At 40.6% G+C, this 60,968-nt stretch overlaps 4 protein-coding genes across 10 annotated transcripts in view; all 4 read left to right on the top strand.

The window, feature by feature from the left end:
• Positions 1 to 447: 447 nt before the first annotated feature.
• hnrpkl (heterogeneous nuclear ribonucleoprotein K, like) lies at positions 448 to 17,583 on the top strand. 5 transcript variants are annotated; one of them, XM_034203014.1, is made up of 15 exons: positions 448 to 606; positions 1,550 to 1,606; positions 3,753 to 3,796; positions 6,459 to 6,531; positions 8,129 to 8,242; positions 8,628 to 8,756; positions 10,099 to 10,424; positions 11,719 to 11,772; positions 12,050 to 12,089; positions 12,588 to 12,603; positions 12,749 to 12,766; positions 14,237 to 14,269; positions 14,388 to 14,455; positions 15,977 to 16,146; positions 17,223 to 17,583. In XM_034203014.1, the coding sequence occupies exons 1-15, from the start codon at positions 460 to 462 to the stop codon at positions 17,251 to 17,253; spliced, it is 1,320 nt and encodes a 439-aa protein (XP_034058905.1). In that variant the 5' UTR covers positions 448 to 459; the 3' UTR covers positions 17,254 to 17,583. The 5 variants fall into 5 exon arrangements, with proteins under 5 accessions (XP_034058905.1, XP_034058906.1, XP_034058907.1 ...); XM_034203015.1 differs by lacking the exon at positions 12,749 to 12,766; XM_034203016.1 differs by lacking the exon at positions 14,237 to 14,269.
• Positions 17,584 to 19,057: 1,474 nt separating this feature from the next.
• Positions 19,058 to 37,629, top strand: LOC117537697 (guanine nucleotide-binding protein G(q) subunit alpha-like). Of its 2 annotated transcripts, none has more exons than XM_034203013.1 (8): positions 19,058 to 19,399; positions 19,598 to 19,735; positions 21,903 to 22,087; positions 29,622 to 29,776; positions 30,608 to 30,736; positions 33,526 to 33,655; positions 34,476 to 34,629; positions 37,340 to 37,629. In XM_034203013.1, the coding sequence occupies exons 2-8, from the start codon at positions 19,600 to 19,602 to the stop codon at positions 37,528 to 37,530; spliced, it is 1,080 nt and encodes a 359-aa protein (XP_034058904.1). In that variant the 5' UTR covers positions 19,058 to 19,399; positions 19,598 to 19,599; the 3' UTR covers positions 37,531 to 37,629. The 2 variants fall into 2 exon arrangements, with proteins under 2 accessions (XP_034058904.1, XP_034058903.1); XM_034203012.1 differs by having other exon boundaries at positions 19,059 to 19,399; positions 19,578 to 19,735.
• A 4,533-nt stretch (positions 37,630 to 42,162) lies between these two features.
• Positions 42,163 to 53,291, top strand: LOC117537700 (guanine nucleotide-binding protein subunit alpha-11-like). The gene is made up of 7 exons (XM_034203019.1): positions 42,163 to 42,352; positions 45,672 to 45,856; positions 47,016 to 47,170; positions 48,681 to 48,821; positions 50,065 to 50,194; positions 51,127 to 51,280; positions 52,471 to 53,291. The coding sequence occupies exons 1-7, from the start codon at positions 42,235 to 42,237 to the stop codon at positions 52,659 to 52,661; spliced, it is 1,074 nt and encodes a 357-aa protein (XP_034058910.1). The 5' UTR covers positions 42,163 to 42,234; the 3' UTR covers positions 52,662 to 53,291.
• A 3,353-nt stretch (positions 53,292 to 56,644) lies between these two features.
• prune2 (prune homolog 2 with BCH domain) overlaps positions 56,645 to 60,968 on the top strand; it is a 23,248-nt gene continuing 18,924 nt past the window's right edge. Inside the window, exons 1-2 of one of the 2 annotated variants that reach the window (XM_034203011.1) lie at positions 56,645 to 56,721; positions 58,666 to 58,862. The gene's annotated coding sequence lies outside the window, so the exon portion shown is untranslated. The remainder of the gene's footprint in view (positions 56,722 to 58,665; positions 58,863 to 60,968) is intronic. The other variant, XM_034203010.1, reaches the window with a different exon arrangement.

Below are 60,968 nucleotides of genomic sequence, written 5' to 3'. Positions count from 1 at the left end.
AATACAAAATGTGTGAAAATATGTTGGAGCTGCAGAGAAATCAGTATTCTGCAGACTTAATAACAAATCCTTGTATTGTACAGATTCTCTGTAAGAACATACTTATTAGTGGTAATGTGACAGATGTTTCAGATTCGCTCTAAAATCCAAAATCATATTGCAATTCAAGTTTCGAGGCTTTTATTGTCATGTCTGCAGAGCTACAGTGTAGATATGACAATGAAAATCTGAGGTCACCGACTCCTCCAACAGTGCAACACAATAAAACAGATAAAATAGTGCAAGTAAATAAAATAAAATAGTAAACAGTGCAGAATAGTTTATACACAGAGTCTGCAACAACGGTCAAAATAATCGGAATACGCTATTGGCTCCAAACCGTGCAGCCCTATTTCTTCGTCCTGCCGTGCCACATTTGGAAATGGTCGAACTCTACAGAGTGTCGTTGTCTGTTTGTTAATGATGAAACCCCTCGATACAGACTCACCTGAGCTGTGTTCCCTCGCAGGTAAACGGCCAGCGGACGACATGGAGGAAGAGCACGTCTTCAAACGTTCTCGCAACGCAGATGAGATGGTGGAGCTGCGAGTTCTTCTGCAGAGCAAAGTAAACACCGTCAACATGTACACTTAGATATATATGGATATGTGTTAGACTGTTTACCTCCATTGATCAAAGTAGAGAGGCACTGATTTGCATTTTCTTTGCCTTTTCCCAATTTGTGACTGATTTTCTTTCTAAGAACTGTAGTTGGCATCGTACACAAACATTTTATTTAATAGAAAAGTAATTCTATGTTCATATATATCAGCACTTTGGCTCGACCAAAAATCGTTTAAAAAAAATGTTGCTATATAAATAAAACTTGATTTGATATATGAGAGAAGAATCAGAGAGGAAATATTCTATTCTTTGTATGTAGGCTTACAAAGAATCATTTATTACTTATCTATCTAGCACTAATTTACTTCCAAAATCCTATTTAACTTATGTTTGTACAACTATCTTGACTCAAATAGTTTTAATGTTTGATTTTATTTCATTCTCAAATGTAGCATCTGTTAGAAAAATCCTATTTCCCCCACAATAAATAAAAATACTTGTGTGTTCTTCATTAACGCTGAAGATCTAACACACCAAATACGTGTGTGTGTGGCCTAGCATTACTATACTTGTGGGGACCTAAATCTGTTTACACAGTCACGTGTGGGGACTCGCCTCCCTTATGGGGACAAAATGGAGGTCCACCTGAGGGGAATCATTAATTTTAGGGTTAGGCATGTGTTGGTTAAGGTTAAGGTTAGGATAAGTCTCCAGGAAGTGTGTGTGTGTGTGTGTGTGTGTGTGTGTGTGTGTGTGTGTGTGTGTGTGTGTGTGTGTGTGTGTGTGTGTGTGTGTGTGTGTGTGTGTGTGTGTGTGTGTGTGTGTGTGTGTGTGTGTGTGTGTGTGTGTGTGTGTGTGTGTGTGTGTGTGTGTGTGTGTGTGTGTGTGTGTGTGTGTGTGTGTGTGTGTGTGTCACAATCTGAAAACACTTTCTTTTCACCTACAGAATGCTGGTGCTGTTATCGGAAAGGGTGGCAAGAACATAAAAGCCCTGCGCACTGACGTGAGTAAACGGATGATATTCAAAACAATCTTTTGCAACTGAGGAGCAAATTTAAAAGGCTACATTAATATAATCCAGATCTAAATTCCATTTGAAGAGGCTTTTTTGGGGTTCTCCCTTCCCTGTAGTCCTATAGGTTTTCATACATGTAAATAGTCTGCAAAGCCTGAAGTCCAACAAGTGACATCACTAAGGAACACTTGTGCTTCTATTGGCTATCGCTCCAACACATTGTACGTGATAGGCTAAGGGACGGGACATCTCTAAGCGGTTGACCAATCACAACAGAGCCGGCCAGCTAACCAATCAGAGCAGACTGGGCTCTGGTTTCAGACAGAGGGTGAAAAGAGGTGCTGCAGCACAGGCAGTATGAGTAAAATAAAGACGTGTCACAGTAGAGGCACAACATACTGATATACACCTGAACATCAGCAGGAGAGGACTCTTTAAAGTACAGACACTACATACTGATATACACCTGGACATCAGCAGGAGAGGACTCTTTAAAGTACAGACACTACATACTGATATACACCTGAACATCAGCAGGAGAGGACTCTTTAAAGTACAGACACTACATACTGATATACACCTGAACATCAGCAGGAGAGGACTCTTTAAAGTAGAGACACTACATACTGATATACACCTGGACATCAGCAGGAGAGGACTCTTTAAAGTACAGACACTACATACTGATATACACCTGGACATCAGCAGGAGAGGACTCTTTAAAGTACAGACACTACATACTGATATACACCTGGACATCAGCAGGAGAGGACTCTTTAAAGTACAGACACTACATACTGATATACACCTGGACATCAGCAGGAGAGGACTCTTTAAAGTACAGACACTACATACTGATATACACCTGGACATCAGCAGGAGAGGACTCTTTAAAGTAGAGTCACTACATACTGATATACACCTGAACATCAGCAGGAGAGGACTCTTTAAAGTAGAGACACTACATACTGATATACACCTGAACATCAGCAGGAGAGGACACTTTAAAGTACAGACACTACATACTGATATACACCTGGACATCAGCAGGAGAGGACTCTTTAAAGTAGAGTCACTACATACTGATATACACCTGAACATCAGCAGGAGAGGACTCTTTAAAGTAGAGACACTACATACTGATATACACCTGAACATCAGCAGGAGAGGACACTTTAAAGTACAGACACTACATACTGATATACACCTGAACATCAGCAGGAGAGGACTCTTTAAAGTAGAGACACTACATACTGATATACACCTGAACATCAGCAGGAGAGGACTCTTTAAAGTAGAGACACTACATACTGATATACACCTGAACATCAGCAGGAGAGGACTCTTTAAAGTAGAGACACTACATACTGATATACACCTGAACATCAGCAGGAGAGGACTCTTTAAAGTAGAGACACTACATACTGATATACACCTGAACATCAGCAGGAGAGGACTCTTTAAAGTAGAGACACTACATACTGATATACACCTGAATATCAGCAGGAGAGGACTCTTTAAAGTAGAGACACTACATACTGATATACACCTGAACATCAGCAGGAGAGGACTCTTTAAAGTAGAGACACTACATACTGATACACCTGAACATCAGCAGGAGAGGACTCTTTAAAGTAGAGACACTACATACTGATATACACCTAAAAGTGAGTATTATTTCCGCTCTAATGATAAAAAACTAGCAAGCTCATTTGTTCCCAGTCCTCTTGTGATCCAGTTCCCCTCGAAGGCTCCTCAAAGTCTGAGTCTCAGGTCTTTAAATCTCCAAACTGTTGTTTAAATCGTGTCCAATCGTGTCACACTTCCTGTTCCTTCTTCACTCACCACAGTTTTTCACTATTGGGACACAAAGTAAAGCTTGTATTCAATTAAAAATGTATTCCTTCTCCCCCTCTTCCCCCTCCTTCTCCTGTACTTTTTTTGTTTTGCTTTTATTTTCGGCCAACCTTCCTCTCCGTTGTCCATGTACTGGATCGACATGCCCCACCCACTGACGTTGGCCCCGCCCATAAACCGTGCCCCTAAATGTGATTGAAAACCCCCGCCCAATGCCAACCTCCTCCACCACAACCACCACCACAACCTCCACCTCCTCCTCCACCTCCACCTGCAGTTCAATGCCAGTGTTTCAGTCCCAGACAGCAGTGGCCCAGAGCGGTATGTCCCACCAGTTATTGCCTCACTGCCTGATTAGAACAGAGAAAAAAAACATGTCTTTTGATAACTTCTGTTTCATATTTTATACACATGACGGTTTACTTCCCCCATTCCTTACCCCTAAACTTCCCCCCTTTCTTCACTTTGTAAGAGACGTGTGTTGTTTTTCCTTTTGATTTCTCTGTCCATCATTAAGCATCTTCATTGAGTTTGACTTTGTTTATTGACCATGCAGAGAATCACTGACGACCAACCAGGGCTGCACAATATATCGCATCAGAAAATGTACTCAAACACATCATGCTACAAGTTTTCCATGACTTATTTATGCAACTATTTCACGATTAATCAATAAGTAAGGAATTGATCTGACGTCCAGCGCTCTGTCTTTTAACCTCTTTCCTTCTCTCCCTCGATCCTCCGCAGCAACAGTCATTATTATGCTTAGTAGCGGTGTGTTATTGAGTATTAACAACCTCTGAGAAGTCCAAATTGACCAATCAGAATAGAGTATTCCACTCCACCGTGTAATAAGTAAGGGATAATGTGCAGTGAGGCGGCCATTAATATCCACAGCTGACGTTAAATTGACCTGCTGATTTATATGACTGTAAATAGTCACTTGATCCTCCTGAGCAATGGTCTGTTATCCTTAACAACGATCTGTTATCCTTAGCAACGGTCTGTTATCCTTAGTAATGTTCTGTTGTACTTAGTAATGGTCTGTTATCCTTAGCAATGGTCTGTTATCCTTAACAACGGTCTATTATCCTTAGTAAAATTCTGTTATCCTTAGCAACGGTCTGTTATCCTTAGCAACAGTCTGTTATCCTTAACAATGGTCTATTACCCTTAGTAAAATTCTGTTATCCTTAGCAACAGTCTGTTATCCTTAGCAACGGTCTGTTATCCTTAGCAACGGTCTGTTATCCTTAGTAACGGTCTGTCATCCTTAGTAACGGTCTGTCATCCTTAGTAACAGTCTGTTATCCTTAGCAACGGTCTGTTATCTTTAGTAACATTCTGTTATCTTTAGCAACGGTCTGTTATCCTTAGCAACAGTCTGTTATCCTTAACAACGGTCTATTACCCTTAGTAAAATTCTGTTATCCTTAGCAACGGTCTGTTATCCTTAGTAACGTTCTTTTATCCTTAGTAACGTTCTTTTATCCTTAGTAACGTTCTGTTGTCCTTAGTAACAGTCTGTTATCCTTAGCAACGGTCTGTTATCTTTAGTAACATTCTGTTATCCTTAGCAACGGTCTGTTATCCTTAGCATTGGTCTGTTATCCTTAGTAATGGTCTGTTATCCTTAGCATTGGTCTGTTATCCTTAGTAACGGTCTGTCATCCTTAGTAACGGTCTGTTATCCTTAGTAACGGTCTGTTATCCTTAGTAACGGTCTGTTATCCTTAGTAACGGTCTGGCATCCTTAGTAACGGTCTGTTATCCTTAGTAACGGTCTGTTATCCTTAGTAACGGTCTGTTATCCTTAGCATCGGTCTGTTATTGAGTATTAACCTCTAAAATTGACCAATAACAATCCGGTATTCAACTTCGCTGTGTGATAATATTTTTTTTAAATGTCCTATTGGAAATATGTTGCTTGTCAGACTTAATAGATCAGAAATAAATATCATTATGTAGAATATTAATTTCACTATCTAATGCACACAGACACAGTAGCATTAGAAGCTTTTCTTTGGTTTTGCAGTTACACGCTAACAAGCATAGCTAATGAACACAGTGAAAAAAAGTCTGCAAGCTTGTAATCGTGGATGTATACAATGCAAGATTCAAAAATATTTGCAAATACTTTATGAGAAAGATCCTGCATTCACGATGATTCTACTGTGGTATTACCCAATATAACCATCACAACATTTTCTTATGATTCAAGTAAAAATAAGCTTTTAGTACCGCTTTCACAGATCGATGAGTTTTAATCTAGCCTACAATCTTTAGGGCGACAGTACTGCATTGTTTTTCTATCGCAGAAAAAAAGTGTCCTTCCTATATCGTGCAGCCCTACAACAAACTACCTACTGGGAGTTAGCATCATGTTGGTTAGCGTCACAAATGTCCCTTCCAGTGATGTTTTTATTTCACCATAAACTTGTAGAAACTCTCGCTCTGTCCTCTGTGGCCCACTTTGCCCCACTTCCTCCCCCCTTTCTCCCCCAATGTTGTCAACATCACTGTCAATGATTTCTGCGAGAGGCTCCGCCCACTTTTCTGTCACTCATCATTAATGTCTTCTTCTTTATATCATTGTGCTCCATCCCTTATGTCAAATTTCTCCCAGGAAACATCCGATCAGAGCTCCATACCCTCCTCCGACCCCAAACTACACCCCTCTGCTCTTTTACTCTTCTTCTGACCCCCCAACCTTATCCCAACCCCTGATCAATATAAGAAGACGTGCTGGTGGTGAAATCGTGATTTCAAAAGCTTTTGTTTGATTCCCCAACTTCCTTGTGGTGGGATTGTTATAGAAGACCCCCCTCTCTCTCTCTCTTTTTCCCTCCCGACTTTTTGTGGCCACGTCCCCCCCCCCCCCCCCTCCTGCTCCCAAAATGATCTTATATTGAGTGCATGTCAATTGTTCTTCTTTACATCCTATAATGCCTTGATTCGATTCGGCCGACATTGTTCCTGACAGAATCCTGAGCGTGAACGCCAGCATCGACACGATCGGAGACATTCTTCTGAAAATCATCCCTACTCTAGAGGAGGTAAGTCAACGAGTTTAAGACGCGCTATTCTGCTATTTTGGGGGTTTTCCCTTTCCCTGTAGTATAGGTCTTTGTGCATGTAAATGGTCTGCAAAGGCTAAAATCCCAAAGTTCTGGAACATTGGGACAGTATGTTACAATCGCGCTCCTATTGGCTAGCTCTCCAACACATTGTACATGATAGGCTAAGGGGAGGGACATCTCTAAGCGGTTGACCAATCACAACAGAGCCGGCCAGCTAACCAATCAGAGCAGACTGGGCTCTGGTTTCAGACGGAGGGTGAAAAGAGGTGCTGCAGCACAGGCAGCATGAGAGAAATAAAGAGCTTTTTGAACATTAAAGCATGGAGACATGTCCCAGTAGAGACACTACATACTGATATACACCTGAACATCAGCAGGAGAGGACTCTTTAAAGTAGAGACACTACATACTGATATACACCTGAACATCAGCAGGAGAGGACTCTTTAAAGTAGAGACACTACATACTGATATACACCTGAACATCAGCAGGAGAGGACTCTTTAAAGTAGAGACACTACATACTGATATACACCTGAACATCAGCAGGAGAGGACTCTTTAAAGTAGAGACACTACATACTGATATACACCTGAACATCAGCAGGAGAGGACTCTTTAAAGTAGAGACACTACATACTGATATACACCTGAACATCAGCAGGAGAGGACTCTTTAAAGTAGAGACACTACATACTGATATACACCTGAACATCAGCTGGAGAGGACTCTTTAAAGTAGAGACACTACATACTGATATACACCTGAACATCATCAGGAGAGGACTCTTTAAAGTAGAGACACTACATACTGATATACACCTGAACATCAGCAGGAGAGGACTCTTTAAAGTAGAGACACTACATACTGATATACACCTGAACATCAGCAGGGGAGGACTCTTTAAAGTAGAGACACTACATACTGATATACACCTGAAAATCAGTAGGAGAGGACTCTTTAAAGTAGAGACACTACGTACTGATATACACCTGAACATCAGCAGGAGAGGACTCTTTAAAGTAGAGACACTACATACTGATATACACCTGAACATCAGCAGGAGAGGACTCTTTAAAGTAGAGACACTACATACTGATATACACCTGAACATCAGCAGGAGAGGACTCTTTAAAGTAGAGACACTACATACTGATATACACCTGAACATTAGCAGGAGAGGACTCTTTAAAGTAGAGACACTACATACTGATATACACCTGGACATCAGCAGGAGAGGACTCTTTAAAGTAGAGACACTACATACTGATATACACCCGAACATCAGCAGGAGAGGACTCTTTAAAGTAGAGACACTACATACTGATATACACCTGAACATCAGCAGGAGAGGACTCTTTAAAGTAGAGACACTACATACTGATATACACCTGAACATCAGCAGGAGAGGACTCTTTAAAGTAGAGACACTACAGACTGATATACACCTGAAATTAGCAGAATATGACCCCTTTAATAGAAATTGTGAGTGGCCAATATTTCGTATTTAAGGGTTGGAAAGAGTTTTGGGCTCTACGGACCACTCTGATGTTGCTTTGTGTTTTTTGTTTTTAGTACCAGCATTACAGTGGGACAGATTTTGACTCGGAGCTTCGCCTGCTGATCCACCAGAGCCTGGCGGGGGGGATCATCGGGGTGAAAGGAGCCAAGATTAAGGAGCTGAGAGAGGTAGGACAGAGGCCAGATTAACAGGAGATTAATTGTTAAAATAATCAAGTTTGTTTTTAACAATGACGTTAAATACATGTATGAAAACACTATATAACCATTATTGGTTAGTTCTGTATGGAGGACTAAAGCTGCCCAAACAATAAATAAATGCAATAATGCTGAAAATGTAATTAAAAAAAATGCTTTGTAATCAAATAAAATGTAAACTAAATATAATTAATTCATAAATAATTAAATACGGAAATGTTTGTCTGGCACATTTCATGTATGCATATTTTAGTGTAATTATTTATTGCAATGGCAGCATTGTCCTTCCATAGCTTAGTAGCAGAGTTATCAAAGTAGATTTAATTGGTTTAATATGTTCCTGTTTCCTGCCCAGAACACCCAGACCACCATCAAGCTGTTCCAGGAATGCTGTCCTCACTCCACCGACAGAGTGGTTTTGGTCGGAGGGAAACCAGAGCGAGTCGTCGAGTGTATAAAAGTTATCCTGGAGCTGGTGGCCGAGGTCAGTCTTAATTTACTTTATTACATGGCTTCAGAGGTGGGAAGTAGTGGAGTACAAATACTTTGTGACTGTACTTAAGTACATTTTTCTGGTATCAGTACTTTACTCCATTACTTATTCTTCTGACGACTTTTTACTTTGACTTCTTACATTTTGAACACAAATACCTGTACTTTCTACTTCTCACATGTTGAACACAAATACCTGTACTTTCTACTTCTCACATGTTGAACACAAATACCTGTACTTTCTACTTCTTACATGTTGAACTCAAATACCTGTACTTTCTACTTCTTACATGTTGAACTCAAATACCTGAACTTTCTACTTCTTACATGTTGAACACAAATACCTGTACTTTCTACTTCTCACATGTTGAACTCAAATACCTGTACTTTCTACTTCTCACATGTTGAACACAAATACCTGTACTTTCTACTTCTTACATGTTGAACTCAAATACCTGTACTTTCTACTTCTCACATGTTGAACACAAATACCTGTACTTTCTACTTCTTACATGTTGAACACAAATACTTGTACTTTCTACTTCTTACATGTTGAACACAAATACCTGTACTTTCTACTTCTTACATGTTGAACTCAAATACCTGTACTTTCTACTTCTCTCATTCTCCAAACAGCTGGTTCCTTTAGTCTGAATGTGTGTTTGGTGCGTGATCATTATTCTTTAGAGTCATTGCGTGCCTATTGATTTGAACACGATCCGTGTATCCATCATTTCCTGGTCTTCTCTAAAGAAGAGGGACCAATGGAAACGTTGTCATGTTGCCGTTGTTCAGCATGGAAACATTCATTAGCTAACAATGACATTATTGTTCTATTAATATAAAGGGAGCTCAGGTACTCTTTAAAACAGCTGCTAGTTATGGGTACTTTTTACTGAAGTACATTTCAAATCCTCTTTACTTTGACTTGAGTAAAGAAGTGTAGTCAGTACTTCTACTTTTACCTGAGTATTTTTAAACACTCTGTACTCCTACTAACTAGAGTAAAGGATGTGTGAACTTTTCACATCTCTGCATGAATACTCGATTCTGATTGGTCAATTCGGACATTTTAGAGGTCAATATGACAACAGCACAGACTGCTGTTTTTCACAGTTTTTACTCGTTATATAATTACATTGCATTATATAAAGACAACTTTAAATCTCATAAAGTAAATGTTAAATAAGCAATCTTTTTTTAGTTTTTTACCGCATTTTTAATTACATTTCCAGAAATACATGTTGTGAAATAATAAAATAAAATAAATAATGAACAAATAAATACAAGTTAGATAGATATATATAATTTCCTTTTACCTTTTTATTCCACAGGCGCCTATCAAAGGCCGAGCGCAGCCTTACGACCCGAACTTCTACAACGAGACGTACGATTACGGCGGCTTCACCGTTGTTTTCGAGGAGCGAGGCAGGCGACCAATCGGAGGGGGGGGTTTCCCCATGAGGGTTCGAGGGGGCTTTGATCACATGCCTCCCCCCTCCAGAGGCAGCAGGCCGATGCCCCCCTCCTCCAGACGGGACTATGATGACATCAGCCCGCGACGGGGTCCTCCTCCTCCTCCATTGAACAGAGGAGGAGGAAGAGGAGGGAGCCGAGCGAGAAATCTGCCTCTTCCTCCTCCACCGCTGCCAAGAGGAGGGTGAGGAGAGGCACTTTAAAGTCAACAAGGGTTTAAAAATAATGGATAAAATACAATAAAAAGACAGTAAAAACTATGAAATACCATAAAATGTCGGACTCAAGAGGACAGACGTAGGGACATCTAAGCTCTCTATCTATGGGCTTTATTTAAAAGGAAGGTCTTCAGAATCAGAGACGGTTTAAACGTCCCACAGTGGGGGGCATGTACAATACATTTGTAAAAAAGGGGAGGAGTTGAGGGAGTTGTACCGAAGGATTTAGTCCTGGTGTGTTTTTAGAAACCAGGCACATAATTACTATGATAAGACATAATGGGAACAAACAGTTCCTAAGCAATGATTACTGTGGTGTGGTTAGAAGTGTTAAAGGTCACCTATCATGCTATTTTTAGGCAATAGCATAGGTCTCAGATATATAAAAAACATCTCTATGAAGTGTTTTGCTCAAAATACCAAACAGATCATTCTAGCCATGCCTCATATCCCTCTATTTCACTTCCTGTTTCAAAAGTGCTGATTTGGGTATAAAGCTTTAAAGAGGAGGGGTCTGAGCTCATGCGGGACCCGGCAGCTACTGTCTAAACTAAATGCTGCCGTGATGAAACGCCATATCATGGATTATCAAGGATCTAAAACAGTTTGGAGCTCAAAGGCTTTCTCTCTTGCCGGTTATACCACAAGGTGAGTTCCTTTTTACTTCCTGCTTCTTCACACACATGCTCTCCAGTACAGGTCAGCTCTGAGTGTTAGCGATGCTAATGTAAACACCGACCATATTACGTCCAAAACAGTCGGGCATTGTTTCTGATAGCAACGTTTCTGATTGGGCCGTGGGTCCACATTTCAGATATGACGTCATATCGGACGCAAATCTGGATCAGCTCCGTTGTTCCCCGTTTTTAGAGATTTGGGTACGGAGGAAAAGAGAGAGGGTTTTATTTCCTGACGCTGCGTGAGTTCCCCGACACACCGGGGACACAGCGGGGACACATGTTGATGTATAAAAGACATCAAGAAGTGCATTTTGCGTGATAGGTCCCCTTTAAGTAAAAAATCAACAACAATAAAAAGGGAATTAATCAAATAAAATAACAAAAAATAAATGTTTTTATGTATTAATAATGTTCTCCTGCTTATTTATTGTAATTTATCTATACATGTCTTTTTTTTTGTTAATTCAAAAGTACATTTTGAATGTGTCAATTGTAACGGCAGCTTTAGCCCTCCATAGAATAGGAACCGTAGGAAGTTTGTATTTTAGTTTTCCAACATTTTCGCTGTCCTTGTTTCCAGGGGGGACAGATTCTCTCACGGCAGTTATCACGGCGGCATGGACGACAGACAGAGGTGAGGACTGGGCAGGATTATCAATAACTCATGATATGATAGAGATATTATATTATATACATTTATAAAATACAGAGGTAAAAAAACACCACCAATTCAGAGTCTGAGCTGATCACAGGTCATCACACAGTCTGCATGTCCCTTCCTGCAATAAGTATTATACCTAAACAAATCAGTGTAAAATGAACCTAAATCAAATGTAAATGAATTGGTATAAAACATGTATTTGTTTGATGTATAAATGCATTTAATATAATATAATTATATGTGTGTTTAGTGACAGAAGAGGCCGAGGAGGAGACCGTTTCGACAGCATGGTGAGTGTGTGAATATGTGTCATGTCTTTTATTGTGAAATATGTTTCAAACGCGGTGATTGGGATTCCTCTTTATGAGTGACACACACAATGCCTGTGTGTGTGTGTGTTCGCACACTGATCCAGGGGCCTGTTGTTGCCTGGCAACAGTTGTCTCCGTGGTTACCGCGGAGCAGCTGAGTACGTAGTCCGGAGATCCACCGGTGCTAGCACAAATGAACTTGAGCTGAAAATAAAAAAACCTGAACAGGCGTCCTTTAGGCCTGAACTGCAAGAACATATACATAAGAACATGTTTAAAGTATTTCTAAAAATGTAGGGAAAAATATGGCGGGATTCAAAACTGCATTTATTGAATTTATAGGATTCAAATAATTACAATGTAATACGATATTTTGTACACAGCTAATGCTAACACCAGCACTATCAAAATGTCCTTATTACGCCGTCCTTTAAACTGTTTCTTGTTCATCTTGTTTCCTTTCCATCGATCACGCAGGGTGGAGGAGGATATGGTGAGTGACATTCATTATTGACTCAAACAAAGTCATGTCATTGTTTTAATTGTGGTAATAATTAGTTTTAGACATGTTGCGTATTGTCCACTTCATCAGGGACAATGATCTTTCTTTAATGCAGAGTTTCCTAATTGTTTTTCAGACAAGGAACACTCAGAAGGTAGAAGAACTACTGGGGACCCCCTAACGATCATACATACACAACGAGAGAAATAGGAACATATAACGGGTTTTTAAATCAATTGCCCCACCCCAACATCAAATAACCGATATAAATGAAATTGGCTAAAAGTAGTAATGCAATATATTAACATTTCAAATTCAGAGAAATGGGATCATTATAAGTTGATTTCAGAAAACACACACACACATGCACACACACATACATACACACACAGCCATACATATGTACACACACACACATACATACACACACACAGCCACACATATGTACATACACACACACACATACATACATACATATACATACACACATACATACATACATACATACATACACAGCCACACATACACACACACACATACATACATACACATACATACACATACATACACACACAGCCACACATATGCACATACACACACACACATACATACATACACATACATACACATACATACACACACAGCCACACATATGTACACACACACACATACATACACACACACACACAGCCACACATATGCACATACACACACACACATACATACATACATATACACACATACACATACATACATACACAGCCACACATGTACAAACACACACACACACATATGTACACACACGCACACACATACATACACACACACAGCCACACATATGTACATACATACACACATACACATACATACACATACATACATACACATACATACATACATACACATACACACACACACACACACACACACACAGCCACACATATGTACATACATACATACACACACACACACACACACACATACATACATACATATACACACACACACAGCCACACGTATGTACATACACATACATGCATACATACATACACACACACACAGCCACACATACATACACACAAACACACACACACACACACACACACCACTTCAGGGGACCTTACATTGACTTACATGCATTTCCTGGAGACTTATCCTAACCTTAACCTTAACCAACTCATGCCTAACCCTAACCAAGTCTTCACCCTAAAATGAATGACCCCCCTCATGGGGACCTCCATTTTGAACACAGATTCTGATTATCATATAATAAAATCACTTTTTTATTCAGATCAGCTTATATTGTTATACTATTTTACATTTAGAAAAATATTATTTTTGTTGAACTAAATGCTGTAAATGTAATATATCATGGTACTTTACACTTTGTAATTTACATTTAAAAATAATAAACACAACATTATTAACTATTTTAGATTTTAAAATGATTTTAAATACATCATAATAATTTAGATACATGTAATCTCTCCCTGGGGGTCCCTGTGCCTCACTTTCCTTATTCTTTAGAGCACATGGAGGCAGGAACGGTTCACTTTAGGTTTTCCATCACTCTTCCTCCCGTGGTGTCTTTTCATTTCTCACTCTCTTGTTTCCTCTCCTAAAGACAACAACTCCTCCTGGGAGCACTTCCAGTCTGGTGAGTGGGGATGGATTACATGTCTCTTCTCTCTTGACCCCTCACCTAAAGGGCTTCTTGTTGCATGCGTTAGTCAAAGATAGAACCACCTGAAATGTTCTTTATCTCCTGATTTCAGGCGGCAGAGGATCGTACAGCGACATCGGAGGCCCAGTCATCACAACACAAGTCACCATCCCAAAAGACGTGAGTGTCCAAACAAAATGCTGCAAAAAAGTTAATTTAGTTAAATATGGAGTTAAAAAACACCATGCTGTTGCCAAAATATCCAATCAACAGATTAGCAGTCAGTCTAAAGCACTTCCTGTTTGTAAAAAGTCAGTGTAAGCATGAAACATTGATTATTTTATCCTCAATCCGAGCCAGATAAACACATCTACTGGTGTAGTGTGGACCCTTCATACGGATGAATAAAGTTGCCATTACTAGGGTTGGGTACCGAAACCAGGAACTGAAAAGAACTGGAATCGAAAAGCAGAACCAGGAATATATATATTGGCAAGAAAACCTACAAGAGATTGTACAGTGCGATCAGAGAGATACAGGGTGTTTCTCAATGTCGAGGACGCTTGCTTGGTAGGACATGTCTTCCGAGTCACTTGCTTCAGAAGCGAGGCAAGAACACTTCCTGGCATTCGGAAAACGAAGAGTGGAACAGGCGAGCAAGTGTGCAGGTGTGCGTCATGAGAGGCCCCGCCTTACATTTTCCGCCACAGATTTGGGGAAATTAGTCCGTGCGCAAAGCATTGTGGGGATTTTAAGACCGGAGTCTACACATGTGCAGCCTCGACATTTCTTGCTACGAAGTACGCCGGGCTCGGTAGTATGCTTGAAATAGTGTCTCTGGAGCAGCTTTACTCGACATTGAGAAACACCCACTGTATGTCCACGTTTCAGAAATCAAGAACCGAAAAGAACTGGAATCGAAAAGCAGAACCAGGAATATATATATAACTGAAACTGAATATATATATTTTTTTATTAATATATTTGTTATTCCTTTTTAAATATATTTCAATATTTATTAAAATACCAAGAGAGAAATAGAAAATAGGGAAAAAAAATAACAAACACAGAAAATAATAAATCGTACCATATTTAAATATGAAATAAAAATATATAATATGCAAATTAGTTTTTGCTTTGATAAATAAACAATTTATTTTTGGATGTTTAGTTGTGTTCTATTCATGTTTTTTTATTTAAACGCACAATTATGAAAATGCCGACTTTATTTATACGTTATAAACCACACATGTTGCTGTAAATAAAGACCTTCAGGATTCCTACGGTCATTCAAAACCTGGAAAAGTCATGGAAATTCAAAATGCAAATTCCAGGCCCTGGAAAACCATATTTTTCCCAAAGTTTTGGAAAAGTCATTGAAATGTAACTAAAGTTGCATCAAATATAATTATATGTTATCTAATCGCCGAAATAGTAATACTATAACGATAATAAATACTGTATCGTATGAAACGTACAATGGCATTTAACTGACGAGGGATTTTAGTTGCTTTAACGTGTAGAAAGCCTACTATTGGATTAGTCTTAGATAGGCACAACATGTTCCAGACCTTATTTTCCTGTTCCAAGTTCAAATAAACCATTTTCAGTGGAACGCTGAGTAATGTTTTTGGTCGTGGAAAATTAGGTAAAGGTCATTGGTGAAAAGGTGTGAACCCTGAACCCTCCTTTGCTCCCCAGCTGGCGGGCTCCATCATCGGGAAGGGGGGCCAGAGGATCAAACAGATCCGCCACGAGTCCGGAGCCTCCATCAAGATTGATGAGCCACTAGAGGGCTCCGAGGACCGAATCATCACCATCACGGGCACACAGGACCAGATCCAGAACGCCCAGTACCTGCTGCAGAACAGGCACGTTCTCCAGTGACCCCCCCCCCTCCCCCCCCCCAACCCACAAAGAGCTGCTATCTGTGGGTCGGCTCTGCATGGAAGTAAACATGGGTTTTGTTGCTGTTTTTAAGATAGTTAATTTGCTTTATTGAGTGTCTGCAGCCGGGTAAAGCACACACAAAGAAATACATCAAACACATTATGAGCCTGCTGTCATTCTGAAGGGGAACGCTGCAGGTGAAGGAAGTACAAAATATAGATGTCTCCTTAAATCTTCCCCAGATCGTTAGTATAATAAAGGCAATCATTGTTCCTATTGAGGTTTAGAAAATGTTGTATTTGCAAGATAGGCATTATGTATTAAAATCTGTGTTAATTTGGATTTGTTAGGTTAAATGTTCTTGTTTCATTTTCAGTTTTGATAATCTTTGTTGTTTGTATTTTGAGGAATAAAAAATGCTCCATAAATCAGGCTCTGTTTTGAAATGTTTAATTAACAAATATAACAATTAAACTTCCCCTGTTGGTCATTAGAACAATCCTTTTTTACATTATACGCGTTCTTAAATGTTGTGTTTTAATGTGCTAACGATGCATTCATGGATTTCTGGAATCGGATATTTGCCATTTTCAAAATTCTTTATTATTTTGAGTAGAGATTTTATATTCTTAAAATGTGAGGACCTGCTGCTTCTGGGAATAATATGGAAATATATACTTATTATATATAGAATTGTCAACCCTTTTTATAAACACAACAATGGAGAAAGTAATGATTCCACAAACAATCATAAGCTTTAGCCTTATCTGAAATCAGTGTAACCTTTGGACGTAATGCAAAGCGCCTTTAAGAGAGAAACATATCAGTGTTTTAATGTTGAGTTTCAGACACTTCCTCCTCTCCTTCTCTCCTTCTCTCCTTCACTCCTTCTCTCCTTCTCTCTACATGTCTAAGCAGTCATGAAGCTTTTCTATTTATTGGCATGCTTTTTTAAATGCTGTCATTCCACAATAAAAATGTGTGTGTGAAGCGTCCGATCTCCTCTTCCAATAAATATTCCTAATGTTGTCCTACTTTCATGTGTTTCTGGTTTCAGTGTGAGGCAGTACTCTGGTCGCTTCTTCTAGAAAAAGGAGAGCGATAAAGAAGAAGAGTGAAGCCATGCCGCCATACTGTTTCCTCCTCAGAGCCGACATTCCCCTGCTTCTCCTCCCCTTTTCTTTCTCACAAAACACAACGATTTTCCTTTGAATCTCAAATCTGTCGGACAGATTCTCGTGGAGTGAACTCATCTGTGTTTTTCTGCTTTATTTCAGTGCAGCATGCAGAATGTAATCTCTTTGTAAAGACATTTTGTTTCTTCCCCTCCTTAAAACCTTTAAGCACACTTTCAAAATGAAGCTGCATGGTGTCCGAATGGAGAAGTACCATTAAAATAAACTTTGATTTTTACTCAATTTCAGCATACTTTTAAAGTGCTTTTTTGTAAGAGGGGGCTTTATTGAAGTAGTTTGACATTTCCTTCTTGCAAGAGCTTGGTTGGTTCTTATGTGTGTATGAAAATAAATCCTACTTAAAGAGGCCCTATTTTGGTTTTGGGGATTTCCCAAATAGATGTCCTACTTTTGCTTTAAGTTGGGATACATGTGCCAGTGTGATGAAGCAAAATGTGTGTATATATTTACATGAAGTAAACATTAGTGTCATGAGTGCTGCCGTTAAATAGGCCCTACTTTCTTGGAAGGAGATTGCGCCATCAATCAGGTTAGGTCATCTTTTTTTAAATGTCTTTTCTGCCGCTCATGACTGGCTGTGATTCAACCTTATCTGTTTGATCCATGAGTGTGTTTAATTTTGAAGCATTTTTAAAGTGTGTTTCGGAGCATACAGAGTCCATGTTGGTTGTCCTGTTACCTCCTGCAGGAGTTTAGTAAATAAAGTCTGTCACAGTTCTGCAGAGTGGCTCTACTTTCTGCTCAGAGGTGTAAAGTAACTAGCATTTGCCAAGTACTGTATTTAAGTTAGATTTAGAGGTACTTGAGAATTATAATTGTATGCTACTGTGTACTTCTACTCCACTACAGTTCAGAGGTACATGGTGTACTCTTACTCCACTAAATGTATGTAATACCTTTAGTTACTTCACAGATGTGGATGAATGATGTGAAATATAATCAAGTGTTGAATCAGACTTTAGTTCCACCTGGAGTAAATCCACCAGCTACCCTGCAGTATACAAAGTCATTCAAACTAGCTGCACCTTTACCAGCTTTGAGAACACTTTCATGATCAATCATTATAAAACAAATCATATATATTATTCTGAAATGGACCAATCTGCACAATCACTACTTTTACTGTCGCTACTTTCACTATATTTTGATGAGAATACTTTTCTACTTTTACTTGAGGAACATTTTGAATGCAGTACTTTTACTGTAACTGAGTATTCCTACACTCTGGTACTTCTACTTTGACTCAAGTACAAGACCTGAGTACTTCTACTTTTACTCAAGTACAAGATCTGAGTACTTCTACTTTTACTCAAGTACAAGATCTGAGTACTTCTACTTTTACTCAAGTACAAGATCTGAGTACTTCTACTTTTACTCAAGTACAAGATCTGAGTACTTCTACTTTTACTCAAGTACAATATCTGAGTACTTCTACTTTTACTCAAGTACAAGATCTGAGTACTTCTACTTTTACTCAAGTACCAGATCTGAGTACTTCTACTTTTACTCAAGTACCAGATTTGAGTACTTCTACTTTTACTCAAGTACCAGATCTGAGTACTTCTACTTTTACTCAAGTACCAGATCTGAGTACTTCTCCTCCTCTGTGTCTTCATAAGAAATCTGCCTGGTTGTAATTTGGTTTCCGGTGAGTTGTGTCAGCCTGTCCAATGCATCCGCAGTCTAGCACCGGAAATTAGTTCCCATAATGTAATAGTGCAGCTCCCACACGGCTTCCCATCAGATCAGCCCTCTGTCAGTCACATGGTGCTCTGTTGTTTCTGTTTTTTCACACACAATAGAGGACGGCAAACTGCACGCTAAAGGAAGATCACTCCAAGATTTATCTCCATCCACTGAAAAACAACCGTTGCATCTTTTCTGACTCTGGAAACGGGCTTTTAGCGCATGTTCGCCTTGTTTTGCAGCGCTATGAAGTGAAACTCCGCCATATTCACCGCACCACGCCCGGAGAACAGCCTCTGCTTCTTAAGTTGTTTGCACAAACTTTACTTCCTCATCACAAGAGAGAAACAAGGTAACACTAACATCCTTTTAGTCTTAATCGCTTCCTGAGATGTTCTTAAAGCTTGTTTCCAGATAGATCTGCAGTTTTTACGCACAGCCGCTGGTGGAGGGTTAATGGGAATGTGGGGACTTTGGGGTGTTCAATTTCTTCTGTAACCGACATTGTGAGTGTGTGTGCGCCCGGGAAGGTGCAATTTTCCCCCGGTAGAGATGACTCTGAGCTCGGTGGGGGCCTGCTGCCTCAGCCCGGAGGCCAAAGAGGCGAGGCGGATCAACGACGAGATCGAGAGGCAGCTGCGCCGGGACGAGAGGGACTCCAGGCGGGAGTACAAGCTGCTGCTGCTTGGTGAGGACCGGGGGACGGGTTTATCAATTACTTTTATTATAGTGCGAGAAGAAGTTTACAGATACTCTAATTAAGTAGAAATGCATGGTCTTAAAAAGTACTGATATGTTTTGCTTAAGGAAAAGTAGCAATACTACATTTTAGTAATATAGTAAAAGTCCTGCATTCAAAATGTTACTTTACTAAAAGTACTCAGATCTTGTACTTGAGTAAAATTAGAAGTACCAGAGTGTAGGAATACTCTGTTAAAGTAAAAGTCCTGCATTCAAAATGTTACTCAAGTAAAAGTAGAAAAGTATTCTCATCAAAATATAGTGAAAGTAGCGACAGTAAAAGTAGTCGTTGTGCAGATTGGTCCATTTCAGAATAAAACATGATATGTTTTATAATGATTGATCATTAAAGTGTTCTCAAAGCTCAAAACTGTACACCTCTGCTATGGTCTTACAAGTAAAAGCCTCTGAAACCAGAGCCCAGTCTGATCTGATTGGTTAGCTGGCTGGCTCAGTTGTGATTGGTCAACCGCTTAGAGATGTCCCGCCTCCTTAGCCTATCATGTACAATGTGTTGGAGCGCTAGCCAATAGAAGTGGGAGTGTTACACAGTGATGTCACCATCTTCCGGAAGTAAACAAAGGAGTCCAATGGAGGCCTTTCAGCATTGATAGCTTGTTAGCATGAATGAACCACAAACTACAGAGGGATTCTTGTATATGGCATCAATTTATTGCCGTGTTTTTATTTATTTTTTATTTTCCCATTGTTGGCCTGAGTGTGAAGAAGTTTAACGTCTGGCGTTCTTCTTATTTTAGCGCCCTGTGGGTCTGTTTTTATTCTTCAACTCAAGTTTTATAAACAACATTCTGTCATCCCACCAGTGCTGCCAGTAAAATGCTAATGACAACAATGTGCAGCATTTCCTCCTGTAGCTGACCTCGTTATAATGAAATCATTTACTGGCAACAGTTAGAAACACGGAGTAAAATCATGAGCGTATCTTTAAATCCATAAATAATGCTGGACAGTTTTAAGGGTTTACACATGATATGATTTATTGAAATATATGATATGGAGCACAGGGTTAAAATGTAAGAATGTTGATAGACGTGTGAAGAAGCTACACATCGGACTTTTGACCCTAAAGGAGTGGTGATTCATTCTGTTAATCATTTCAGAAAGAGAAATATCCACCACACCTTAAAGATACTCTGTGTTGATGCATCTTCTGTCAAGTAACACAAATCAAATATGGCCCTCTAAAGATAATAAAGCAAGCATACATTTATGAACTAGCTCGCAGGCTTCGCCCCATTTACCAGTTACTTTGAAGATGGAGATTTTTTACAAACGAAATGATCCATACATTACATGATGCTCTGATCTTCAGTAGTAGTGGTACCATCGTTTAGAAATACTTTGTTACAAGTAAAAGCCCTTATAGAATTATTTTGCACAACGGTCCAGTTGCACGTCGAGTTCAGAATATATATATTATTGTAATGAATTATTTATGCATTAATGTGTTCATCACTTTAATGCTGCAGCTGCAAAGTGGAGCTTGATTTATAGCAGCTTTTTGTTTTATTTGTGCATGTCTGTTCAGTGATAACCTGCTGTATTAAAGCTTCATTAAAACAATGTTCAGGGGCCCTATTATGCTTTCTGGGGGTTTTCCTTCCCTGTTGTGTGCACTCTAGAAAGACAAGGTAAACTTAACTAATGTGCATTTAAAAAAAGAGGAATAGTTTTGACGAAAAGGTACCGTGGGGTCAGATTGGAATTTCCCAAAGGGGGGTTAGTTTAGCATGACACACTTGACATAACTAAAGGATACGTTAAACAAGAAAGTAGAAAGAAAGTGAGGTCATGGAAAACAATTTCTGCTAAAAGGTTAGCAATGACTGAGAGTCAGAGCTAACCATTTCAGATGTGTGTATCTCACTGTCACTTTGTTACTCATGTTTTATTAGCTTTGATTTTAAATGAGTGTTTTTAAATGCCATTTAATAATATGCTTCTTATTGTCTTTTATTTTTGGAAAGCACTTTGAATTGCCTTGTGTTGAAAGGTGCTCTATAAATAAACTTGCCTTGCATGTAAATGGTCTGCAGAGGCTAAAATCCCTGTGTTTCTTGTGTGTGTGTGTGTGCGTGTGTGTGTGTGTGTAGGGACTGGTGAGAGTGGGAAGAGCACCTTCATAAAGCAGATGAGGATCATCCACGGCCGGGGCTACAGTGATGAGGACAAGAGAGGGTTCTCCAGGCTGGTTCACCAGAACATCTTCACTGCCATGCAGGCCATGGTCCAGGCGATGGAGGCCCTGCAGATCCCCTACACACACACACACAACCAGGTAACACACACACACACAACCAGGTAACACACACACACAACCGGATACACACACACGATCAGGTACGCACACACACACACAACCGGATACACACACACGACCAGGTACACACACACAACCAGGTAACACACACACACAACCGGATACACACACACGACCAGGTACCCACACACACACAACCAGGTAACACACACACACAACCGGATACACACACACGACCAGGTACGCACACACACATAACCGGATACACACACACAACCAGGTAACACACACACACAACCGGATACACACACACGACCAGGTACGCACACACACACACACACACACACACACACACACAACCAGGTAACACACACACACACAACCGGATACACACACACGACCAGGTACACACACACACAACTGGATACACACACAACCAGGTAACACACACACACACACAACTGGATACACACACACAACCAGACACACACACAAAACCAGGTAACACACACACACAACCGGATACACACACACGACCAGGTACACACACACACACACACAAGCAGGTACACACACATGCACACACACACAAGCAGGTACACACACACACACACACACACACACACACACACACACACACACAACCAAGTAACACATACACACAACCAGGTAACACACACACATAAACAACCAGGTACTACACACACACACAGACAACCAGGTACTAAACACACACAGACACACAACCAGGTACTACACACACACAGACACACAACCAGGTACTACACACACACAGACAACCAGGTACTACACACACACAGACACACAACCAGGTACTACACACACACAGACAACCAGGTACTAAACACACACATACACACAACCAGGTACTACACACACACACAACCAGGTACCACACACACACACACACATACACACACACACACACACACACACACACACACACACACACAGAAACAACCAGGTATTACTACAATAGAAAAATAAAAAGAAAGACAAATAAGTACATGGCTATTAATGAGTAGCAGCAAATATATTAGTGTTGAGACGGATCATAGTTTCAAACAAAGGTCATGTGAGGGCAAAGTGAAAACTCATTCTTATCTCTTTTTGTTGTTGATGCACACACTGTCCAACAATAGCATGCTTCACTGTCTCACACACACACACACACACACACACACACACACACACACACACACACACACACACACACACACACACAGCCTGCAGTGTATCAGGCTGAAGCACTTCTGGTAAACTGCGCCTCTGTTTAGTTTTGCAATCCTGTCTCCTTGTGTTTTGGGGAGAGCACACACTGTGACTCTGAGGCGTGTGAGGACAGGTGACGAGACGCAGAAGAAGGAGAAGGAGAAGAAATTCCCGTTAATCATCGAGTGACTCACCGGAATCCCAACCGTAAAGAATTATTAATCACATAAATCTTAGTTAGAGAGTTTCCAGGTAAGGAGTAAGAAGAGTCCACTTCCTTTGAACTGGGGGGGAGGGGGTCATGTGACGTTTGGCAGCATTAACCATGTCTGAGTCAGCATGTGTTTCCCCTACCATTGCATTTATTTATTTAAAGGTGGGGTAGGTAATTCACTTCAGCAACACTTTTTGTTATATTCCATGGAATGCTCTTAACATCCCGATAGCAATGAATACATGAAGTGCTTTGACAATAAATACATACAAAAAGGTCATCAGTGGAAGCCGTGGCGCTGTAAAAAGCTCGACCAATCATCTGAGCCGGCTAAAGTAACTGGATGGCCTACCTGCCTGTCAGCCTTCCATCTGTGCACAAACTCATCTCGTGCCCTCATTGGTCATGTGCGCGTTCGTGTGTGTTGGAGGAGGGGCTCTGTAAGGAAGGGGCAGATATTTTCCAGTTGTGTATTTTCAAATTCTAGCGCACTCGAGCTGGTTTCTCCAAAGTTACCTACCCAACCTTTAAACATGCACACAAAGGAAAAGGGCATTTGAGGGTATAGCTTCCCACAGAAATGATGCGTTTCTTCATTTTGACATGTATATCTGTTTCTCTTGTTGTTCCTTTTGCTTTTCATTTATATCTGGCGTCACGATTAAAGAAAGTATATACGTTGTTAATCGGATATAAATGAGAGCAAATGGGGTAAACTGGATAGATTTTGAATTCCAAGAAGACACAAGACATCACTTTGTAAAGTCAGGAACACAAAGCAGCCTTTGTGTTTTCCTTTCAGCTCCAGTGTCTGTGAATGCACAGGAAGGGGGAAAGGGGGCTCTTATTTCATGACTAATCTTCCAGTTAAGTTTGTTTGAGCTTTATTTATTATATGATGCATGGAGGATGTTGTTGTTTGGGAATAAACAGCGAACCAATCAGTCATTCTTCGATTTATCAACCAACCACATCAGAGTTAGGCCCCAGCCACACGAGGTCAATAACGCAAACGGACCGCAATCGTTATCAAAAAAGTCTTCCTACCACAGGCACGAGAAACGTGTACGTTCACACGAGACCGCTCGAAAGCGCTGGAGACGCTGTAGTACATATGCCAGGCCTGTAAGTGGCGCTGTAGTCCTGCCCAGTGCTTGAATTGGAATTAAAAAGGTGCCAGTACTCTAAAATCAGCAACTTTTTCAAGTCAATTTTATATATACAGCCCACAAACAAGAATTTGGCTACTATAATGCTGGTGGGTTTGTCTCTTTACTACTGTATATTTTAGAAAGGTTCACTGTACTTAACATTTTTTACGATAGGCAGCGGATATGGCTAAAGCTCAGTAAGGTCAATATTAACTGAAAATATAGCAATCAAAGTCTAGATCTTCTGCTGAAGACACATGAAGCAGAGACCTTTCAGGTGAGAGCCCCTCTGGTGGTGTTCAACATTAATGACAAGGAAACAAAGCTCTGGTCAGAAGCATTTTTTATAAAAAGCTTTAACAAAATTAAGTATTTCTGTACATTTTGAATGCAATCTAACTTTCCAACTCAGAAAACGAAAAACGAAAAAGTGCCAAAAGTCTTCTCACATGGCTGAGCTGCTTTGCAATATACTTCACCACTGAAGAATACAAATATGTATAAAGTAAACTATGATGCAATCTAACTTTCCAACTCAGAAAAATGATAAAGAGCATGAACAAAGAACATGTAAAAACAAATGCAAAATTTGCACAATCTAAAATGAGAAACTGTAACTGCAAGTAACAAAGTCTGAGCCATGGTAAAGAGTTACATTGAACACCAAGCTGATCAGATAACTCCCTGGTTGGTCTGAAGTCCTTCTATCTCCAGGATCTGTACAAATCGGCACATTATGCCAAAAGTCTTCTCACTGGGTGAGCTGCTTTGCAATATACTTCACATTGTTAGAAAAGGCTCCAGAAGGCCTTGGGGACATCAGTATCAGGGGCTGGAGCTGGACAGGCTCTTTCATCAGCACTTCTCCTTCCCTTTGCCAGCCAGGACCTCACATACTGTTCCGGATTGAACTGTCCTAGTGATGGTCCATTACATTTAATGAAAACCAGGCTGGACAGTCGGCTGACAGAGAGAGCATTCCTTTTTGCAGTAAGGATATTGTTCATGCAGCTGAATGCCCGCTCACACTCACTAGTGGAGACAGCGATGGTTCGGACTGCTTTCAGTAGAGGCTCCATGGCAGCAGGTGTACGGGATGCCCTGGTTTCCTTGTATTCGCGAAAGCCCTGAACAGTCTCTCTTCTGTCCACTTTCAGCACTTCGCACAAACGTAGCACCTCTACGTCCCCATACTGTACGTCTAACTCCTCTTCAGGCCAACTTCCAGGATGGATAACTTTCATGTCCTGGATTAGCTGATTGTCCCGGGCCTCCCGGCCATGTAATGGGATTTCTCTTGTGCTGACATGAGAGGAGGTTGTGGAAGTCATTCTGTGTCTCAGATTCTCTACCATACTGCGGAAAAACTGACCTGCATGAATCTGTACAAGCCTGCCATTCTCACGCAGGGCAACACCCTTGAAGGACTTCTCAGCTAGAGCTGTATGAACTGTAGTCATGTGTGGGCCAGGCATGGTGACCATGGATTCAAAAACTCGTATTTCTCGAGTTAAGAGCCTATCTGCTGTAGGCAGTGTCATCTCTCTTTTTTGGAGTTGCCGAGAGAGGTCGCTGAGCTCTGTGAGCGCATCGTACATCAGTCCCAGATTGCTGACAAACGTTGCAGATGTGAGCACATCATCCAGGCCCTTGTACTTTGCTCTGTCTCTGGAATCCCTGCTCGTGTCGTTTTGCAGCATTGTGAAGTGATCATGAAGCACTCGGGTAGTTTTCCCAGACTGCTCTGACGCTCCTTTCACTTGAAGCCACCCAGCGGATGGACAAAACACGCCCTATCACCAGGAGACGCTGTCCGACTGCTTGCGCACACTGCGCTAACTGCCTCTGATTTTTGGGGGAGGCATGGAACAAGGAATAGAGTTTGTCAAAAAAGATCTGGAAATGATTGAGCCCTGAGACCTCCTTTACCACATCCCCAACTGCCAGCTCTAGACAATGATTGGAGCAGTGCCACACAAACAGGCTTGGGAATTTACTACACAACTGGGTAGCAACGCCTGTTCTCTTCCCTAGCATGACTGAAGCCCCATCACATGCAAAAGAAACGAAACACTGACCTAAAAAGTCCTCGTTAAAATCTCTTCCAAGACACTCCATTAACGCCTTTGTGATGTCATCAGCCGTTGTTCCATCCAACTCGATCAGCTCCCAAAAAAACGTTTCGGGCTCAGCATCAGCTAATGCTGAGCGTAGACACACAACAAGCACCGTTTTACCACTAATAGTGGTAGATTCATCGACCAAAACACAGAGTTTTCTTTGGTTTTCTGTAATGTCTTTTGCCATTTTTTTTCTTCAGCTGAGCTATGTGGTCGATGATTTCGCCACAGGTTTTATTGGAGAGCAAAACCCTGCCCACGTTCAGCTCATTCAGTTTCTGTACATTCAAATCAATTGGCATGTCTGTGAATGGCCGGCTATGTTTGCCAATTTTATATGCCGTTCGAAAAACTCTGATAGTGGTGTCTAATTCAGATTTATGCATAGACTGCACTTGATGTTGAATAGTTTCACGTGAAGCAGATGTAAGGATGTCAGCAGCTTTTACATGGGCTTGTGATTCTTTATGTTCTTTGATTTTTTTTCTCAGGCTAGCTGTTGTTTGCCCTTGTCAACACCGAAATGAGACACTGCACACTCACCCCATTCAGTTGACAGTTTCAGTCCTTGTCCAGTGTGTATTCCCAAAGATTTGAAATCTCTGCATATCCGACATCCTAGCTTCTTATCTTTAAGAAGGAGCCATGCATTGGTCTTGCAAAAATATTGCACCTGGTCCGTTGTCCAGCAGTCAGGTGCATCGCTTTGCCCGGTGTTGGTGGTGGCAGTTGCGCCAGCAGCAGCTAACGTTAGAGGCTCTGGAGGAGGCGGCGGAGCTAGTGCTAATGCTAATGCACTAGAACTTGGAGCAGGAGGATCAACCAAAGAAAGCTCCCCATCAGACACAATTTCCAACACAGGCACAGCATTCTCTGTATTTGAAGTTTCTTCCGGCGACAACCGCTGTCTTTTTGCACTTTTATTAATCCACGCCAACATTTTAGAAATGCTAATTTGTGACGTGACTTGCTTTACTTCTCTCGGGGGCGTGCCTGCTCTGTTCTATCACTCTACATAGCCACCCACTGGGTGGGAGTTGCACTGCATAAACACAACACACGTGCATCTAGGTATGTAAATTGTAAAGCATTAAAACATGGTTTTACTAACAGTTTTCAGTATGTTGTTACTTCGGCATTATTATTATTATTATTATTTTGAAACGTGTATTACTATTAAATCACGGTCAAATAGGTTAATTTTGACATAGTCGTTTCCACCACAGTATTTACATGGAGAAGATAAGCCCCGCCCCCTCTCCAGCACGTTTCTGTTTGAATGACAGGAGTAAACAGCTGACAGCCGCTGTGAAACTCCAGCGGTTTAGAGCGATGAGAATGTCCGTTCGGCACCTCATGACGCATCTACTGAGTACCGGGCGGCTTGTATATATATATATGGATGTATAATAAGAACGGCGGGAGAGTGTTGAGTACTGGCACGGTGCATGAGTACCGGAGTACCGCCAGCATGCCGGTACTGAGCAAGAAGTGCCGGTACTCCATGGGTCAGAACCAGAAGTGCCGGTACTGCGTACCGGTGAGTACCGGCCCAATTCCAGCACTGGTCCTGCCACAAAAGCAGCGAAGAAGACTTCCTACGCATGATTGCCCTTCTGTTTATTCTCCGCTCTGGCTCTTTTTCTCCCTCCCCGAGGCAAGCGTTTGCTCCTGCTGTGATTCTCTCCGGTAGTCCACCAGCAGATGACAAACACCCACCTCTCCGCCTCTTCCAAGGGACGAGGGGACCGTGCGGCAGAGTTTCAGTTAGATTTATTTTCGCCGGTCAACATGTCCGTTAAAGTTTTAATCTTCCGGACAAAAATAGAAAAGTGCCGGTCAAAGGTCTTCTTTGTTATTTATTGAGCTTTAAAACAAATGAATAACGACTCTATATAATCGTATAATAATAAAAACCGGAGCCTCTCTTTTCCTCCCCCTCTTCTGATCTCTGAGCAGGAGAGGCGGGGCTATTGCTTCAATGTTATCAGGACATGATCGTATAGGCGTAAACACGGAGCCGTTTGCCCCCCCCAGAGAGTTTCGTCCGCAGATCTACCCACCTAGGGACCTGTTATCGTTTTCTGCGTTTCCATGTCAGCCTCGTGTGGCCGAACCGTCTATCTGATAGTGAACTGTAGCGGATATGACCGTTATCGTCCTCGTGTGGCCGGGGCTTTAGTTTTATGGAAGAGTTTTGGCTACAGGCTGTTGACAAAAAAACTGGTTCTTTTTCTGGAGAAAGCTCCTGTATCTTTTCATAAATGTATGTTTTGCAGAAATAAACAAAGCAATAACTTTATTTCAATCAGGAGAGACTTTGTTTTGATTTAACGATATGTATTTATTGCCAAGAACACACAGATGAATGTAACAGTGTTTGGTGATTAGACCCCGTTGAGCAAAGGTGTGTTTTGGGAGGGGGAAACCGAGCATTAAAGAAACTGGTGGTGGTGAAGGGGTGAAGGGATTGATGGAGAACCGGTCTTGATTTGAGTTGACCCTGGATATGAAGAACAGGAAGTGGAGGAGGGTGGCATCGAGTCACCTGAAATGACAGCTGTCAAGAGGGGAGAGAGGAGATTTAAAGATGTCATGGACAGTCCCCATTAATCAACCGTCACAACAAACGGTAAATGGGGCAGGTTTAGCTAATTTACAATAAACATTAATATGTGAAAAACTGAGATAAGTAAGATATAAGAACACATGTCAAATACTATATTCAAAGTGGAGAGCTGTGGAGGTTTTCCAAAACAAAACCAAAAGTCCTTTTCTGTATAATTGACTCTGAAAGTGTCGAGTCACTAATTGTAGTGTTTTCTTGTGTTCAGGCGAACGCCACTCTGGTGTGCGGGGTGGATGTGGAGCGAGTCACGACTCTTCCTCAGCCGTACGCCGACGCCATCAAGAGTCTGTGGAGCGACGCGGGGATTCAGGAGTGCTACCATCGCAAGAGGGAGTACCAGCTCTCTGACTCCGCCAGATAGTGAGTGAAGGAAAACTCTGAGACTTTACAGAAGAGTTTCCATTTGTTCCTCTGCTTTCGTCTGGTTTAAGGGTGTTGACAAGAGGATTACAAGCTAGAAACACTGTTTACATTCTCACTTAGGGTGAAGTGGTTGGAATATAAACTATTTTCACAATAAATATCACGTAAGTTTACATAAGTAAAACTCCTCAGACTTTACAGATTCAAGATTCAAGGCTTTTATTGTCATTTGTACAAAGCGACAGTGTAGACATGGCAATGAAATTATTCTGACCTGAGCTCCTCCAACAATGCAACATATAATTAAATACAAAGTAGTGCAAGCAGTCTACCTACCTACCTACCTACCTACCTACCTACCTACCTACTAAACGTCATTTTATAATGTGTTTCTGCTGCACTATATCTAAATGCTTTTTAAAAGGCTGTTTTTAAATGTTGTTTTCGTAAAGCACTTTGAATTGCCCCGTTTTGAAGTTACTTTACTATAAAATGCATTTTATTCGTACCATTATTTGCCTTTTTAAAATATCTGTGTTTATTATAACTAACCAGTTTCAAACCAATGCTACGACTGATTAAATACATGTTTTTGGACCATTTAGTTTATATTCAAATTTAGTTTTAGGATATTTAGTCATGCTAAGGTTTTTTTTTAGCTTGTAAATGTTTCTGTATAATACATGAACTCTCCCAGATGTAGTATTAGTAATATACATTTAAAATACTTTCTGTTTAGTGTCTGTAGTCAAAGCTTCAATTTCCCATGATGTCTCATGCTTGTACTGTTTGTGATAAACCTGATTGATTATCCTCGCCTGTCCGCAGCTATCTGGATGAAATGGACCGGATCAGCGACGCCTCTTATCTGCCGACTCAGCAGGATGTTCTGAGGGTCCGGGTGCCGACCACCGGGATCATCGAGTACCCCTTCGACCTGGAGGACGTGGTGTTCAGGTGAGCCATTCATCTCCTTGTTACCAGTAACTACAACAACACTGATTTTGTCGATTTATCATATCTTGATTTACTCAAAATGTAAAGCTGAATACCTCCACAAAGAAATATGCAAAAACTAATAAATAAGTAATTAAATGTAATAAATTAATGATGATATTCAGGGTTTTCTTTCTAGAAAGATATAGTATGAGGTGATACTGTGGCGCTGATCTTGGATATAAGACTGAACAATTGCCGTCTGCCGCCCTATTGGACGCAGTTTTAGACAGAAATATTGTTTTCTGGCATCACTTTAACATGTTACGGGGAAAATCTACATTTTGGTATGAGGGCACACGACACAATTGCCATGACATTTGGTGCCTCTCACGGTACGTCCACACGGCAGCGTGCGTTGAAGCTTGCCGGTGGGCGTGTCTGGCGTGCGACCAACAACCAATCACATTAATCTCCCGCCCCGGACACACAAGCACGCGGTTTGATTGGCTAGAGCTTGTACTGGCATATTATTTGATTGGCTGGCGCTTCCGTCGACGCTTGAAAAGTTTTCTCAACTTTCGAAGCGAGCAACGGAGACAAAGCGACGGACCCACAATGCAGTTCGGCAAAGCGTGACGTCACCCCGTTCAAAGTGAATGGGAAGCGTCGCCGTTGAAGCAACACACGCTGCCGTGTGGACGGGCCGTCAGGATGCATTTGAAACATTTTAGTGATGAATACCTGCAAAATAATGACATTACACAACATCATACCCCTGTTTGTAGCCTGCATAGTGAACATTAGCATTAGCCTTTAGCTCACCCTGCTCAGTACAACCTGCTGACTCTCATCCTGTTTCTCCCTCTGAAGACTTAAGAGCCATTACATCGTGTTAGAGCACAGCTGGACCTTTAATAATTCATTATCAGAGGTCTCGTTCTGCATCACATTTAGACAGTAGTTCATTAGCTCGGTCAAACCAGGACGAGTGTGGAAGATGGTTTTGTTTCTCTAACCCTTATATGAAAGTGTTCATGTATTTTTCTTTATAAGCAGCAGATTAGATTATAAGTCAGTGTCTCTATCTTTATATTTTAATCTAATATGATGCAACTGTCACACATTTCCCCGTGTTTCTGTTCAGAAGATTTGGGAAAACCATAAGGGCTTACTGGATCTACACAGATGTGGCAGGACTCCACCTTTTTAATAAATATTTCTGTCTGGATCCTCAATCCTCAGAGAATGTGTTATTTGCCCCATCTGATAGATTTCCCACACCTTCTGAGTCCATACATTGTATGTTGGGGGGTCAGCTTTTAACCACTTAAGTTTCCGTGTCTGAAAAACGATGGTTGTTACCAGGGACGCGCACAGACATTTGGAGCGGCTATTGCTCTAAACTGGAAAAAGGGCCTCCCAGTTCAATACGCGTTATTCTTATTCTTACCATTCTTTATGAGCGCAGTAACGGTAATTACTTATTTATTTAGTATTCCATAACTTAATAACAGAGATGGTCAAACTGAAGTAGAGACATGGCAGAAATCCTAAAATGAAGCGGGACAGTGAAGTGTTCTCCTGTGAGAGGGCGATCAAGAAAAGAGAGAGAGCGGCCCGTTGAGGAGTTTACAGATGAGAAAGACAGAAGCACAATAACATATTTAGGTGTTTTTATTTTGTAATCAACCGACGGTGTCAAGAGGAAGTAAAATCCCCTGGTTTGTCCCCTATACTCTAACGCCAGGCAGGCATTTGGTTCGATCACCATAGCCATATGAGGCCGGAGGGCATTCCTTTGCTTCCAGCTGTCAGATTGTAAACAAAGTCACGTGACTTGGGGCTGACAAAGTGTGTTTCCCGCAGCGAGACGCTACAATACTAATTGTGGGCTCATCATGTTGATTCGGCCACAATAGAAAAAACAACTCTCGCTCTCTCCAGAGGGGCAGGTCAGACAGAAATGGCAAACGGACTGTTGCCCGGGCAACATTAGCCCGTACCTGTGCACGTCCCTGGTTGTTACCAAGTGGCTGAATAGGACTACAGAAGTTGTCCAGGACGTTGTACGTCATTACACCGAACACGTAAACACTCCTCTAAGTTACTTTGCCCTGTTCTGCTTGAAAGCAAGTCCCTGCCTCCTGCAAACTGTTAAAACTAACGCTTCAACTCGTACCATTTAGAATCTGTGTGTTTGAATATGGATCTTAAGTTGGCGTGACGTTGAAGTCGTGCTGCTGAACTCGCCTGTAGTTCCTTTATAGCATAACGTTAGCATTTTGCTTCTGGACATTAGATTTATGATTGGAAAATTATAAAAGTCGGGTAGACATGTGGAGATTATTCGGATGAACAAAACGTGGTTCATTTTCCACAGACCTTATTTTTTACAATATTCCAAAATCCTATGGAGAAATCCCGTTGCTTTTTTGTCGAGGGAACCAGCAGCTTCCTTCAGGGTGGGCCGACAAAAATACCGTGTGTGTGTGTGTGTGTGTGTGTGTGTGTGTGTGTGTGTGTGTGTGTGTGTGTGTGTGTGTGTGTGTGGGTGTGTGTGTGTGTGTGTGTGTGTGTGTGTGTGTGTGTGTGTGTGTGTGTGTGTGTGTGTGTGTGTGTGTGTGTGTGTGTGTGTGTGTGTGTGTGTGTGTGTGTGTGTGTGTGTGTGTGTGTGTGTGGTGTGTGTGTGTGTGTGTGTGTGTGTGTGTGTGTGTGTGTGTGTGTGTGTTGTGTGTGTGTGTGTGTGTGTGTGTGTGTGTGTGTGTGTGTGTGTGTGTGTGTGTGTGTGTGTGTGTGTGTGTGTATAGGATGGTGGATGTGGGGGGGCAGCGGTCGGAGAGGAGGAAGTGGATTCACTGTTTTGAGGAAGTGACGTCCATCATCTTCCTGGTGGCGCTCAGCGAGTACGACCAGGTGCTGGTGGAGTCCGTCAACGAGGTGAGACCCTTATTACTAATATACAGCCGGGGAAATAATTCAGAGAGCACAGAACAAAAAAATGCGGTTTCTGTGGTTTCACTGTATTTGCCGATAACATGTCTTCCAAATGATAAGAACAAAAAAATATATAATTTAGAGAATATAATTTCATTCATAGAAAACCAGATTAATGGATTTCTTTTTCATCTCTGGCACCATTTTTTTGATTTTAATCTTTTTTTTAAAATTACATTTGTATTTATTTTTATTTTATCCATTTTATCTAATAATATACTTAAGAGTTTCATTTCCAAACTATGCTGTATAGAAGTAAATATAGAGTGCTGCACTCATCTGATCTCTCTCAAATTCAAATTCAGCTTTATTGGCATGACCATAATGACATACAGCATTGAAGGAGTAATTACTATGACAACCAACAACTATACGTGGTTATAGTTAATGCTATGTGGTCGAATTAAATCTGGGGAAACATTGATGAACCTCTCATTCCATTTACTTGTATATAGACTCTTCTTGCATTATTTCTATTTTATTTGAATATAACATTCACTATTTTACCTGTGTTATGATTTATTTGTTCTTTATATATGTTACACTGTTGGAGGAGCCTGTGACTTCAGTTTTTCATTGACATATCTACACTGTAGATCTCTCCTCCACCCTCCTCTGCAGAATAATCCCTGTCCGCCTGCAGGGGGAGCTCTTGAGTCGCTCTGTTCTGCACCCCTCACTGATGACATTACACACACATTGAATTAGCTCAATCAGTATTTTGTGCATGTGTTCAGTTGTTTTGTTGTGTGTTTGCTCGTAGAACCGCATGGAGGAGAGCATGGCGTTGTTCCGCACCATCATCAACTACAAGTGGTTCCACCGCTCCTCCGTCATGCTGTTCCTCAACAAGATCGACCTGCTGGAGGACAAGATCATGTACTCTCACCTGGTCGACTACTTCCCCGAGTATGACGGTAAGAGTATTTGATGTGTTTCAATGAAATTCCCTTTTTAATTTGATTCTCTAAACTACTGACACATTTATTCATTATAAATAGAAGTATTGTCACTTTAGGATCTAACCACATATCATATCATATCATGCCATCGCCCCCCAATACCTGTCTGACCTTCTCCGCTACCACACTCCATCCCGGAAGCTAAGATCATCTGGACAGGATCTCCTCTCCACCCCCCGCACCAGGTTGCGGACTTTTGGTGACAGAGCCTTCAGTGTGACATCCCCCACCCTCTGGAACTCTCTCCCCCCGAAATCCGCAGCGCCCCAACCCTGGACATTTTCAAAAAAGCCCTCAAAACGCACCTTTTTACCAAGGCTTTCGCCACTGTATAGTTAGTTTAATAGGTTTATTTTTCCGCTACTTCCCCCCCCACCCCCTTAACCTGTCTGCCTTTTTTCCCCTACTCCCCCCCCCCCCTACCCGACTTGTAAAGCGACCTTGGGTTTCCTGAAAGGCGCTATAAAAATATTATATATTATTATTATTATTATTATATAAATATTCAAACTAGATTAACGGACATCTTTCATCACTTGCACTATTTTATTATTTTATTTTATGTAGAAGAAATTCATAAAAGATGTGCCTCTGAAACTACACTGTGTCGTCCTTGTATTTTAGGGAATGAGGCCTTGAAAAGTCCTTCAATTTGATATTTAAGGAGCTGTAGTTCCTTTATAGCCCAACATTAGCCGCCTTTAGCTTAGCGGTGGTGACGTGAAGTCATGTGACCGTGCTGTAGTTCCTTTTATAGCCCAACATTAGCCGCCTTTAGCTTAGCGGTGGTGACGTGAAGTCATGTGACCGTGCTGTAGTTCCTTTACAGCCCAACATTAGCCGCCTTTAGCTTAGCGGTGGTGACGTGAAGTCATGTGATCGTGCTGTAGTTCCTTTATAGCCCAACATTAGCCGCCTTTAGCTTAGCGGTGGTGACGTGAAGTCATGTGACCGTGCTGTAGTTCCTTTACAGCCCAACATTAGCCGCCTTTAGCTTAGCAGTGGTGACGTGAAGTCATGTGACCGTGCTGTTGTTCCTTTATAGCCCAACATTAGCCAGCTTTAGCTTAGCGGTGGTGAGGTGAAGTCATGTGACCGTGCTGTAGTTCCTTTATAGCCCAACATTAGCCGCCTTTAGCTTAGCGGTGGTGAGGTGAAGTCATGTGACCGTGCTGTAGTTCCTTTATAGCCCAACATTAGCCACCTTTAGCTTAGCGGTGGTGACATGAAGTCATGTGACCATGCTGTAGTTCCTTTATAGCCTAACATTAGCCGCCTTTAGCTTAGCGGTGGTGAGGTGAAGTCATGTGACGTGCTGTAGTTCCTTTATAGCCCAACATTAGCCACCTTTAGCTTAGCGGTGGTGAGGTGAAGTCATGTGACGTGCTGTAGTTCCTTTATAGCCCAACATTAGCCAGCTTTAGCTTAGCGGTGGTGACGTGAAGTCATGTGACCGTGCTGTAGTTCCTTTTATAGCCCAACATTAGCCGCCTTTAGCTTAGCGGTGGTGACGTGAAGTCATGTGACCGTGCTGTAGTTCCTTTACAGCCCAACATTAGCCGCCTTTAGCTTAGCGGTGGTGACGTGAAGTCATGTGATCGTGCTGTAGTTCCTTTATAGCCCAACATTAGCCGCCTTTAGCTTAGCGGTGGTGACGTGAAGTCATGTGACCGTGCTGTAGTTCCTTTACAGCCTAACATTAGCCGCCTTTAGCTTAGCGGTGGTGACGTGAAGTCATGTGACCGTGCTGTTGTTCCTTTATAGCCCAACATTAGCCAGCTTTAGCTTAGCGGTGGTGAGGTGAAGTCATGTGACCGTGCTGTTGTTCCTTTATAGCCCAACATTAGCCAGCTTTAGCTTAGCGGTGGTGAGGTGAAGTCATGTGACCGTGCTGTAGTTCCTTTATAGTCCAACATTAGCCGCCTTTAGCTTAGCGGTGGTGAGGTGAAGTCATGTGACGTGCTGTAGTTCCTTTATAGCCCAACATTAGCCAGCTTTAGCTTAGCGGTGGTGACATGAAGTCATGTGACCATGCTGTAGTTCCTTTATAGCCTAACATTAGCCGCCTTTAGCTTAGCGGTGGTGAGGTGAAGTCATGTGACCGTGCTGTAGTTCCTTTATAGCCCAACATTAGCCACCTTTAGCTTAGCGGTGGTGAGGTGAAGTCATGTGACGTGCTGTAGTTCCTTTATAGCCCAACATTAGCCACCTTTAGCTTAGCGGTGGTGACGTGAAGTCATGTGACGTGCTGTAGTTACTTTATAGCCCAACATTAGCCACCTTTAGCTTAGCGGTGGTGAGGTGAAGTCATGTGACCGTGCTGTAGTTCCTTTATAGCCCAATATTCGATTTTTATTTCAGAAATCATAAAGTGATGTTAACATGTGGAGATTATCCTGCTGAACAAAACGTGTACATATCATAAATGAGAGATAATAATCCAATGGAAATATCCAATTGGCTTTTTGCGGAGGGAGCGCCGGCCTAACAAAAATACGTCATTACTTTACCAATCTTTAGAAAATAATCAAAGGTGTGTCTTATTGCTTTTGGATGTACCTTTTCTTCTTTGTGTTATTCCCTCTTTCAAAACCTCTAGCTGCTGTTATACTCTTGCGCTTTATTGATAGACTTTTATCTACACTTTTCTGTCTCTTCCCACCAGGTCCTCAACGGGATGTGAAAGCGGGGAAAGAATTCATCTTAAATATGTTTGTCAGTCTCAATCCGAACGAGAAGAAAGTCATCTACTCCCACTGCACCTGCGCCACAGACACAAACAACATTCGATTTGTCTTCAGAGCGGTGAAGGACTACATCTTGCAAATCAACCTGGAAGTCTACAACCTGGTGTAAACGCTATAATTCAATCTGCTTTCGTACAGCCTGCTGCGAGCTCTGCAAACTCCTGCTGCTGCCGAACACTATAATCCACAACAGGAAAACTGAGAAGCCGCAGAGCACGCCGCCAAACGACTGTACTACTGATGTATTTCAAATGTCCCCTGTTAGGCTCTTTCAGAATGGATGTCTGCAGCTATAATGAAGTGTGTCCTGACAATTAAAGTGCTGCCTTAGTGAGCAGTCTATTATAGTGTGCACTCTGAAATATATGGAGCTCTTTGAGAGGAGAAAAAAGTATTTCCATGGCCTCAAAAAGCCTCCGAGGACTTGAGATGGGTCTCTCCTTCAGGGAACACGAGACTCTGCAAGCAGCACCTCTCACCACTAACCCCAGTTTATTTCTTTTTAACTTAAAAACTGTTAAATACTCTAAACGTTTAGATGTGTCGAAACCTAATGGGTAATAATTAACACTAAAGTACGGTGGCCGAGAGGTACGAACGCGCTTCAACGGCACATCATATTTACATTAGAAGTAACACGCTAAGGCTTTAGAAACAATGCAAGTAAAAAATACACATGCGCAGCGTTTACTAAAATGTGCAAATACGAAACGCTGCAAGAAGCCCAAACCAGGGGACCAGGGGACACTAAAAAGTGACGCACACAGCTGGGAGACCAGGGGACACTAAAGAGTGACGCACACAGCTGGGAGACCATAGTCTGTCTCATAACTGGAAGTGTTTGTCAGTATATCTGAAATGACTAGGTTAGCTACGTTAGCTAGCTAGCTTACAGCAGATCTGCAGTAACACCAGAAGGAGTCATGTGATCACATTGTTAAAATAAGACCATACAACATTTTAGGGAAGTTTCCAACGACAGAGACAGTTGTTCAGCTTTATAATCCTGAAATGTTTAGTGTCCCCTGGTCTCCCAGCTGTGTGCGTCACTCTTTAGTGTCCCCTGGTCTCCCACCTGTGTGCGTCACTCTTTAGTGTCCCCTGGTCTCCCAGCTGTGTGCGTCACTCTTTAGTGTCCCCTGGTCTCCCAGCTGTGTGCGTCACTCTTTAGTGTCCCCTGGTCTCCCAGCTGTGTGCGTCCTCTTTAGTGTCACCCTGGTCCCAGCTGTGTACGTCACTCTTTAGTGTCCCCTGGTCTCCACTGTGTACATCACTCTTTAGTGTCCCCTGGTCTCCCAGCTGTGTAGCGTCACTCTTTAGTGTCCCCTGGTCTCCCAGCTGTGTGCGTCACTCTTTAGTGTCCCCTGGTCTCCCAGCTGTGTACGTCACTCTTTAGTGTCCCCTGGTCTCCCACCTGTGTACATCACTCTTTGGTGTCCCCTGGTCTCCCACCTGTGTACGTCACTCTTAGTGTCCCCTGGTCTCCCACCTGTGTGCGTCACTCTTTAGTGTCCCCTGGTCTCCCACCTGTGTGCGTCACTCTTTAGTGTCCCCTGGTTCCGTTGTGTTTTGAGCTTCTTGCAGTGTTTGGTTTATGCATCTTTTAGGAAACGCTGCACATGTTTCCACAACTTGCTGAAGATGTTTCTTCATGTGTTTTTGTTTCTGAAGCTGCAGCAGGTTTGGACCTGTAGGCCACCATACCAATGACACACGTTATTGCATTGCTATTTGTTCTGATATTATGTTGTGTACTTCACTTTGTTGGGTCTCTTCATTTCCAATGATGGCATTAATCTTAAACCACTTTTTAGAGCAGCTTAGTGTTAACATATTTAAATGTGATTTAACACACAAGTTTTTATTTTGTTGAAACTTGAGAATCCAGTGTTTCAGGTACTAATGATTGTTTTTATTGCCATAGAATCATCACTTAAATGAACTTGCCCTAGTATTTATCTGTATGCATTTTGTAAATATCACACGGTACATTAATGGTGCACATTTTCACCTTTACTCGCATCAAGGTCAGTGTTAACATGCTGAAAGAGAGAACTGTTATGTTCAATACTATCTGATGCATTCATCTTTTGCTTTTCAAAGGTACCAAATGCATGAACAAAAAGCTAATAAGAGAGTTTCCACTGCACTAAAGTTTACATAACTCTTCAGTTAGAAATAATAACTGCCTAATTTGGTATGATTTCAGGTTTTTCTGTCGCTTATCGCATTCTTAGTGCATGTATTTGATGCGATTGGATAAATAAACACACATTTGCTGCTCAGTTTTTCATTCTCCGTCTGTGTTTACAGCCCAGCTCTAGCACACTGTGGGTTTAGCTTTGGAGTGTTTGTCTTTTGGCGGCTCTCCGCTGGCTCATCTGGAGCTCTGCTGTTCTCCAAATCTCCTCTGTGGGAAATCCATCTGGCTTCTGTTGAGGTCCATAGCTTCAGCAGTAAAAACAACTTTTTTGAGGACCAGTGGCGAGCCGTCAGGGCCCTCTAGGCCTAAGATATTCTACAAAATAATATTTAAAAACATTTTAAAAAATCGTGTATTTTTAAAAAATATTTTTTAAATTATATTTTACATTAGTTTTACCAAAATAACTTGATTTAATTGTATTTAGAATAACATTTCCAAAGAAATCAATTGAATGTGAAGGGTTAAATGAAAGAAGCTCCTTGAGCCGTCTCTGCGAGTTACTGTGAAGACGGGAGCTGATTGGACGTCCAGCTATGAATTCACAGAGGGGCTATAGTAACTGAACGAGAGAGTAATGTCAATACAGTACAATTGACCAATCATATCTTCCCTATAAATGGGTGTGTTTTATTATTGCGGACTTTATGACAATTTCGCCCGCTGTGAAGCTTTTCTTGTTTCCATAGCAGCAACAACTTCCTGTCGACAGCGTAAACTCGCCTTCAAAATAAAAGCATGCCAAATTACACTTAAGACATACAACTGCAACGAAAGTAACAAACACAATGCAATATCCTCTTCACTTTCATAGAACACAGATAGGGTTATCTACAGGTGTTGTTCTGTGTGGTAGAGGGTCGCTGTCATTGATGCGTTTTGCACCCCGGGCCGTTGATTTGATATTCCGCTGAAGTATACGCTGTGACGTAATAACTCTTTTTTTTTTCTTTTTATTTTTGACGGGGCGTCAGAGGGCCTAGGTATAAAAGTCACGGCTCGCCACTGTTGAGGACAAACACCGAATGTAATGTGGCAGCAGCACACGACAAGTTGTGTGTGTCAGTCATTGCTAGATGTGCTCCTAGAGTGACTACTGTAGTGTAAGGTAGTATAGAAACATGCTTCTACGTGTTTACTAACAAAAGATACCCAATTATGATTTTTGTTCGGGTATTACCTCTCCTGAAGTGTGTTATATAGGTTTTTGTGAATGTAAATGGTCTGCAAAGGCCTCCATTGGACTCCTTTGTTTACTTCGGAACATAGTGACATTATTATGTAACATTCTGTGCTTTTATTGGCTAGTGCTCCAATACATTGTACGTGATAGGCTAAGGGGCGGGACGGGTGAAAAGAGGTGCTGCAGCAGTATGCGAAAAATATTTGAACATTATAGCATGGAGACATGTCCCAGTAGAGACACTACATACTGATATACACCTGAACATCAGCAGGAGAGGACTCTTTAAAGTAGAGACACTACATACTGATATACACCTGAACATCAGCAGGAGAGGACTCTTTAAAGTAGAGACACTTCATACTGATATACACTTGAACATCAGCAGGAGAGGACTCTTTAAAGTAGAGACACTTCATACTGATATACACCTGAACATCAGCAGGATAGGACTCTTTAAAGTAGAGACACTTCATACTGATATACACCTAACATCAGCAGGAGAGGACTCTTTATAGTAGAGACACTACATACTGATATACACCTAACATCAGCAGGAGAGGACTCTTTAAAGTAGAGACACTACATACTGATATACACCTGAACATCAGCAGTAGAGGACTCTTTAAAGTAGAGACACTTCATACTGATATACACCTGAACATCAGAAGGAGAGGACTCTTTAAAGTAGAGACACTTCATACTGATATACACCAGTAAATGAGCCGCTTTAAATAACAGTAAAATACAGCAGAAGCTAAAAAATGCTGTCCCACTTCTTTCAAACTTCCATGTTTTTACACAGGATTTTAGGTTTTTGAAGTTTCAAGCCTGGCACATTTATAACTGTACACAGACTCTTGTGGTCCATTTTCTATGTCTGATTGTTTCTATGAAATCGTTTTCTTCGCAGAGTTAATGACTACAAAACAGGCAGGATAATTTTTCCTACTCCTTTGCCAAGTTTTGACAGGTGAAATGTACTTTGGAGGAACCTAACTTCAGTTTAATGATAGTGTTTATGAGTCACAGTAGAAGAACAGGTTAGTGACAGGGACTCTTTAAAATGATTTGATATGCTCATGGCAGTATTGACCTGTAGTACGGAAAGCCAACAGTGCCATAAACTCCACTTTTTCAATTTATTTGTATACTTTATAGAGAAAAACTTGCATATTATGGCACTGCTGGCTTTCCATATAGTTCTGTCCACATTTACATAACTTTCAGCTCGGTTCCTGTCCGCCCATCCTCAGGAATGTGGAATGCACCTGAACTGGATCCGGTACGAGGAAGAATGCCTGCGGAAAGTCGCCAATCCACCTGTTGTGGGACAGAAGCCTTTCCCCCGAAACTAAAATCATTTCCCAATCCTCTTCCTCTCTGCTCCCTGTCAGCTGTGGTGCAGTTTGTGGACTTTTACAACAATGGAGTGCTGCCTGTCTGAGGAGGAGACGCAGAACCTCAGGGTGCACAAAGAAATAGAGAGGCAACTTCGACAAGATAAACATAAGTCTCACAATGAGGTGAAGCTGCTGCTTTTGGGTGAGTTTCTTAAAGAACTTCCAACACGTTTTACACTGCCACTAACATTAATGGGAACTAATTAACTACCAGTCATCTTCTGAGACACGTAAACTAAAATATTCCCTTGAAATATGGATATTTCCATTTAAGCAGAGGTGGCAAAATTACACACTCTCTTTACTTAAGTAGTACTGATACTTGTGTAAAAAAAGACTTTGGTAAAAGTAGAAGTACTGATTCAACTTTTTACTTAAGTAAAAGTACATTCTCTGAAATGTACTAAAAGTTAAGTTACTTTTAAACTGGCTGTTTTTGTGCAACGCTAACTGAACCTTACATCATAATATCATATTAATATAAGTGAAAAGGAGGTTCATTTCATATTTACGTCCCACCTCTGCATTTCAATGTTGCCTATAAAGTGACTTTAAAAGTGTCATGTGTTACCACATGGTTACAGCTCAGGTGAATTCAATGTTTTAACCACAACAGTTTTGTTGCTTGGCAAAACTGAAAAAAAACGCCTTTACTCAAACATGTATTTTCTTTGTAATGTTACTAGCTAAACTAAAATGTTCCTGTAAAAGGAGAACATCGTGTTGTGACAATTGTAGCACTGTCATTTTTAGATATTATTATTTTAATTATAAGAATTGTGGCTGCATTGTCTAGCCTGCTGTTTGAGTGCTTAAAGCTACATTTTAACATCAGCAAGCTAACATGCTAACAATGACTATGCTAACATGCTGTTTAACAGGTAACATAATAACATGTTCAGAACGTGGCACTGAAAGGGGGATGGCGGTAAATGTTTGGCTAGTTCTGTTGTTGCATTGCATTTGCTCTATTTGGCCAAATGTGTCAATAAAGTATCTCTCTCTCTCTCTCTCTCTCTCTACCCATATATCTATCCATCCGTCTCTCTCTCTCTCTCTCTCTCTCTCTCCATATATCTATCCATCCGTCTATCTATCTATCTATCTATCTCTCTCTCTCTCTCTCTCTCTCTCTCTCTACCCATATATCTACCTATCTATCCATCCGTCTATCTATCTATCTATCTATCTATCTATCTATCTCTCTCTCTCTCTCTCTCTCTCTCTCTCTCTGTCTATCTATCTATCTATCTAAATATGGTGCACATATAATAAAAACACCATCATAATATCTATATATTAACTGTTGTAAATATGCTGGTAACATTCTGCTTGTTGCCCTGTGCATTATCAGTAATGCACAGGGCAACAAGCAGAATGTTACATATTTACAACAGTTGTTTGTTTTTGGATCAGACAAGGAAGTTGACCACAGAAGGAAATTAAATGTTAAGCATCCATATGCAAGAACTACTCTTAAACAAATGTGTATTTCGGTAGTTGGTGTACAATTGTGGAATTCTCAACACAAGGATCTAAAGAATTGTATTTGTATTTTTCAGTTAAAGAAGTTGTATAAATGAAGAAAGATGGGACTATATGAAGCAGAATGTGAATAAGTCTGTGTACTCTGGTCCTTCATGTTTTTGAAGTCTTTGATGTGATGTCTCCTCAGTATTTGCGGGTCCCATTGTTATTGTTGTTATTGTTATTATTATTATTATCATCATGCGTCGCTTTCCACCTTCTTCTCCAGTAGGACTCAGATGAGGGTGTTGCACTTTTCTTTTCATGTGATGTTTTGGTGTTTTGTTTCTTTCCGTTAACCGTCGAGTGGGAAATAAGTATTTTTTGTGTGTTTCTCGTAGTATCCTAAGATACTGTTATGTTTGGCTGTGAAAAAAAAAAAGTATTATTATGAAGGGCAGACCATATATTTGTATTTATTTGTTTGTTTTAGAAAGGGCCAGGTCACATAAGATGTTATTCTTCTCCCTGCTCCTTTTCGCTCAATGGTAGAGTCATGTTTTGTGGCAATTATTGTACATTTGGTTTTGCGTACCATGAGCGGGACAAATAAAAATGAAATGAAATATATCTACGTCACATATTTTAAAGAAAATGAAGGATAATCAGATTTAACTTTGCTTGACAATCCATCTAAAAGTTGTTGCAACAAAAACAGAAGTATGTCCTCATGATCTAAAAGTGGTGGACTGACCTCAGACTGTATCATTAAACTGCAAGTCATTGTTGGCTTGAGCTGACAAATACAAAAGTATCTGGATCAATAGATAGCAGGCTTTGAATGAATTGTTGTTGTTGTTTTGAAGTAGTTATCGGTTCCTTCTGCATTCCTCACATAGCCGTAAAGGGTCATGCTCGGTCAACCCTAACCCATGCATGCAACTTTTTAGCATTTGTCTGATTCGTCTACATGCATTGAGATAATATAAGAGGTACTTTATTGTTCCCAATTTGGGAAATGTTTGCGTTGCAGCAGCATAAAAAAAAAAAAACTAGGCATTGCATAAATGTAAGAGTAGAAATAAACAATACTAAAATAAAAAAAATGGTATTAAAGCAGCATTAAAAAGTAGAAAATATACAGTCGGCTGTGAAGATAAAACAATCTATAAACTGACAATAAAACACTATTGAAGGGAACATGCATATGCAAAATACATATAGGTTAGAAATGCTCAGTGCAGGACATTAAAAGATAATCATTTCATTGGACAGCTACGATGATCAGTATACAGCCGTCTTATTAAATCAAGCTTCACAGACGGCCTGATTTTTAACTATCAAAACAGCCACTTTGGTTATGTTGAAAACAATGCATTACACATGAATGACTGTTTAAAGGTCAGCGCTCTTTTAAACTTCAGCTCAAGTTTGGAGGTTGGATTTCCGCCGCTAAAGGTCTAATGGTTAACGTTTTGAGGCATTTTGTTGGCTTAGCTGACTCTTATCCAGAGGAATTACATAGTGGCTGATTAACTTGCACGGATCAAACCCAACCCAAGTGTTCCTTTTTATTCATTGATGTTGCATGTCTTGTCTCTTTTATGTAGGTTTTTATCGTTTGTATGATTTGCCATGGATGTAAGTGCATTTAAATGACACCTATTTGCTCTTATATCCAAGTGAGTAATCAGATTAGCTTTGGAGTGTTTTATAGAAACAAATGAAAGGTTGGCAGATGCACACACTTGAAGTATAAATGCACCCACTCACCTCTATAGCCTCGGGGGTAAATATATACCTCTGAAACATGAACATCTAAAAGTATTCTTCTATTGTTAATTAAATAACTTGTTGTTTTTGTTTGCCGAAATCCTGTTGAGCTACAGCTGATTGATGTTTGGCTGATTTTATTTGTAAGTGTTTGTCCTATTTCTGGCGTCGCTTTGATCTGATTCCATTTCTCATCCATCTCGTTCATCTCATTTGCCTAGGGACTGGTGAAAGTGGGAAGAGCACTTTCATCAAACAGATGAGGATCCTTCATGGCGCTGGATACAGTGAAGCTGACAGGAAAGGCTTCACTCGCCTCGTGCATCAGAACATCATCACGGCCGTCAAGGCGCTGATCAGCGCCATGAAGACGCTGCAGATCGACTACGACGACAACCAGAACATTGTGAGAAACTGCTGGGTTTAAAGGTCCCCGATCAAACTGTTTCTCATCAATATATCACAGGTCTCAGATATATACAGAGCATGTCTCTGATTGGCTGAAACACCAAACAGATCATTGCAGCATTACCCATAATCCCCTCTGTTTCAGCCCTGTTTCCAAAGTGCAGATTCTCTGTCTGTTACTTTAGATGAAAACAAGGAGCCCCTCCCCACGCCCCTCTGAGAGAGATTTGGTTACAAAGAACTCAATGGTGCTCTAGGAGGAGATTCAGGTGATAAGGGGGGGGGGGGGGGGGGGTTACCTTGGTTGTTGATTGGCTAATGGTTTATAGAAATGGATTAGGAGAAAAAGAGAGAGAATCTTTGTTCCTGAAACTTTCAGGGTCTCTTTCCACAGAGGGGACACATGTTGATGTAGAAGAGACATGAAGAAGAGGGGACACATGTTGATGTAGAAGAGACATGAAGAAGAGGGGACACATGTTGATGTAGAAGAGACATGAAGAAGAGGGGACACATGTTGATGTAGAAGAGACATGAAGAAGAGGGGACACATGTTGATGTAGAAGAGACATGAAGAAGAGGGGACACATGTTGATGTAGAAGAGACATGAAGAAGAGGGGACACATGTTGATGTAGAAGAGACATGAAGAAGAGGGGACACATGTTGATGTAGAAGAGACATGAAGAAGAGGGGACACATGTTGATGTAGAAGAGACATAAAGAAGAGGGGACACATGTTGATGTAGAAGAGACATGAAGAAGTGGATTTTGCTTAATAGGGGACCTTTAAGTCCAGTTGTCCAAGAGAAGCTATCCGGTACTCGTCTATTAATAAGTCAGTTAAATGGTGTGTGTGTGTGTGTGTGTGTGTGTGTGTGTGTGTGTGTGTGTGTGTGTGTGTGTGTGTGTGTGTGTGTGTGTGTGTGTGTGTGTGTGTGTGTGTGTGTGTCTGTGTGTGTGTGTGTGTGTGTGTGTGTGTGTGTGTGTGTGTGTGTGTGTGTGTGTGTGTGTGTGTGTGTGTGTGTGTGTGTGTGTGTGTGTGTGTGTGTGTGTGTGTGTGTGTGTGTGTGTGTGTGTGTGTGTGTGTGTGTGTGTGTGTGTGTGTGTGTGTGTGTGTGTGTGTGTGTGTGTGTGTGTGTGTCCTCTCTCTCTCAGAGCCATGCACAGAAGCTGAGCCAGGTGGAGGACGACCAGGTTCTCACTTTGGAGGCTTGGCAGACGGAGGCCGTTAAGAGCGTGTGGAGCGACCGAGGTGTTCAGAGGTGCTACGACCGCCGGAGGGAGTTCCAGTTATCAGACTCTGCCAAATAGTAAGACCTTAATATACTTAGAGATGGCAAAAGTACACACATCCTTTCCTCAAGTAGAAGTACAGATACTCATGTTTAAAAATACTCTGGTAGAAGTACTGACTAAACTTCTTTACTCAAGTAAAAGTAAAGAAGTAGGCAGGCAGCATCTATTGTTTTTCCAACACAGTTTAGATTTGACCGCGGCAACTACGTCATGACGAAAGCATTGACGCAGCGTCAGAGCATCACTTTTGGTGTTTTAAACCCACGAAATATGAATTTGACAGCTCCAGTCGCTCCGTAGAGTATCTTCATGGTCATTTGTCATCGATCAGAGCTGAGTAAATGTTCATTCATCTTTAAATTATTCACCATGAATGTTAAGAAGAAATTCTCGCAAACAATCTGTAGCCTTATAGCTTGTTTGTTTAGATTGTCTTTCCAACTACTTTTTGATTATCGTAAATATTCTGCTTGCCCTACACCTACGCTGTTTCTACAGCATAGCTTGCACTGATGGCAATGCCATTAGCTGCTTATTAAGGTTAATGAATCGATCAAATTCATCGACTTAGATTAGACATGATATTACTTGAGTGTTGTTAACATGGGGATGTCAACGTTCTCTTTATACATCCATTAAGCCAGTGGTTCCCAACGATCGCAGGGGGGGGGGCGCCAGGCCGCAGATTATTTGAGGCCAAATATCATATTTTATTTTTTTTACATATAATTGTAACGCAATACATGATTGTCACTAAAAGCCTTGTCTCTACATTACAATCAAATATAAAAAATAATTGATAAATTAATTTTAATAAAAATTCAAGTTAGTATTAAAGGCATAAAAAGACAGAAATGTATAATTCTTTCTATAGAAATGTTTCTTCTGCTCGTAAAGTGTCCAAACCGGGCTTGTCTGGATAAGCGCATTTTTAAAACACAGTCATTGTCCATGCCGGTTTCAGTTGGATTATTTGTCAGTTGCTCCGATCAGATTGGTCTCCTCCATTTTGTAGATTATTTACGACTTTTGAATCCACATAAACACATCGGCAAAATCCGGCTTACTTTGAGCATGTGTTTTAGACAGTTTAATCCCTTTGTGAATTGTTTCCACTTGTGCCGTCCTTTAATTTCTTCATACAGCGGGAATCCAAATGAATTAATCCTGAGTCCAATAACCATCAAAGTCACTCCAATAGTGCTCCTTAATTACGCTTTCGTCCTCCTTTAACAAAATACTTCACATTCATCCAGTTTGTGACAGTAGTTGTAGCATTTTGAGACTTTTAAACTTTAATTACCCCGCCCCCCCTTGTGTGTGTGTTTGGGGTGGGGGGCGCAACTTCCGACAGGAGTCATTTGGGGGGGCTCTTGGGAAAAAAGGTTGGGAACCCCTGCATTAAGCAGTCTCATGGAGCTCCATCGATGCAGTAGTGGCCGTTCTTACATCTAAAGTGGGAAAAAGCATAGACGTATCCAAGCAGGATGTTAAGTGTGAATGCTTTGTTTTTTCACTCCTCAGTTACCTGACCGACTTGGACAGAATCACAACCCGGTCGTTTATCCCCGATGTTCAGGACATCTTGAGGGTCAGGGTCCCCACCACCGGCATCATCGAATACCCCTTCGACATTTCACATCAGTTCAATAAGATCATCTTCAGGTAGGCTATCGTTACCCCATTACCATGAACTATGCATGTGGCCTAAAATCAGTTTGTCTTGTAACTCCTTATTTCAAATGTTTCTTTTCTACATGGAGAGCTTGGGGCTGGGAAGCAGTGTCAGACTCGCAGTAAAAAAATCCACTGGACATTTCGATTGATTGCTCTTGAACGTTTATTGCCAGAAAACAAAAACTAAATACGAAAACAATATCACTTTGTAACTTAAACTTTAGCAGCAGATCCTAATAACCAGTTTGAATGAGACTAAGGCTGCGGTCAATGACAGTCAATGACAGATGGTGAATTTGTTTTAATTCTCTGTCTAAAGAAACACACAAATAATTGCATCCCAAGTTTCTGACAATGTTTTTCTCTCAAGGAACTGGTGCAACATTTTGGAGCTACAACACATTAAGACAAAGACAAAGCTTTTCCAAGTATTGTAGGAGAAAATACCACCGTCATGTCTTTCATGCTCTGGTGCTTTTATGACTTCTTAACATGTGGGTTCATTGATCATTACGTTAGGTAGTTCTATTCAGTGCTTCTCAAAGTGTGGTCCGCGGACCACTGGTGGTCCGTGAGCGCCCCCTAGTGGTCCACGAGTCTATTGGTAACATTTCACATTTGAAATAAATAAATAAATTTAAGTTTTCCGCATTCTCGCGGGAATATCTCCGCAATGGAGCGCGCTAAAGTTTCAATTTCGATTGCATGATATAGCCCAGCGCAACACCTTCATCCCACTTGCTGCCACTTGTTTGTACCATTTTCAGGCGATTTGTAATCTGTTCTAGAAAAACGATGTGATTTTGGATATTTGTGGAGTTAGGTGGTCCGCGAGTGTTTTTTTATTGGTTAAGTGGACCTTGGTATGAAAAAGTTTGAGAAACACTGATCTATGTGGATGTCTTATTGTTTTGTCAAGCACTTTGTCTGTGAAAAGCGCTTTATAAATAAACTTTACTTACGGGTTAACTATGAAATCAGCAGGTCGATTAGCATATTTTAGCATGCTAAAAGCTAATAGCTCACTTATAAGCACATTCCATTTATCACATGACATAATAATTAGTGTGCGTTTAGTTTTTTGTTGTTTCTAGTATTTATGCTGAGCCAATCTACAGCTTCATATTAAGCATCCATCTCTTGGCAAAAGCCAAATGGGCATCTCAACTTAGAGAACTATTCCTTTAATAATCTTTCATTATTTTAATATTTGACTGTGTGTCTCTTTCAGGATGGTGGATGTGGGGGGGCAGCGTTCTGAGAGGAGGAAGTGGATCCACTGCTTTGAAAACGTCAAGACCATCATCTTCCTGGCGGCGCTCAGCGAGTACGATCAGGTCCTTTTCGAGAGCGAGAACGATGTAAGTTTACTTTCTTCTGCCACAGCGACATTTTATTTAAAGGTCACCTATTGTGCAAAATCCTCTTCTTCATGTCTCTTCTACATCAACATGTGTCCCCTCTTCTTCATGTCTCTTCTACATCAACATGTGTCCCCTCTTCTTCATGTCTCTTCTACATCAACATGTGTCCCTTCTTCTTCATGTCTCTTCTACATCAACATGTGTCCCCTCTTCTTCATGTCTCTTCTACATCAACATGTGTCCCCTCTTCTTCATGTCTCTTCTACATCAACATGTGTCCCCTCTTCTTCATGTCTCTTCTACATCAACATGTGTCCCCTCTTCTTCATGTCTCTTCTACATCAACATGTGTCCCCTCTTCTTCATGTCTCTTCTACATCAATATGTGTCCCCTCTTCTTCATGTCTCTTCTACATCAACATGTGTCCCCTCTGTGGAAAGAGACCCTGAAAGTTTCAGGAACAAAGATTCTCTCTCTTTTTGATCCATTTCTATAAAAACCTGTCTGAAAATGAGCTGATCAGATTTTGGTCACTTTATGATGTCATAACGATGTGTTGTCTTGTGTAACCATTAGCCAATCAGCAACCAAGGTACCCCCCTCCCCTTATCACCTGAATCTCCTCCTAGAGCTCCATTGAGTTCTTTGTAACCAAATGTCTCTCAGAGGGGCGTGGGGAGGGGCTCCTTATTTTCATCTAAAGTAACAGACAGAGAAGCAGCACTTTGGAAACAGGGCTGAAACAGAGGGGATTATGGGTAATGCTGCAATGATCTGTTTGGTGTTTCAGCCAATCAGAGACATGTTCTGTATATATCTGAGACCTGTGATATATTGATGAGAAACAGTATAATAGAGGACCTTTTAATATATCTTTAAAAAACCTTATATCAGTCTTTTTGACTTTTCTCCCATCTTTTTTCTTCAGAATCGACTGCAAGAAAGCCTCGCCTTGTTCAAGACCATCCTCTCCTACTCCTTTTTCCAGGAGTCCTCCACCATCCTCTTCCTGAACAAAAAGGACCTGCTGGAGGAGAAGATCTTACGCTCTCATTTGGCGACATACTTCCCGGCCTTCAAAGGTGAAGCATGCTCTTCTCTGTGAATAAAATCCCTTTTTACTATTTAATGCTCCATATTAACTCAACATTTCAGAGGGAAATTGCGTACTTTTGACTTCATTTCAAACATCTAACTGCCTTCAAAACCTGTAGTTTGAAAACATATAACGTTCTTTTATATACTCTGCTTTGTTATAAATAAAACTGCCAAACTGCATATTTAGTTGCAACTAAAATGATTTGTTGATTTACCGCCTCGCTGCATATTGCTCTTTTTCTTTTCTTTCCTGGCACAAATATAAAAATAAATACTCCTAAAGTATTCCACGGGGTTTTCTGATGAATGAAATGTTTGATGTTCACAGCTGTCGTTAAATTAACCACCGACTGCTTTCTGCAGATTGATATGACAGCACATAGTCCCTTTATCCTCATCAGCAACGGTCTGTTCTCCTTAGCAACGGTCTGTTCTCCTTAGTAACGGTCTGTTCTCCTTAGCAACGGTCTGTTCTCCTTAGCAACGGTCTGTTATGACAATAATAATAATAATACATGAGACTTGTATAGCGCTTTTCAGGAAACTCAAAGACGCTTAGTATTTATATATATAGTTGTTATCCTTAGTAACGGTCTGTTCTCCTTAGCAACGGTCTGTTCTCTTAGCAACGGTCTGTTAGCAAAAACGAACAGACCTCTGGAATGACCAAATTCTAACAGTATAATGGAAAATGGCCCAAACCTGAAACTTGTGCTTGTCTTATATTGTACTTCATATATATATATATATATATATATATATATATATATATATGTGTGTGTGTTAATAATCCCACTTTTCATAATAAATTCAGTCAATCTTTGTTGATGAAAAAGCACAATAATTTATTTACATAACAAGCTCGAAATAGACCCTTCATATTTCCCCTTTTCATGAGCAATCTGAGGCTTCTGTTTTGAACGAGCTGCCTACGAAATAAATGAAAACTGATGGAGAGCTGTGATATACGTATTTGATTGAATCTGCTAACTCGTAATTTAATTTAGGAAGCAATATGCTTCACCACTAGTGAGGTCCAGCCCTTCGTATGTTTTTCTATATGTGACCCTCAGTGAGAACAGTTTGGACTCCCCTGCTTTAAAATGTCTATCTGGTGGGAGACGTGAGTGATGGGTCATCTCTCAGAATGTAATGTCCTCTCTTTCCTCCACAGGTCCTCAGGGAGATGCCAAAGCAGCACAAGAGTTCATCTTGCAAATGTACGTGCAGAACCACAGCGACCATCCCAAAAGTCTCTACAAACACTTCACCTGTGCCACGGACACCAAGAACATCAAGATCGTCTTCAGCTCGGTCAAAGACACAATCTTCCAGGAGAACATTGACATATTTAACCTGGAATAAGGCGGGGTGCAGACAGGAAGAAGAAGGAGCCTTCGGTCACATGTCGTAAAATGTTATGGACTTTTTTTTAATCTCTTGTCGGCTGCAGTGTGTTCAAAGACATCAGAGGTAGGCAGCCGTTCCAGGTAAGAGACTGGAAATGTGTATTGTTATCATATTTAAGAAAACCCCCTGAAAACAAGTGCCGGACCTTAGGGTTTGTTCGGGTGGTTTTTATTTATTCCCTTCTAATTTTAAATGTATTTGTTTTCTCTTAGGATTACCTTTAATTACTTATCTTTAAAAACCTTTAATGTTTTGCTAATGTAAAGCAACTTTAGCTACCCAGAGTGCTATACAAATGTTATGTATGATTATTATGATTATTATGAAATATAATGCAATAATTAAATAAGAATTATTTAATTTACATTAATATGATTTAATGTAATGATAATAATAATAATAATATAAGAAGTAGTCGCCCCTTAAACAATAACTTTTTGTTGTGATGAATGTAAATTATAGCACAGTTAGCTCGCTGCTGCACCACCTTCTTGATACAGCTGTATATAAACATCTTGTTTAATTTTGGAAATTATTACATCTATTTTTACTCCAATAAATATTGACTTTTGGACTTTAAAACGCGAAATGTTTCATCAATTATTTTTAATCTAATTGTACTAACAACATTATTTTAGCCTCATGTTAAAATGAAAGACACACAGTGCTGAAATGTTGATTTTGAATTTATATTTCTGTGGTATGATGAAGCTCTGAGCTTTCTGGTTCAGCCCTAGTTAATTATCCTCCTGGGTTATTATATAAGAGTTTCTTTTATTCAGTTTGGGAGACACCCAATCCTTTATATCAAACTGGTTAGACAAATACTCGTCAACCCATCGGGACTAACAGGAAACCAAAGAAAAGCCGGGAACTAGACTGACTAGATCACATGTGTCAAACTCGAGGCCCGGGGGCCAAATCAGGCCCGTGGTGGATTTAATTTCGGCCCGCAGGATAATTTCTAATTACTATTAGATCTGGCCCGCCGGTATATTGCACGCACACCTTCACTCCATCCTGAGGGTCTCCTCCGCTCAGAGCCTGAGCCCAAACATTGATGACCTTGCACCCAAGATGAGATGCCAAGTATCTGAGCTAGCATCACAGAGCAGCACACTGAGTTTCAATGGATGCTTCCTTCTGCACTTTCTCTCAGGACAACAGGGCATGTTTGGTTTTCTCTTTGAGGGGAATAGTTTTGTTGAAGCTGTTGTTGGCCTGGGGGAAAATGTACTCATAAGAAATGACTCTGGAGAAGCTGCAGATAGAGCCATAAGAAATGAATGCAACTGATTATTTAATGTTGTTCTTATAGGCAATCATTGAAGCTTTGTTAGTTCCAGGTTTAATATGTGCAATAAGTTCATTTCAATAAGTTCTGCAATAAACATTGAACCAGTCCGGCCCTCCATTAGTACCCATTTTTTTATTTTGGCCCACTGTGTATTTGAGTTTGACCCCCCTGGACTAGATGGATGGATGGATGGATGGATGGATGGATAGATAGATGGATAGATGGATAGATAGATGGATAGATAGATGGATAGATGGATAGATAGATAGATGGATAGATGGATAGATAGATGGATAGATGGATAGATAGATGGATAGATAGATGGATAGATAGATAGATAGATGGATGGATAGATGGATAGATAGATGGATAGATGGATAGATAGATGGATAGATAGATGGATAGATGGATGGATAGATAGATGGATAGATAGATAGATAGATATAGATACTGTACTTTATTGATCCCAATTTGGGAAATGTTTGCGTCGCAGCAGCATATATTCAGCACTGTTCCTAATCTTATTTTGTCACTAATTAAAAAATGTTTAGATATTGAAACCATACAAGCTCTCATTCTACCTTCAAAGTCAACTTTATTGTCAATCTTTCAGTTTGTGTGTACAGACAGAGAGTTCAAAATACCGTTTCCCACAATCCCGAGGAATACAAATATATATAACAATATGTATATTCGCTCCTACCCTCACCCTTCTTCTTTTTTTTAAACAACTTTGACATATAGATATTAAAAGCACCCAAATAAGTGTTTTCATACTGGATTGTGAACCTTTTCTTATCTTTTTCTTTCGCTAACTTAAAGAAATATACAAACTGAAATCACCTGAATTTGTGTTTTTAAACTAAATTGGGCTTTGAAATGTACTTCAGTAAAAAGTACCCATAACTAGCAGCTGTTTTAAAGAGTACCTGACCTCCCTTTATATTAATAGAACAATAATGTCATTGTTAGCTAATGAATGTTTCCATGCTGAACAACGGCAACATGACAACGTTTCCATTGGTCCCTCTTCTTTAGAGAAGACCAGGAAATGATGGATACACGGATCGTGTTCAAATCAATAGGCACGCAATGACTCTAAAGAATAATGATCACGCACCAAACACACATTCAGACTAAAGGAACCAGCTGTTTGGAAAATGAGAGAAGTAGAAAGTACAGGTATTTGTGTTCAACATGTAAGAAGTAGAAAGTACAGGTATTTGAGTTCAACATGTAAGAAGTAGAAAGTACAGGTATTTGAGTTCAACATGTGAGAAGTAGAAAGTACAGGTATTTGAGTTCAACATGTAAGAAGTAGAAAGTACAGGTATTTGTGTTCAACATGTAAGAAGTAGAAAGTACAGGTATTTGGGTTCAACATGTAAGAAGTAGAAAGTACAGATATTTGAGGTCAACATGTAATAAGTAGAAAGTACAGGTATTTGAGTTCAACATGTGAGAAGTAGAAAGTACAGGTATTTGAGTTCAACATGTGAGAAGTAGAAAGTACAGGTATTTGAGTTCAACATGTGAGAAGTAGAAAGTACAGGTATTTGAGTTCAATGTGAGAAGTAGAAAGTACAGGTATTTGAGTTCAATGTGAGAAGTAGAAAGTACAGGTATTTGAGTTCAACATGTAAGAAGTAGAAAGTACAGGTATTTGAGTTCAACATGTGAGAAGTAGAAAGTACAGGTATTTGAGTTCAATGTGAGAAGTAGAAAGTACAGGTATTTGAGTTCAACATGTAAGAAGTAGAAAGTACAGGTATTTGTGTTCAACATGTAAGAAGTAGAAAGTACAGGTATTTGGGTTCAACATGTAATAAGTAGAAAGTACAGGTATTTGGGTTCAACATGTAATAAGTAGAAAGTACAGGTATTTGGGTTCAACATGTAATAAGTAGAAAGTACAGGTATTTGGGTTCAACATGTAATAAGTAGAAAGTACAGATATTTGGGTTCAACATGTAAGAAGTAGAAAGTACAGGTATTTGTGTTCAACATGTAAGAAGTAGAAAGTACAGGTATTTGTGTTCAACATGTAAGAAGTAGAAAGTACAGGTGTTTGTGTTCAACATGTAAGAAGTAGAAAGTACAGATATTTGGGTTCAACATGTAAGAAGTAGAAAGTACAGGTATTTGTGTTCAACATGTAAGAAGTAGAAAGTACAGGTATTTGTGTTCAACATGTGAGAAGTAGAAAGTACAGGTGTTTGTGTTCAACATGTAAGAAGTAGAAAGTACAGATATTTGGGTTCAACATGTAAGAAGTAGAAAGTACAGGTATTTGTGTTCAACATGTAAGAAGTAGAAAGTACAGGTATTTGAGTTCAACATGTAGAAAGTACAGGTATTTGGGTTCAACATGTAAGAAGTCAAAGTAAAAAGTCGTCAGAAAAATAAGTAGTGGAGTAAAGTACTGATACCAGAAACATGTACTTAAGTACATAACAAAGTATTTGTACTCCACTACTTCCACCCTCTGGTGTGTGGTGATGATATATGACAGCAGCTGCACTCATTAACCACAAAGCTGGGCGTGGTCACACTTTTTGGCTTGAAGCATTATCAACCTTTGTGCTAAACAACGGTGCGGTGTGCAAAGGTCTGTGAGGCTGCCGTCTGTCTTCCTGTCTTACCGTTGGGACTAAAGAGAGAAAGAGATATTCAGCTGAAGAGACAACGCCTGTTTCTGTGGAGGGAGAGTCTGAGTAGGTAATATTGATCTTATCTGCTTTTTCCGGAGTTAATGCAGAATATAAAGGACACATTTGAAGTTGCCTTAGCATTTTTGTTTGAGCGGTTTGATTATTTAAATAGACCCTGTTATGCTTTTTGGGGTTTTCCCTTTCCTGTAGGTTTATGTGCATGTAAATGGTCTGCAAAGGCTGAAATCCCACTATCAGGGACATATAGACATCACTACGTAACACTCAGGCTCCTATTGGCTAGCGCTCCAACACATTGTAGGTGATAGGCTAGGGCAGGACATCTATCAGCGGTTGACAAATCACAACAGAGCCGGCCAGCTAACCAATCAGAGCAGACTGGGCTCTGGTTTCAGACAGAGGGTGAAAAGAGGTGCTGCAAGTGAACATTAAAGCATGGAGACATGTCACAGTATACACTACATACTGATATACACCTGAACATCAGCAGGAGAGGACTCTTTAAAGTAGAGACACTACATACTGATATACACCTGAACATCAGCAGGAGAGGACTCTTTAAAGTAGAGACACTACATACTGATATACACCTGAACATCAGCAGGAGAGGACTCTTTAAAGTAGAGACACTACATACTGATATACACCTGAACATCAGCAGGAGAGGACTCTTTAAAGTAGATACACTACATACTGATATACACCTGAACATCAGCAGGAGAGGACTCTTTAAAGTAGATACACTACATACTGATATATACCTGAACATCAGCAGGAGAGGACTCTTTAAAGTAGAGACACTACATACTGATATACACCTGAACATCAGCAGGAGAGGACTCTTTAAAGTAGATACACTACATACTGATATATACCTGAACATCAGCAGGAGAGGACTCTTTAAAGTAGATACACTACATACTGATATACACCTGAACATCAGCAGGAGAGGACTCTTTAAAGTAGATACACTACATACTGATATATACCTGAACATCAGCAGGAGAGGACTCTTTAAAGTAGAGACACTACATACTGATATACACCTGAACATCAGCAGGAGAGGACTCTTTAAAGTAGATACACTACATACTGATATACACCTGAACATCAGCAGGAGAGGACTCTTTAAAGTAGAGACACTACATACTGATATACACCTGAACATCAGCAGGAGAGGACTCTTTAAAGTAGAGACACTACATACTGATATACACCTGAACATCAGCAGGAGAGGACTCTTTAAGTAGATACACTACATACTGATATATACCTGAACATCAGCAGGAGAGGACTCTTTAAAGTAGAGACACTACATACTGATATACACCTGAACATCAGCAGGAGAGGACTCTTTAAAGTAGATACACTACATACTGATATAAATACACCCCTGAACATCAGCAGGAGAGGACTCTTTAAAGTAGAGACACTACATACTGATATACACCTGAACATCAGCAGGAGAGGACTCTTTAAAGTAGAGCCACTACATACTGATATACACCTGCACATCAGCAGGAGAGGACTCTTTAAAGTAGAGACACTACATACTGATATACACCTGAACATCAGCAGGAGAGGACTCTTTAAAGTAGAGACACTACATACTGATATACACCTGAACATCAGCAGGAGAGGACTCTTTAAAGTAGAGACACTACATACTGATATACACCTGAACATCAGCAGGAGAGGACTCTTTAAAGTAGAGACATACTGATTAAAGCATGTAAAGAGGCACCAAAAGCAAATATACAAGCATAATATGTCCTCTTGAATATTATACAAGCACAACAAATTGGCAATTTCTGATAGTTATTGTTTGTTTTTTTAAACCCTAAGGGCTAAAGCAATCTTGCAGCTGCTCAGTCAGGTTAATTATTACATGAATATAGCCCTGCTTTCCTCTCATGTAGTAATAAATCCAGTTTATCCAGACGCGGAAATGAATGACACAAACGCCACTCCTCCTATTTTTTCCATTCAGTTGCAGAAGCTGCTGAGCACGAGAGCTGTCAGAGCAGGTGATCGCCCTTATTTGGTAATGGCCCAGATCATGTGACCACAAAATGGTGGACGCTGTGAGCTGTTTGTAAACTGAGCATCTCTACGAGAGGCTGGGAGAAAAAGCAGGAAAGGCAGCACATCCATGCTCTGAGACACACCGGGACAGAGACTCCAGTGGTGAGTAGGGGTCTTTGTATTCCCTAGAGAGAAATAGAAAGATAAATATGTGTTTTATCTTTTCCTCACAGACAGGAAGAGAGGAGGAGGAGGAGGAGGAGGGAGGGGTTTCTGTGATGAGAAGCAGCATCCTCCATGGAGCTGATGCTGATTTTAGCTGTGTGTCATTGCTTATTATCTCTCTGTGTGTGTGTGTGTGTGTGTGTGTGTGTGTGTGTGTGTGTGTGTGTGTGTGTGTGTGTGTGTGTGTGTGTGGGTGTGTGTGTGTGTGTGTGTGTGTGTGTGTGTGTGTGTGTGTGTGTGTGGTGTGTGTGTGTGTGTGTGTGTGTCATTGCTTATTATCTGTGTGTGTGTGTGTGTGTGTGTGTGTGTGTGTGTGTGTGTGTGTGTGTGCTGTACATGTTTCTGTGTATCGTCAGCATTGTGTCATGTGTACCTGAGTCAGCCATTCAGCATTTTATTTTTCCTTTAATACGATGACATCTTCCTCGTTTCCGGCTCCAGGAGGAAGGAGGATGTTTCCTGAGCGAGCTCACGTGACTCACTGGGAGTTTGCATCATTGTATTTATTATTTTTATTTTATATATTATTTGTATATATATATATATATATGTATTTATTTTTTAATATATTTTTTAAATTATTATTATTATTATAAAAACATTATTTTATTATTATTTTATTTCTATTTATTATTATCTTTTTATATTTTATTTATTCTTATTTTTTAATATTTATATTTATTCTTATTTTTTTATATTTATTCTTATTTTTTATATTTATATTTATTTTTTTATATTTATTCTTATTTTTTAATTATTATTATTCTTTTATTTTAAATGGAGAAACTGTCTGCACTGTACGTGTTTCTGTGGATCGTCAGCATCATGTCATCCTCTCAGCCATTCGGCATTTTATTCCCCACCCTCTAACACAGTCACTTCTTCCTCGTTTCCTTCCCTGCGAACGAGGATGCTTCCTTCCACTCGAACGAGAGCCACGTGACTCGCTGTGAATTTGCATCAATCTGTGTTCAGGCGAGAGGGCTCTCTCTTCCTATTTGAATCAGCAGAGAGGAGGGGGAATGTGCTTTTCATGATGTAACAATCCCCGAACACCCCTCCCCCTGCAGTCTGAATGGGAGGGTTGTTCACAGGAAGCTGACCTTTAACCTCGATATCTTCCTCACTCTTTTCTCTCCTCTTGTTCTCATTCTGATGACTGAGGAGTCAGGGAAACAAATATGAGCATTGATCACGTTAAATCAATATATCATTTCTTAAAGGGGACCTATCGTGCAAAATGCACTTTGTGATGTATTTTATACATAAACATGTGTCCCCGGTGCGTCGGGGAAATAAAACCCTCTCTTTTCCTCCGTACCCAAATCTTTTTAAAACGGGGCTACAACGAGCGGATACAGATTTGCTGCCGATCTGACGTCAAATCGGCGGCGGACCCACAGAGAGTTGCCATCAGAAACAATGCCTGACGTGTTTTGGACGTAATCTCGTTTTTGTTCACATTAGCAAGCCTCGCTAACACTCAGAGCTAACCTGTACTGGAGAGCACATGTGTTTGAAAAGTAGGAGATAAAAAAAGAACTCACCTTGTGATAAACCCCAAGAGAAAAAGCATTTGAGCTCCATACTGTTTCAGAAATAATCCTTGATGTGGTTTAGAACAGGATGGCGTTTTATCACAGCAGAATTTAACTTTATCTCCGGTAGAATTCTGATCAGGCATTTACGGAAGGGGCCACATTAAAACAATTTTTGGGAGGATTTGAAAAAAAAATGTTTTTTTTTTTGTTCTGAGAAAAAAGCCAGAATTCTGACTTTAATCTCAGAAGTCAGATTTCTGAAAAAATAAATAATCATGTGGCCCTAATCCACTTCCGTAGGCATTAGCTCTGCCTCCTCCTTTTTTTTTTTTCAAGCTAAGGACTCAAAATCCACGTTTCTCTAACAGGACTGGAATAGAGGGATATGAGGGATTTTTTAAATGCATGATCTGTTTGTATTTTAAGCAAAACACATCATAGACATGTTTGTATATATTTGTATATATCTGAGACCCATAATATATGCCTTACAATAGCAATA

Source organism: Gymnodraco acuticeps, unplaced genomic scaffold (genome assembly GCF_902827175.1).
Source record: "Gymnodraco acuticeps unplaced genomic scaffold, fGymAcu1.1, whole genome shotgun sequence".
Classification (NCBI taxonomy): Eukaryota; Metazoa; Chordata; class Actinopteri; order Perciformes; family Bathydraconidae; genus Gymnodraco; species Gymnodraco acuticeps.
The sequence above is the reverse complement of the archived record's forward strand: the minus strand, read 5'-3'. Positions and strand labels throughout refer to the sequence as shown.

Coding starts and splice junctions, on each gene's coding strand:
- hnrpkl (XM_034203014.1), top strand. CDS start 460: ATGATGAAACCCCTCGATACAGACTCACCTGAGCTGTGTTCCCTCGCA. Junction 14,270..14,387: donor CTGGGAGCACTTCCAGTCTG/GTGAGTGGGGAT, acceptor TCCTGATTTCAG/GCGGCAGAGGATCGTACAGC. Junction 16,147..17,222: donor CAGTACCTGCTGCAGAACAG/GCACGTTCTCCA, acceptor TTCTGGTTTCAG/TGTGAGGCAGTACTCTGGTC.
- LOC117537697 (XM_034203013.1), top strand. CDS start 19,600: ATGACTCTGAGCTCGGTGGGGGCCTGCTGCCTCAGCCCGGAGGCCAAA. Junction 29,777..30,607: donor CTCTCTGACTCCGCCAGATA/GTGAGTGAAGGA, acceptor GCCTGTCCGCAG/CTATCTGGATGAAATGGACC. Junction 30,737..33,525: donor CTGGAGGACGTGGTGTTCAG/GTGAGCCATTCA, acceptor GTGTGTGTATAG/GATGGTGGATGTGGGGGGGC.
- LOC117537700 (XM_034203019.1), top strand. CDS start 42,235: ATGGAGTGCTGCCTGTCTGAGGAGGAGACGCAGAACCTCAGGGTGCAC. Junction 47,171..48,680: donor TTATCAGACTCTGCCAAATA/GTAAGACCTTAA, acceptor TTCACTCCTCAG/TTACCTGACCGACTTGGACA. Junction 50,195..51,126: donor TTTTCGAGAGCGAGAACGAT/GTAAGTTTACTT, acceptor TTTTTTCTTCAG/AATCGACTGCAAGAAAGCCT.